The 72,089-nt window shown below is 38.5% G+C and overlaps 1 pseudogene; it reads left to right on the top strand.

Annotated features, from left to right (window-relative positions):
* Nucleotides 1–31,664: 31,664 nt before the first annotated feature.
* Nucleotides 31,665–47,750, top strand: LOC147652046 (receptor expression-enhancing protein 3-like; annotated as a pseudogene).
* Nucleotides 47,751–72,089: the final 24,339 nt, after the last annotated feature.

Genomic DNA, 72,089 nt, shown 5'->3' with positions numbered 1-72,089 from the left:
TTTGTGGAAATTGGTGGAGATTTTGTGAGATGTCTGTGGAATTTTGTAATGTTTTGAGCAGATTTAGGGAATTTTGTGGCATTTTTCTGGAATTTTGGGGGGTTTTTCCAGAATGTTTGGTGATATTGAGGAGATTTTGTGGGATGTTTCTGGAATTTTGTGGGATTTTTCTGGAATTTTGAGGGGCTTTCAAGAACTTTGTGAGAGTTTTTTTTAATTTTTTGGAAATTTGTTGAGATTTTGTGAGATGGTTCTGGAGTTTGGTGGGATATTGAGGAAATTCAGTGAATTTTGAGGGATTTTTCTTGAATTTTGTGGAAATTGTTGGAGATTTTGTGGGATGTTGCAGGAATGTGGTTGGGTTCTGAGAAGATTTAGGGAATTGTGTGGGGCTTGTACAGAATTTCGTGGGATTTCTCTTGAATTTTGTGGGATTTCTATTGAATTTTATGGGATGTTTGTGGGATGTTTGTGAGATGTTTGTAGGATGTTTGTGGTATTTGGAGGAGACTTGAAGAATTTTGCGGGATTTTTCTTGAAATGTTTGGAAATTGGTGGAGATTTTGTGAGATGTTGCAGGAATTTGGTTGGGTTTTGAGAAGATGGAAGGAATTTTGTTGGATTTTTGTGGAATTTTGAGGATTTCTCTTGAATTTTGTGGGATTTGGAGGAGACTTGAAGAATTTGGAGGGAATTTTCTTAGATTTTGTGGAAATTTGTTGAGATTTTGTGAGATGGTTCTGGAATTTGGTGGGATATTGAGGAAATTCAGTGAATTTTGAGAGATTTTTCTTGAATTTTGTGGAAATTGTTGGAGATTTTGTGGGATGCTGCAGGAATGCGGTTGGGTTTTGAGAAGATTTAGGGAATTGTGTGGGGCTTGTACAGGATTTTGTGCGATTTCTTTTGAATTTTATGGGATTTCTCTTGAATTTTGTGGGATGTTTGTGGGATGTTTGTGGGATGTTTGTGGGATGTTTGTGGTATTTGGAGGAGACTTGAAGAATTTTGCAGGATTTTTCTTGAATTGTTTGGAAATTGGTGGAGATTTTGTGAGATGTTGCAGGAATTTGTTTGGGTTCTGAGAAGATGTAGGGAATTTTGTGGCATTTTTCTGGAATTTTGAGGGGCTTTCAAGAACTTTGTGAGAGTTTTCTTGAATTCAGTGGCAATTTGTTGAGATTTTGTGAGATGGTTCTGGAATTTGTTGGAATTTTTGTGGGATTTTGAGGATTTGTCTTGAATTTTGTGGGATTTGGAGGAGACTTGAAGAATTTGGAGGGAATTTTCTTAGATTTTGTGGAAATTTGTTGAGATTTTGTGAGATGGTTCTGGAATTTGGTGGGATATTGAGGAAATTCAGTGAATTTGGAGGGATTTTTCTTGAATTTTGTGGAAATTGTTGGAGATTTTGTGGGATGTTGCAGGAATTTGGTAGGGTTTTGAGAAGGTTTAGGGAATTTTGTGGCATTTTTCTGCAATTTTGTGAGGCTTTTCCAGAATGTTTGGTGATATTGAGGTGATTTGGTGGGATGTTTCTGGAATTTTGTGGAAATTGTTGGAGATTTTGTGGGATGTTGCAGGAATGTGGTTGGGTTTTGAGAAGATGTAGGGAATTTTGTGGCATTTTTCTGGAATTTTGAGGGGCTTTCAAGAACTTTGTGAGAGTTTTCTTGAATTCAGTGGCAATTTGTTGAGATTTTGTGAGATGGTTCTGGAATTTGGTGGGATTTTTGTGGGATTTTGAGGATTTGTCTTGAATTTTGTGGGATTTGGAGGAGACTTGAAGAATTTGGAGGGAATTTTCTTGAATTTTTTGGATATTGGTGGAGATTTTGTGAGATGCTGCAGGAATGTGGTTGGGTTTTGACAAGATTTAGGGATTTTTGTGGGATTTTCGTGGAATTTTCAGCAGCTTTCAAGTATTTTGTGAGAGTCTTCTTGAATTTTGTGGAAATTTCCGGAGATTTTGTGAGATGTTGCAGGAATTTTGTGGGATTTTTGTGGAATTTTGAGGAATTCTCTTGAATTTTGTGGGATTTGGAGGAGACTTGAAGAAGTTGGAGGGATTTTTCCTAAATGTTGTGGAACTTGGTGGAGATTTTGTGAGATGTTTCAGGAATTTGTTTGGATTTTGAGAAGATGTAGGGAATTTTGTGGCATTTTCGTGGAATTTTGAGGATTTCTCTTGAATTTTGTGGGATTTGGAGGAGACTTGAAGAATTTGGAGGGAATTTTCTTAGATTTTGTGGAAATTTGTTGAGATTTTGTGAGATGGTTCTGGAATTTGGTGGGATATTGAGGAAATTCAGTGAATTTGGAGGGATTTTTCTTGAATTTTGTGGAAATTGTTGGAGATTTTGTGGGATGTTGCAGGAATGTGGTTGGGTTCTGAGAAGATTTAGGGAATTGTGTGGGGCTTGTACAGAATTTCGTGGGATTTCTCTTGAATTTTGTGGGATTTCTATTGAATTTTATGGGATGTTTGTGGGATGTTTGTGAGATGTTTGTAGGATGTTTGTGGTATTTGGAGGAGACTTGAAGAATTTTGCGGGATTTTTCTTGAAATGTTTGGAAATTGGTGGAGATTTTGTGAGATGTTGCAGGAATTTGGTTGGGTTTTGAGAAGATGGAAGGAATTTTGTTGGATTTTTGTGGAATTTTGAGGATTTCTCTTGAATTTTGTGGGATTTGGAGGAGACTTGAAGAATTTGGAGGGAATTTTCTTAGATTTTGTGGAAATTTGTTGAGATTTTGTGAGATGGTTCTGGAATTTGGTGGGATATTGAGGAAATTCAGTGAATTTGGAGGGATTTTTCTTGAATTTTGTGGAAATTGTTGGAGATTTTGTGGGATGTTGCAGGAATTTGGTAGGGTTTTGAGAAGGTTTAGGGAATTTTGTGGCATTTTTCTGCAATTTTGTGAGGCTTTTCCAGAATGTTTGGTGATATTGAGGTGATTTGGTGGGATGTTTCTGGAATTTTGTGGGATTTTTCTGGGATTTGTACGAGACTTGAAGAATTTTGCGGGAATTTTCTTGAATTTTTTGGATATTGGTGGAGATTTTGTGAGATGCTGCAGGAATGTGGTGGGTTTTGAGAAGATTTAGGGATTTTTGTGGGATATTCGTGGAATTTTCAGCAGCTTTCAAGTATTTTGTGAGAGTCTTCTTGAATTTTGTGGAAATTTCCAGAGATTTTGTGGGAAGTTGCAGGAATGTGGTTGGGTTTTGAGAAGATTTAAGGAATTGTGTGAGGCTTGTACAGGATTTTGTGCGATTTCTTTTGAATTTTGTGGGATTTCTCTTGAATTTTGTGGGATGTTTGTGGGATGTTTGTGGGATGTTTGTGGGATGTTTGTGGTATTTGGAGGAGACTTGAAGAATTTTGCGGGATTTTTCTTGAATTGTTTGGAAATTGGTGGAGATTTTGTGAGATGTTGCAGGAGTTTGTTTGGGTTCTGAGAAGATGGAAGGAATTTTGTTGGATTTTTGTGGAATTTTGAGGATTTCTCTTGAATTTTGTGGGATTTGGAGGAGACTTGAAGAATTTTGCGGGATTTTTCTTGAATTTTGTGGAAATTGGTGGAGATTTTGTGAGATGTCTGTGGAATTTTGTAATGTTTTGAGCAGATTTAGGGAATTTTGTGGCATTTTTCTGGAATTTTGGGGGGTTTTTCCAGAATGTTTGGTGATATTGAGGAGATTTTGTGGGATGTTTCTGGAATTTTGTGGGATTTTTCTGGAATTTTGAGGGGCTTTCAAGAACTTTGTGAGAGTTTTTTTTAATTTTTTGGAAATTTGTTGAGATTTTGTGAGATGGTTCTGGAGTTTGGTGGGATATTGAGGAAATTCAGTGAATTTTGAGGGATTTTTCTTGAATTTTGTGGAAATTGTTGGAGATTTTGTGGGATGTTGCAGGAATGTGGTTGGGTTCTGAGAAGATTTAGGGAATTGTGTGGGGCTTGTACAGAATTTCGTGGGATTTCTCTTGAATTTTGTGGGATTTCTATTGAATTTTATGGGATGTTTGTGGGATGTTTGTGAGATGTTTGTAGGATGTTTGTGGTATTTGGAGGAGACTTGAAGAATTTTGCGGGATTTTTCTTGAAATGTTTGGAAATTGGTGGAGATTTTGTGAGATGTTGCAGGAATTTGGTTGGGTTTTGAGAAGATGGAAGGAATTTTGTTGGATTTTTGTGGAATTTTGAGGATTTCTCTTGAATTTTGTGGGATTTGGAGGAGACTTGAAGAATTTGGAGGGAATTTTCTTAGATTTTGTGGAAATTTGTTGAGATTTTGTGAGATGGTTCTGGAATTTGGTGGGATATTGAGGAAATTCAGTGAATTTGGAGGGATTTTTCTTGAATTTTGTGGAAATTGTTGGAGATTTTGTGGGATGTTGCAGGAATTTGGTAGGGTTTTGAGAAGGTTTAGGGAATTTTGTGGCATTTTTCTGCAATTTTGTGAGGCTTTTCCAGAATTTTTAGTGATATTGAGGTGATCTGGTGGGATGTTTCTGGAATTTTGTGGGATTTTTCTGGGATTTGTACAAGACTTGAAGAATTTGGAGGGATTTTTCTTGAATTTTGTGGAAATTGCTGGAGATTTTGTGGGATGTTGCAGGAATGTGGTTGGGTTTTGAGAAGATGTAGGGAATTTTGTGGCATTTTTCTGGAATTTTGAGGGGCTTTCAAGAACTTTGTGAGAGTTTTCTTGAATTCAGTGGCAATTTGTTGAGATTTTGTGAGATGGTTCTGGAATTTGGTGGGACTTTTGTGGGATTTTGAGGATTTGTCTTGAATTTTGTGGGATTTGGAGGAGACTTGAAGAATTTGGAGGGAATTTTCTTGAATTTTTTGGATATTGGTGGAGATTTTGTGAGATGCTGCAGGAATGTGGTTGGGTTTTGAGAAGATTTAGGGATTTTTGTGGGATATTGGTGGAATTTTCAGCAGCTTTCAAGTATTTTGTGAGAGTCTTCTTGAATTTTGTGGAAATTTCCGGAGATTTTGTGAGATGGTTCTGCAATTTTGTGGGATTTTTGTGGGATTTGGAGGAGACGAATAATTTTTAGGTATTTTTCCTACATGTTTTGGAAATTGGTGGAGATTTTGTGAGATGTTGCAGGAATTTGGTTGGGTTTTGAGAATATTTATGGAATTTTGTGGGATTTTTGTGGAATTTTGTGGGATTTCTCTTGAATTTTGTGGGATTTGGAGGAGACTTGAAGAATTTGGAGGGAATTTTCTTGAATTTTTTGGATATTGGTGGAGATTTTGTGAGATGCTGCAGGAATGTGGTTGGGTTTTGAGAAGATTTAGGGATTTTTGTGGGATTTTCGTGGAATTTTCAGCAGCTTTCAAGTATTTTGTGAGAGTCTTCTTGAATTTTGTGGAAATTTCCGGAGATTTTGTGAGATGTTGCAGGAATTTTGTGGGATTTTTGTGGATATTTGAGTAATTCTCTTGAATTTTGTGGGATTTGGAGGAGACTTGAAGAAGTTGGAGGGATTTTTCCTAAATGTTGTGGAAATTGCTGGAGATTTTGTGAGATGTTTCAGGAATTTGTTTGGATTTTGAGAAGATGTAGGGAATTTTGTTGGATTTTTGTGGAATTTTGAGGATTTCTCTTGAATTTTGTGGGATTTGGAGGAGACTTGAAGAATTTGGAGGGAATTTTCTTAGATTTTGTGGAAATTTGTTGAGATTTTTTGAGATGGTTCTGGAATTTGGTGGGATATTGAGGAAATTCAGTGAATTTGGAGGGAATTTTCTTGAATTTTGTGGAAATTTCCAGAGATTTTGTGGGATGTTGCAGGAATGTGGTTGGGTTTTGAGAAGATGTAGGGAATTTTGTGGCATTTTTCTGGAATTTTGAGGGGCTTTCAAGAACTTTGTGAGAGTTTTCTTGAATTTAGTGAAAATTTGTTGAGATTTTGTGAGATGGTTCTGGAATTTGGTGGGATTTTTGTGGGATTTGGAGGATTTGTCTTGAATTTTTTGGGATTTGGAGGAGACTTGAATAATTTGGAGGGAATTTTCTTGAATTTTTTGGATATTGGTGGAGATTTTGTGAGATGCTGCAGGAATGTGGTTGGGTTTTGAGAAGATTTAGGGATTTTTGTGGGATATTGGTGGAATTTTCAGCAGCTTTCAAGTATTTTGTGAGAGTCTTCTTGAATTTTGTGGAAATTTCCGGAGATTTTGTGAGATGGTTCTGCAATTTTGTGGGATTTTTGTGGGATTTGGAGGAGACGAATAATTTTTAGGTATTTTTCCTACATGTTGTGGAAATTGGTGGAGATTTTGTGAGATGGTTCTGGAGTTTGGTGGGGTATTGAGGAAATTCAGTGAATTTTGAGGGATTTTTCTTGAATTTTGTGGAAATTGTTGGAGATTTTGTGGGATGTTGCAGGAATGTGGTTGGGTTCTGAGAAGATTTAGGGAATTGTGTGGGGCTTGTACAGAATTTGGTGGGATTTCTCTTGAATTTTGTGGGATTTCTATTGAATTTTATGGGATGTTTGTGGGATGTTTGTGAGATGTTTGTAGGATGTTTGTGGTATTTGGAGGAGACTTGAAGAATTTTGCGGGATTTTTCTTGAAATGTTTGGAAATTGGTGGAGATTTTGTGAGATGTTGCAGGAATTTGGTTGGGTTTTGAGAAGACGGAAGGAATTTTGTTAGATTTTTGTGGAATTTTGAGGATTTCTCTTGAATTTTGTGGGATTTGGAGGAGACTTGAAGAATTTGGAGGGAATTTTCTTAGATTTTGTGGAAATTTGTTGAGATTTTGTGAGATGGTTCTGGAATTTGGTGGGATATTGAGGAAATTCAGTGAATTTGGAGGGATTTTTCTTGAATTTTGTGGAAATTGTTGGAGATTTTGTGGGATGTTGCAGGAATTTGTTTGGGTTCTGAGAAGATGTAGGGAATTTTGTGGCATTTTTCTGGAATTTTGAGGGGCTTTCAAGAACTTTGTGAGAGTTTTCTTGAATTCAGTGGCAATTTGTTGAGATTTTGTGAGATGGTTCTGGAATTTGGTGGGATTTTTGTGGGATTTGGAGGATTTGTCTTGAATTTTGTGGGATTTGCAGGAGACTTGAAGAATTTGGAGGGAATTTTCTTGAATTTTTTGGATATTGGTGGAGATTTTGTGAGATGCTGCAGGAATGTGGTTGGGTTTTGAGAAGATTTAGGGATTTTTGTGGGATTTTCGTGGAATTTTCAGCAGCTTTCAAGTATTTTGTGAGAGTCTTCTTGAATTTTGTGGAAATTTCCGGAGATTTTGTGAGATGTTGCAGGAATTTTGTGGGATTTTTGTGGAATTTTGAGGAATTCTCTTGAATTTTGTGGGATTTGGAGGAGACTTGAAGAAGTTGGAGGGATTTTTCCTAAATGTTGTGGAACTTGGTGGAGATTTTGTGAGATGTTTCAGGAATTTGTTTGGATTTTGAGAAGATGTAGGGAATTTTGTGGCATTTTCGTGGAATTTTGAGGATTTCTCTTGAATTTTGTGGGATTTGGAGGAGACTTGAAGAATTTGGAGGGAATTTTCTTAGATTTTGTGGAAATTTGTTGAGATTTTGTGAGATGGTTCTGGAATTTGGTGGGATATTGAGGAAATTCAGTGAATTTGGAGGGATTTTTCTTGAATTTTGTGGAAATTGTTGGAGATTTTGTGGGATGTTGCAGGAATGTGGTTGGGTTCTGAGAAGATTTAGGGAATTGTGTGGGGCTTGTACAGAATTTCGTGGGATTTCTCTTGAATTTTGTGGGATTTCTATTGAATTTTATGGGATGTTTGTGGGATGTTTGTGAGATGTTTGTAGGATGTTTGTGGTATTTGGAGGAGACTTGAAGAATTTTGCGGGATTTTTCTTGAAATGTTTGGAAATTGGTGGAGATTTTGTGAGATGTTGCAGGAATTTGGTTGGGTTTTGAGAAGATGGAAGGAATTTTGTTGGATTTTTGTGGAATTTTGAGGATTTCTCTTGAATTTTGTGGGATTTGGAGGAGACTTGAAGAATTTGGAGGGAATTTTCTTAGATTTTGTGGAAATTTGTTGAGATTTTGTGAGATGGTTCTGGAATTTGGTGGGATATTGAGGAAATTCAGTGAATTTGGAGGGATTTTTCTTGAATTTTGTGGAAATTGTTGGAGATTTTGTGGGATGTTGCAGGAATTTGGTAGGGTTTTGAGAAGGTTTAGGGAATTTTGTGGCATTTTTCTGCAATTTTGTGAGGCTTTTCCAGAATGTTTGGTGATATTGAGGTGATTTGGTGGGATGTTTCTGGAATTTTGTGGGATTTTTCTGGGATTTGTACGAGACTTGAAGAATTTTGCGGGAATTTTCTTGAATTTTTTGGATATTGGTGGAGATTTTGTGAGATGCTGCAGGAATGTGGTGGGTTTTGAGAAGATTTAGGGATTTTTGTGGGATATTCGTGGAATTTTCAGCAGCTTTCAAGTATTTTGTGAGAGTCTTCTTGAATTTTGTGGAAATTTCCAGAGATTTTGTGGGAAGTTGCAGGAATGTGGTTGGGTTTTGAGAAGATTTAAGGAATTGTGTGAGGCTTGTACAGGATTTTGTGCGATTTCTTTTGAATTTTGTGGGATTTCTCTTGAATTTTGTGGGATGTTTGTGGGATGTTTGTGGGATGTTTGTGGGATGTTTGTGGTATTTGGAGGAGACTTGAAGAATTTTGCGGGATTTTTCTTGAATTGTTTGGAAATTGGTGGAGATTTTGTGAGATGTTGCAGGAGTTTGTTTGGGTTCTGAGAAGATGGAAGGAATTTTGTTGGATTTTTGTGGAATTTTGAGGATTTCTCTTGAATTTTGTGGGATTTGGAGGAGACTTGAAGAATTTTGCGGGATTTTTCTTGAATTTTGTGGAAATTGGTGGAGATTTTGTGAGATGTCTGTGGAATTTTGTAATGTTTTGAGCAGATTTAGGGAATTTTGTGGCATTTTTCTGGAATTTTGGGGGGTTTTTCCAGAATGTTTGGTGATATTGAGGAGATTTTGTGGGATGTTTCTGGAATTTTGTGGGATTTTTCTGGAATTTTGAGGGGCTTTCAAGAACTTTGTGAGAGTTTTTTTTAATTTTTTGGAAATTTGTTGAGATTTTGTCAGATGGTTCTGGAGTTTGGTGGGATATTGAGGAAATTCAGTGAATTTTGAGGGATTTTTCTTGAATTTTGTGGAAATTGTTGGAGATTTTGTGGGATGTTGCAGGAATGTGGTTGGGTTCTGAGAAGATTTAGGGAATTGTGTGGGGCTTGTACAGAATTTCGTGGGATTTCTCTTGAATTTTGTGGGATTTCTATTGAATTTTATGGGATGTTTGTGGGATGTTTGTGAGATGTTTGTAGGATGTTTGTGGTATTTGGAGGAGACTTGAAGAATTTTGCGGGATTTTTCTTGAAATGTTTGGAAATTGGTGGAGATTTTGTGAGATGTTGCAGGAATTTGGTTGGGTTTTGAGAAGATGGAAGGAATTTTGTTGGATTTTTGTGGAATTTTGAGGATTTCTCTTGAATTTTGTGGGATTTGGAGGAGACTTGAAGAATTTGGAGGGAATTTTCTTAGATTTTGTGGAAATTTGTTGAGATTTTGTGAGATGGTTCTGGAATTTGGTGGGATATTGAGGAAATTCAGTGAATTTGGAGGGATTTTTCTTGAATTTTGTGGAAATTGTTGGAGATTTTGTGGGATGTTGCAGGAATTTGGTAGGGTTTTGAGAAGGTTTAGGGAATTTTGTGGCATTTTTCTGCAATTTTGTGAGGCTTTTCCAGAATGTTTGGTGATATTGAGGTGATTTGGTGGGATGTTTCTGGAATTTTGTGGGATTTTTCTGGGATTTGTACGAGACTTGAAGAATTTGGAGGGATTTTTCTTGAATTTTGTGGAAATTGTTGGAGATTTTGTGGGATGTTGCAGGAATGTGGTTGGGTTTTGAGAAGATGTAGGGAATTTTGTGGCATTTTTCTGGAATTTTGAGGGGCTTTCAAGAACTTTGTGAGAGTTTTTTCTTGAATTTAGTGGCAATTTGTTGAGATTTTGTGAGATGGTTCTGGAATTTGGTGGGATTTTTGTGGGATTTGGAGGATTTGTCTTGAATTTTGTGGGATTTGGAGGAGACTTGAAGAATTTTGCGGGAATTTTCTTGAATTTTTTGGAAATGTGTGGAGATTTTGTGAGATGTCTGTAGAATTTTGTAATGTTTTGAGAAGATGTAGGGAATTTTGTGGCATTTTTCTGGAATTTTGAGGGGCTTTCAAGAACTTTGTGAGCGTTGTCTTGAATTTAGTGGAAATTTGTTGAGATTTTGTGAGATGGTTCTGGAATTTGGTGGGATATTGAGGAAATTCAGTGAATTTTGAGAGATTTTTCTTGAATTTTGTGGAAATTGTTGGAGATTTTGTGGGATGTTGCAGGAATTTGGTAGGGTTTTGAGAAGATTTATGGAATTTTGTGGCATTTTTCTGCAATTTTGTGAGGCTTTTCCAGAATGTTTGGTGATATTGAGGTGATTTGGTGGGATGTTTCTGGAATTTTGTGGGATTTTTCTGGGATTTGTACGAGACTTGAAGAATTTTGCGGGATTTTTCTTGAATTGTTTGGAAATTGTTGGAGATTTTGTGAGATGTTGCAGGAGTTTGTTTGGGTTTTGAGAAGATGTAGGGAATTTTGTGGCATTTTTCTGGAATTTTGAGGGGCTTTCAAGAACTTTGTGAGCGTTTTCTTGAATTTAGTGGAAATTTGTTGAGATTTTGTGAGAAGGTTCTGGAATTTGGTGGGATTTTTGTGGGATTTTGAGGATTTGTCTTGAATTTTGTGGGATTTGGAGGAGACTTGAAGAATTTGGAGGGAATTTTCTTGAACTTTTTGGATATTGGTGGAGATTTTGTGAGATGCTGCAGGAATGTGGTTGGGTTTTGAGAAGATTTAGGGATTTTTGTGGGATTTTCGTGGAATTTTCAGCAGCTTTCAAGTATTTTGTGAGAGTCTTCTTGAATTTTGTGGAAATTTTTGGAGATTTTGTGAGATGTTGCAGGAATTTGGTGGGATTTTTGTGGAATTTTGAGGAATTCTCTTGAATTTTGTGGGATTTGGAGGAGACTTGAAGAAGTTGGAGGGATTTTTCCTAAATGTTGTGGAAATTGGTGGAGATTTTGTGAGATGTTGCAGGAATTTGTTTGGATTTTGAGAAGATGTAGGGAATTTTGTTGGATTTTTGTGGAATTTTGAGGATTTCTCTTGAATTTTGTGGGATTTGGAGGAGACTTGAAGAATTTTGCAGGATTTTTCTTGAATTTTCTGGAAATTGGTGGAGATTTTGTGAGATGTCTGTGGAATTTTGTAATGTTTTGAGAAGATGTAGGAAATTTTGTGGCATTTTTCTGGAATTTTGAGGGGCTTTCAAGAACTTTGTGAGCGTTGTCTTGAATTTAGTGGAAATTTGTTGAGATTTTGTGAGATGGTTCTGGAATTTGGTGGGATATTGAGGAAATTCAGTGAATTTTGAGAGATTTTTCTTGAATTTTGTGGAAATTGTTGGAGATTTTGTGGGATGCTGCAGGAATGCGGTTGGGTTTTGAGAAGATTTAGGGAATTGTGTGGGGCTTGTACAGGATTTTGTGCGATTTCTTTTGAATTTTATGGGATTTCTCTTGAATTTTGTGGGATGTTTGTGGGATGTTTGTGGGATGTTTGTGGGATGTTTGTGGTATTTGGAGGAGACTTGAAGAATTTTGCAGGATTTTTCTTGAATTGTTTGGAAATTGGTGGAGATTTTGTGAGATGTTGCAGGAATTTGTTTGGGTTCTGAGAAGATGTAGGGAATTTTGTGGCATTTTTCTGGAATTTTGAGGGGCTTTCAAGAACTTTGTGAGAGTTTTCTTGAATTCAGTGGCAATTTGTTGAGATTTTGTGAGATGGTTCTGGAATTTGTTGGAATTTTTGTGGGATTTTGAGGATTTGTCTTGAATTTTGTGGGATTTGGAGGAGACTTGAAGAATTTGGAGGGAATTTTCTTAGATTTTGTGGAAATTTGTTGAGATTTTGTGAGATGGTTCTGGAATTTGGTGGGATATTGAGGAAATTCAGTGAATTTGGAGGGATTTTTCTTGAATTTTGTGGAAATTGTTGGAGATTTTGTGGGATGTTGCAGGAATTTGGTAGGGTTTTGAGAAGGTTTAGGGAATTTTGTGGCATTTTTCTGCAATTTTGTGAGGCTTTTCCAGAATGTTTGGTGATATTGAGGTGATTTGGTGGGATGTTTCTGGAATTTTGTGGAAATTGTTGGAGATTTTGTGGGATGTTGCAGGAATGTGGTTGGGTTTTGAGAAGATGTAGGGAATTTTGTGGCATTTTTCTGGAATTTTGAGGGGCTTTCAAGAACTTTGTGAGAGTTTTCTTGAATTCAGTGGCAATTTGTTGAGATTTTGTGAGATGGTTCTGGAATTTGGTGGGATTTTTGTGGGATTTTGAGGATTTGTCTTGAATTTTGTGGGATTTGGAGGAGACTTGAAGAATTTGGAGGGAATTTTCTTGAATTTTTTGGATATTGGTGGAGATTTTGTGAGATGCTGCAGGAATGTGGTTGGGTTTTGACAAGATTTAGGGATTTTTGTGGGATTTTCGTGGAATTTTCAGCAGCTTTCAAGTATTTTGTGAGAGTCTTCTTGAATTTTGTGGAAATTTCCGGAGATTTTGTGAGATGTTGCAGGAATTTTGTGGGATTTTTGTGGAATTTTGAGGAATTCTCTTGAATTTTGTGGGATTTGGAGGAGACTTGAAGAAGTTGGAGGGATTTTTCCTAAATGTTGTGGAACTTGGTGGAGATTTTGTGAGATGTTTCAGGAATTTGTTTGGATTTTGAGAAGATGTAGGGAATTTTGTGGCATTTTCGTGGAATTTTGAGGATTTCTCTTGAATTTTGTGGGATTTGGAGGAGACTTGAAGAATTTGGAGGGAATTTTCTTAGATTTTGTGGAAATTTGTTGAGATTTTGTGAGATGGTTCTGGAATTTGGTGGGATATTGAGGAAATTCAGTGAATTTGGAGGGATTTTTCTTGAATTTTGTGGAAATTGTTGGAGATTTTGTGGGATGTTGCAGGAATGTGGTTGGGTTCTGAGAAGATTTAGGGAATTGTGTGGGGCTTGTACAGAATTTCGTGGGATTTCTCTTGAATTTTGTGGGATTTCTATTGAATTTTATGGGATGTTTGTGGGATGTTTGTGAGATGTTTGTAGGATGTTTGTGGTATTTGGAGGAGACTTGAAGAATTTTGCGGGATTTTTCTTGAAATGTTTGGAAATTGGTGGAGATTTTGTGAGATGTTGCAGGAATTTGGTTGGGTTTTGAGAAGATGGAAGGAATTTTGTTGGATTTTTGTGGAATTTTGAGGATTTCTCTTGAATTTTGTGGGATTTGGAGGAGACTTGAAGAATTTGGAGGGAATTTTCTTAGATTTTGTGGAAATTTGTTGAGATTTTGTGAGATGGTTCTGGAATTTGGTGGGATATTGAGGAAATTCAGTGAATTTGGAGGGATTTTTCTTGAATTTTGTGGAAATTGTTGGAGATTTTGTGGGATGTTGCAGGAATTTGGTAGGGTTTTGAGAAGGTTTAGGGAATTTTGTGGCATTTTTCTGCAATTTTGTGAGGCTTTTCCAGAATGTTTGGTGATATTGAGGTGATTTGGTGGGATGTTTCTGGAATTTTGTGGGATTTTTCTGGGATTTGTACGAGACTTGAAGAATTTGGAGGGAATTTTCTTGAATTTTTTGGATATTGGTGGAGATTTTGTGAGATGCTGCAGGAATGTGGTGGGTTTTGAGAAGATTTAGGGATTTTTGTGGGATATTCGTGGAATTTTCAGCAGCTTTCAAGTATTTTGTGAGAGTCTTCTTGAATTTTGTGGAAATTTCCAGAGATTTTGTGGGAAGTTGCAGGAATGTGGTTGGGTTTTGAGAAGATTTAAGGAATTGTGTGAGGCTTGTACAGGATTTTGTGCGATTTCTTTTGAATTTTGTGGGATTTCTCTTGAATTTTGTGGGATGTTTGTGGGATGTTTGTGGGATGTTTGTGGGATGTTTGTGGTATTTGGAGGAGACTTGAAGAATTTTGCGGGATTTTTCTTGAATTGTTTGGAAATTGGTGGAGATTTTGTGAGATGTTGCAGGAGTTTGTTTGGGTTCTGAGAAGATGGAAGGAATTTTGTTGGATTTTTGTGGAATTTTGAGGATTTCTCTTGAATTTTGTGGGATTTGGAGGAGACTTGAAGAATTTTGCGGGATTTTTCTTGAATTTTGTGGAAATTGGTGGAGATTTTGTGAGATGTCTGTGGAATTTTGTAATGTTTTGAGCAGATTTAGGGAATTTTGTGGCATTTTTCTGGAATTTTGGGGGGTTTTTCCAGAATGTTTGGTGATATTGAGGAGATTTTGTGGGATGTTTCTGGAATTTTGTGGGATTTTTCTGGAATTTTGAGGGGCTTTCAAGAACTTTGTGAGAGTTTTTTTTAATTTTTTGGAAATTTGTTGAGATTTTGTCAGATGGTTCTGGAGTTTGGTGGGATATTGAGGAAATTCAGTGAATTTTGAGGGATTTTTCTTGAATTTTGTGGAAATTGTTGGAGATTTTGTGGGATGTTGCAGGAATGTGGTTGGGTTCTGAGAAGATTTAGGGAATTGTGTGGGGCTTGTACAGAATTTCGTGGGATTTCTCTTGAATTTTGTGGGATTTCTATTGAATTTTATGGGATGTTTGTGGGATGTTTGTGAGATGTTTGTAGGATGTTTGTGGTATTTGGAGGAGACTTGAAGAATTTTGCGGGATTTTTCTTGAAATGTTTGGAAATTGGTGGAGATTTTGTGAGATGTTGCAGGAATTTGGTTGGGTTTTGAGAAGATGGAAGGAATTTTGTTGGATTTTTGTGGAATTTTGAGGATTTCTCTTGAATTTTGTGGGATTTGGAGGAGACTTGAAGAATTTGGAGGGAATTTTCTTAGATTTTGTGGAAATTTGTTGAGATTTTGTGAGATGGTTCTGGAATTTGGTGGGATATTGAGGAAATTCAGTGAATTTGGAGGGATTTTTCTTGAATTTTGTGGAAATTGTTGGAGATTTTGTGGGATGTTGCAGGAATTTGGTAGGGTTTTGAGAAGGTTTAGGGAATTTTGTGGCATTTTTCTGCAATTTTGTGAGGCTTTTCCAGAATGTTTGGTGATATTGAGGTGATTTGGTGGGATGTTTCTGGAATTTTGTGGGATTTTTCTGGGATTTGTACGAGACTTGAAGAATTTGGAGGGATTTTTCTTGAATTTTGTGGAAATTGTTGGAGATTTTGTGGGATGTTGCAGGAATGTGGTTGGGTTTTGAGAAGATGTAGGGAATTTTGTGGCATTTTTCTGGAATTTTGAGGGGCTTTCAAGAACTTTGTGAGAGTTTTTTCTTGAATTTAGTGGCAATTTGTTGAGATTTTGTGAGATGGTTCTGGAATTTGGTGGGATTTTTGTGGGATTTGGAGGATTTGTCTTGAATTTTGTGGGATTTGGAGGAGACTTGAAGAATTTTGCGGGAATTTTCTTGAATTTTTTGGAAATGTGTGGAGATTTTGTGAGATGTCTGTAGAATTTTGTAATGTTTTGAGAAGATGTAGGGAATTTTGTGGCATTTTTCTGGAATTTTGAGGGGCTTTCAAGAACTTTGTGAGCGTTGTCTTGAATTTAGTGGAAATTTGTTGAGATTTTGTGAGATGGTTCTGGAATTTGGTGGGATATTGAGGAAATTCAGTGAATTTTGAGAGATTTTTCTTGAATTTTGTGGAAATTGTTGGAGATTTTGTGGGATGTTGCAGGAATTTGGTAGGGTTTTGAGAAGATTTATGGAATTTTGTGGCATTTTTCTGCAATTTTGTGAGGCTTTTCCAGAATGTTTGGTGATATTGAGGTGATTTGGTGGGATGTTTCTGGAATTTTGTGGGATTTTTCTGGGATTTGTACGAGACTTGAAGAATTTTGCGGGATTTTTCTTGAATTGTTTGGAAATTGTTGGAGATTTTGTGAGATGTTGCAGGAGTTTGTTTGGGTTTTGAGAAGATGTAGGGAATTTTGTGGCATTTTTCTGGAATTTTGAGGGGCTTTCAAGAACTTTGTGAGCGTTTTCTTGAATTTAGTGGAAATTTGTTGAGATTTTGTGAGAAGGTTCTGGAATTTGGTGGGATTTTTGTGGGATTTTGAGGATTTGTCTTGAATTTTGTGGGATTTGGAGGAGACTTGAAGAATTTGGAGGGAATTTTCTTGAACTTTTTGGATATTGGTGGAGATTTTGTGAGATGCTGCAGGAATGTGGTTGGGTTTTGAGAAGATTTAGGGATTTTTGTGGGATTTTCGTGGAATTTTCAGCAGCTTTCAAGTATTTTGTGAGAGTCTTCTTGAATTTTGTGGAAATTTTTGGAGATTTTGTGAGATGTTGCAGGAATTTGGTGGGATTTTTGTGGAATTTTGAGGAATTCTCTTGAATTTTGTGGGATTTGGAGGAGACTTGAAGAAGTTGGAGGGATTTTTCCTAAATGTTGTGGAAATTGGTGGAGATTTTGTGAGATGTTGCAGGAATTTGTTTGGATTTTGAGAAGATGTAGGGAATTTTGTTGGATTTTTGTGGAATTTTGAGGATTTCTCTTGAATTTTGTGGGATTTGGAGGAGACTTGAAGAATTTTGCAGGATTTTTCTTGAATTTTCTGGAAATTGGTGGAGATTTTGTGAGATGTCTGTGGAATTTTGTAATGTTTTGAGAAGATGTAGGAAATTTTGTGGCATTTTTCTGGAATTTTGAGGGGCTTTCAAGAACTTTGTGAGCGTTGTCTTGAATTTAGTGGAAATTTGTTGAGATTTTGTGAGATGGTTCTGGAATTTGGTGGGATATTGAGGAAATTCAGTGAATTTTGAGAGATTTTTCTTGAATTTTGTGGAAATTGTTGGAGATTTTGTGGGATGCTGCAGGAATGCGGTTGGGTTTTGAGAAGATTTAGGGAATTGTGTGGGGCTTGTACAGGATTTTGTGCGATTTCTTTTGAATTTTATGGGATTTCTCTTGAATTTTGTGGGATGTTTGTGGGATGTTTGTGGGATGTTTGTGGGATGTTTGTGGTATTTGGAGGAGACTTGAAGAATTTTGCAGGATTTTTCTTGAATTGTTTGGAAATTGGTGGAGATTTTGTGAGATGTTGCAGGAATTTGTTTGGGTTCTGAGAAGATGTAGGGAATTTTGTGGCATTTTTCTGGAATTTTGAGGGGCTTTCAAGAACTTTGTGAGAGTTTTCTTGAATTCAGTGGCAATTTGTTGAGATTTTGTGAGATGGTTCTGGAATTTGTTGGAATTTTTGTGGGATTTTGAGGATTTGTCTTGAATTTTGTGGGATTTGGAGGAGACTTGAAGAATTTGGAGGGAATTTTCTTAGATTTTGTGGAAATTTGTTGAGATTTTGTGAGATGGTTCTGGAATTTGGTGGGATATTGAGGAAATTCAGTGAATTTGGAGGGATTTTTCTTGAATTTTGTGGAAATTGTTGGAGATTTTGTGGGATGTTGCAGGAATTTGGTAGGGTTTTGAGAAGGTTTAGGGAATTTTGTGGCATTTTTCTGCAATTTTGTGAGGCTTTTCCAGAATGTTTGGTGATATTGAGGTGATTTGGTGGGATGTTTCTGGAATTTTGTGGAAATTGTTGGAGATTTTGTGGGATGTTGCAGGAATGTGGTTGGGTTTTGAGAAGATGTAGGGAATTTTGTGGCATTTTTCTGGAATTTTGAGGGGCTTTCAAGAACTTTGTGAGAGTTTTCTTGAATTCAGTGGCAATTTGTTGAGATTTTGTGAGATGGTTCTGGAATTTGGTGGGATTTTTGTGGGATTTTGAGGATTTGTCTTGAATTTTGTGGGATTTGGAGGAGACTTGAAGAATTTGGAGGGAATTTTCTTGAATTTTTTGGATATTGGTGGAGATTTTGTGAGATGCTGCAGGAATGTGGTTGGGTTTTGAGAAGATTTAGGGATTTTTGTGGGATTTTCGTGGAATTTTCAGCAGCTTTCAAGTATTTTGTGAGAGTCTTCTTGAATTTTGTGGAAATTTCCGGAGATTTTGTGAGATGTTGCAGGAATTTGGTGGGATTTTTGTGGAATTTTGAGGAATTCTCTTGAATTTTGTGGGATTTGGAGGAGACTTGAAGAAGTTGGAGGGATTTTTCCTAAATGTTGTGGAAATTGGTGGAGATTTTGTGAGATGTTGCAGGAATTTGTTTGGATTTTGAGAAGATGTAGGGAATTTTGTTGGATTTTTGTGGAATTTTGAGGATTTCTCTTGAATTTTGTGGGATTTGGAGGAGACTTGAAGAATTTTGCAGGATTTTTCTTGAATTTTCTGGAAATTGGTGGAGATTTTGTGAGATGTCTGTGGAATTTTGTAATGTTTTGAGAAGATGTAGGAAATTTTGTGGCATTTTTCTGGAATTTTGAGGGGCTTTCAAGAACTTTGTGAGCGTTGTCTTGAATTTAGTGGAAATTTGTTGAGATTTTGTGAGATGGTTCTGGAATTTGGTGGGATATTGAGGAAATTCAGTGAATTTTGAGAGATTTTTCTTGAATTTTGTGGAAATTGTTGGAGATTTTGTGGGATGCTGCAGGAATGCGGTTGGGTTTTGAGAAGATTTAGGGAATTGTGTGGGGCTTGTACAGGATTTTGTGCGATTTCTTTTGAATTTTATGGGATTTCTCTTGAATTTTGTGGGATGTTTGTGGGATGTTTGTGGGATGTTTGTGGGATGTTTGTGGTATTTGGAGGAGACTTGAAGAATTTTGCAGGATTTTTCTTGAATTGTTTGGAAATTGGTGGAGATTTTGTGAGATGTTGCAGGAATTTGTTTGGGTTCTGAGAAGATGTAGGGAATTTTGTGGCATTTTTCTGGAATTTTGAGGGGCTTTCAAGAACTTTGTGAGAGTTTTCTTGAATTCAGTGGCAATTTGTTGAGATTTTGTGAGATGGTTCTGGAATTTGTTGGAATTTTTGTGGGATTTTGAGGATTTGTCTTGAATTTTGTGGGATTTGGAGGAGACTTGAAGAATTTGGAGGGAATTTTCTTAGATTTTGTGGAAATTTGTTGAGATTTTGTGAGATGGTTCTGGAATTTGGTGGGATATTGAGGAAATTCAGTGAATTTGGAGGGATTTTTCTTGAATTTTGTGGAAATTGTTGGAGATTTTGTGGGATGTTGCAGGAATTTGGTAGGGTTTTGAGAAGGTTTAGGGAATTTTGTGGCATTTTTCTGCAATTTTGTGAGGCTTTTCCAGAATGTTTGGTGATATTGAGGTGATTTGGTGGGATGTTTCTGGAATTTTGTGGAAATTGTTGGAGATTTTGTGGGATGTTGCAGGAATGTGGTTGGGTTTTGAGAAGATGTAGGGAATTTTGTGGCATTTTTCTGGAATTTTGAGGGGCTTTCAAGAACTTTGTGAGAGTTTTCTTGAATTCAGTGGCAATTTGTTGAGATTTTGTGAGATGGTTCTGGAATTTGGTGGGATTTTTGTGGGATTTTGAGGATTTGTCTTGAATTTTGTGGGATTTGGAGGAGACTTGAAGAATTTGGAGGGAATTTTCTTGAATTTTTTGGATATTGGTGGAGATTTTGTGAGATGCTGCAGGAATGTGGTTGGGTTTTGAGAAGATTTAGGGATTTTTGTGGGATTTTCGTGGAATTTTCAGCAGCTTTCAAGTATTTTGTGAGAGTCTTCTTGAATTTTGTGGAAATTTCCGGAGATTTTGTGAGATGTTGCAGGAATTTGGTGGGATTTTTGTGGAATTTTGAGGAATTCTCTTGAATTTTGTGGGATTTGGAGGAGACTTGAAGAAGTTGGAGGGATTTTTCCTAAATGTTGTGGAAATTGGTGGAGATTTTGTGAGATGTTGCAGGAATTTGTTTGGATTTTGAGAAGATGTAGGGAATTTTGTTGGATTTTTGTGGAATTTTGAGGATTTCTCTTGAATTTTGTGGGATTTGGAGGAGACTTGAAGAATTTTGCAGGATTTTTCTTGAATTTTGTGGAAATTGGTGGAGATTTTGTGAGATGTCTGTGGAATTTTGTAATGTTTTGAGAAGATGTAGGAAATTTTGTGGCATTTTTCTGGAATTTTGAGGGGCTTTCAAGAACTTTGTGAGCGTTGTCTTGAATTTAGTGGAAATTTGTTGAGATTTTGTGAGATGGTTCTGGAATTTGGTGGGATATTGAGGAAATTCAGTGAATTTTGAGAGATTTTTCTTGAATTTTGTGGAAATTGTTGGAGATTTTGTGGGATGCTGCAGGAATGCGGTTGGGTTTTGAGAAGATTTAGGGAATTGTGTGGGGCTTGTACAGGTTTTTGTGCGATTTCTTTTGAATTTTGTGGGATTTCTCTTGAATTTTGTGGGATGTTTGTGGGATGTTTGTGGGAAGTTTGTGGTATTTGGAGGAGACTTGAAGAATTTTGCGGGATTTTTCTTGAATTGTTTGGAAATTGGTGGAGATTTTGTGAGATGTTGCAGGAGTTTGTTTGGGTTCTGAGAAGATGGAAGGAATTTTGTGGGATTTTTGTGGAATTTTGAGGATTTCTCTTGAATTTTGTGGGATTTGGAGGAGACTTGAAGAATTTGGAGGGAATTTTCTTAGATTTTGTGGAAATTTGTTGAGATTTTGTGAGATGGTTCTGGAATTTGGTGGGATATTGAGGAAATTCAGTGAATTTGGAGGGATTTTTCTTGAATTTTGTGGAAATTGTTGGAGATTTTGTGGGATGTTGCAGGAATTTGGTAGGGTTTTGAGAAGGTTTAGGGAATTTTGTGGCATTTTTCTGCAATTTTGTGAGGCTTTTCCAGAATGTTTGGTGATATTGAGGTGATTTGGTGGGATGTTTCTTGAATTTTGTGGGATTTTTCTGGGATTTGTACGAGACTTGAAGAATTTGGAGGGATTTTTCTTGAATTTTGTGGAAATTGTTGGAGATTTTGTGGGATGTTGCAGGAATGTGGTTGGGTTTTGAGAAGATGTAGGGAATTTTGTGGCATTTTTCTGGAATTTTGAGGGGCTTTCAAGAACTTTGTGAGAGTTTTCTTGAATTTAGTGGCAATTTGTTGAGATTTTGTGAGATGGTTCTGGAATTTGGTGGGATTTTTGTGGGATTTGGAGGATTTGTCTTGAATTTTGTGGGATTTGGAGGAGACTTGAAGAATTTTGCGGGAATTTTCTTGAATTTTTTGGAAATGTGTGGAGATTTTGTGAGATGTCTGTAGAATTTTGTAATGTTTTGAGAAGATGTAGGGAATTTTGTGGCATTTTTCTGGAATTTTGAGGGGCTTTCAAGAACTTTGTGAGCGTTGTCTTGAATTTAGTGGAAATTTGTTGAGATTTTGTGAGATGGTTCTGGAATTTGGTGGGATATTGAGGAAATTCAGTGAATTTTGAGAGATTTTTCTTGAATTTTGTGGAAATTGTTGGAGATTTTGTGGGATGTTGCAGGAATGTGGTTGGGTTCTGAGAAGATTTAGGGAATTGTGTGGGGCTTGTACAGAATTTGGTGGGATTTCTCTTGAATTTTGTGGGATTTCTATTGAATTTTATGGGATGTTTGTGGGATGTTTGTGAGATGTTTGTAGGATGTTTGTGGTATTTGGAGGAGACTTGAAGAATTTTGCGGGATTTTTCTTGAAATGTTTGGAAATTGGTGGAGATTTTGTGAGATGTTGCAGGAATTTGGTTGGGTTTTGAGAAGATGGAAGGAATTTTGTTGGATTTTTGTGGAATTTTGAGGATTTCTCTTGAATTTTGTGGGATTTGGAGGAGACTTGAAGAATTTGGAGGGAATTTTCTTAGATTTTGTGGAAATTTGTTGAGATTTTGTGAGATGGTTCTGGAATTTGGTGGGATTTTTGTGGGATTTGGAGGATTTGTCTTGAATTTTGTGGGATTTGGAGGAGACTTGAAGAATTTGGAGGGAATTTTCTTGAATTTTTTGGATATTGGTGGAGATTTTGTGAGATGCTGCAGGAATGTGGTTGGGTTTTGAGAAGATTTAGGGATTTTTGTGGGATTTTCGTGGAATTTTCAGCAGCTTTCAAGTATTTTGTGAGAGTCTTCTTGAATTTTGTGGAAATTTCCGGAGATTTTGTGAGATGTTGCAGGAATTTTGTGGGATTTTTGTGGAATTTTGAGGAATTCTCTTGAATTTTGTGGGATTTGGAGGAGACTTGAAGAAGTTGGAGGGAATTTTCTTAGATTTTGTGGAAATTTGTTGAGATTTTGTGAGATGGTTCTGGAATTTGGTGGGATATTGAGGAAATTCAGTGAATTTGGAGGGATTTTTCTTGAATTTTGTGGAAATTGTTGGAGATTTTGTGGGATGTTGCAGGAATTTGGTAGGGTTTTGAGAAGGTTTAGGGAATTTTGTGGCATTTTTCTGCAATTTTGTGAGGCTTTTCCAGAATGTTTGGTGATATTGAGGTGATTTGGTGGGATGTTTCTGGAATTTTGTGGGATTTTTCTGGGATTTGTACGAGACTTGAAGAATTTGGAGGGAATTTTCTTGAATTTTTTGGATATTGGTGGAGATTTTGTGAGATGCTGCAGGAATGTGGTTGGGTTTTGAGAAGATTTAGGGATTTTTGTGGGATTTTCGTGGAATTTTCAGCAGCTTTCAAGTATTTTGTGAGAGTCTTCTTGAATTTTGTGGAAATTTCCAGAGATTTTGTGAGATGGTTCTGGAATTTTGTGGGATTTTTGTGGAATTTTGAGGAATTCTCTTGAATTTTGTGGGATTTGGAGGAGACTTGAAGAATTTTGCGGGATTTTTCTTGAATTTTGTGGAAATTGGTGGAGATTTTGTGAGATGTTGCAGGAATTTGTTTGGATTTTGAGAAGATGTAGGGAATTTTGTTGGATTTTTGTGGAATTTTGAGGATTTCTCTTGAATTTTGTGGGATTTGGAGTAGACTTGAAGAATTTTGCGGGAATTTTCTTAGATTTTGTGGAAATGTGTGGAGATTTTGTGAGATGTCTGTGGAATTTTGTAATGTTTTGAGAAGATGTAGGGAATTTTGTGGCATTTTTCTGGAATTTTGAGGGGCTTTCAAGAACTTTGTGAGCGTTGTCTTGAATTTAGTGGAAATTTGTTGAGATTTTGTGAGATGGTTCTGGAATTTGGTGGGATATTGAGGAAATTCAGTGAATTTTGAGAGATTTTTCTTGAATTTTGTGGAAATTGTTGGAGATTTTGTGGGATGCTGCAGGAATGCGGTTGGGTTTTGAGAAGATTTAGGGAATTGTGTGGGGCTTGTACAGGATTTTGTGCGATTTCTTTTGAATTTTATGGGATTTCTCTTGAATTTTGTGGGATGTTTGTGGGATGTTTGTGGGATGTTTGTGGGATGTTTGTGGGATGTTTGTGGGATGTTTGTGGTATTTGGAGGAGACGTGAAGAATTTTGCGGGATTTTTCTTGAATTGTTTGGAAATTGGTGGAGATTTTGTGAGATGTTGCAGGAATTTGTTTGGGTTCTGAGAAGATGGAAGGAATTTTATGGGATTTTTGTGGAATTTTGAGGATTTCTCTTGAATTTTGTGGGATTTGGAGGAGACTTGAAGAATTTTGCGGGATTTTTCTTGAATTTTGTGGAAATTGGTGGAGATTTTGTGAGATGTCTGTGGAATTTTGTAATGTTTTGAGCAGATGTAGGGAATTTTGTGTCATTTTTCTGGAATTTTGGGGGGTTTTTCCAGAATGTTTGGTGATATTGAGGAGATTTTGTGGGATGTTTCTGGAATTTTGTGGGATTTTTCTGGAATTTTGAGGGGCTTTCAAGAACTTTGTGAGAGTTTTTTTTAATTTTTTGGAAATTTGTTGAGATTTTGTCAGATGGTTCTGGAGTTTGGTGGGATATTGAGGAAATTCAGTGAATTTTGAGGGATTTTTCTTGAATTTTGTGGAAATTGTTGGAGATTTTGTGGGATGTTGCAGGAATGTGGTTGGGTTCTGAGAAGATTTAGGGAATTGTGTGGGGCTTGTACAGAATTTCGTGGGATTTCTCTTGAATTTTGTGGGATTTCTATTGAATTTTATGGGATGTTTGTGGGATGTTTGTGAGATGTTTGTAGGATGTTTGTGGTATTTGGAGGAGACTTGAAGAATTTTGCGGGATTTTTCTTGAAATGTTTGGAAATTGGTGGAGATTTTGTGAGATGTTGCAGGAATTTGGTTGGGTTTTGAGAAGACGGAAGGAATTTTGTTAGATTTTTGTGGAATTTTGAGGATTTCTCTTGAATTTTGTGGGATTTGGAGGAGACTTGAAGAATTTGGAGGGAATTTTCTTAGATTTTGTGGAAATTTGTTGAGATTTTGTGAGATGGTTCTGGAATTTGGTGGGATATTGAGGAAATTCAGTGAATTTGGAGGGAATTTTCTTGAATTTTGTGGAAATTTCCAGAGATTTTGTGGGATGTTGCAGGAATGTGGTTGGGTTCTGAGAAGATTTAGGGAATTGTGTGGGGCTTGTACAGAATTTCGTGGGATTTCTCTTGAATTTTGTGGGATTTCTATTGAATTTTATGGGATGTTTGTGGGATGTTTGTGAGATGTTTGTAGGATGTTTGTGGTATTTGGAGGAGACTTGAAGAATTTTGCGGGATTTTTCTTGAAATGTTTGGAAATTGGTGGAGATTTTGTGAGATGTTGCAGGAATTTGGTTGGGTTTTGAGAAGATGGAAGGAATTTTGTTGGATTTTTGTGGAATTTTGAGGATTTCTCTTGAATTTTGTGGGATTTGGAGGAGACTTGAAGAATTTGGAGGGAATTTTCTTAGATTTTGTGGAAATTGGTGGAGATTTTGTGAGATGGTTCTGGAATTTGGTGGGATATTGAGGAAATTCAGTGAATTTGGAGGGATTTTTCTTGAATTTTGTGGAAATTGTTGGAGATTTTGTGGGATGTTGCAGGAATGTGGTTGGGTTCTGAGAAGATGTAGGGAATTTTGTGGCATTTTTCTGGAATTTTGAGGGGCTTTCAAGAACTTTGTGAGAGTTTTCTTGAATTCAGTGGCAATTTGTTGAGATTTTGTGAGATGGTTCTGGAATTTGGTGGGATTTTTGTGGGATTTGGAGGATTTGTCTTGAATTTTGTGGGATTTGGAGGAGACTTGAAGAATTTGGAGGGAATTTTCTTGAATTTTTTGGATATTGGTGGAGATTTTGTGAGATGCTGCAGGAATGTGGTTGGGTTTTGAGAAGATTTAGGGATTTTTGTGGGATTTTCGTGGAATTTTCAGCAGCTTTCAAGTATTTTGTGAGAGTCTTCTTGAATTTTGTGGAAATTTTTGGAGATTTTGTGAGATGTTGCAGGAATTTGGTGGGATTTTTGTGGAATTTTGAGGAATTCTCTTGAATTTTGTGGGATTTGGAGGAGACTTGAAGAAGTTGGAGGGATTTTTCCTAAATGTTGTGGAAATTGGTGGAGATTTTGTCAGATGTTTCAGGAATTTGTTTGGATTTTGAGAAGATGTAGGGAATTTTGTTGGATTTTTGTGGAATTTTGAGGATTTCTCTTGAATTTTGTGGGATTTGGAGGAGACTTGAAGAATTTTGCAGGATTTTTCTTGAATTTTCTGGAAATTGGTGGAGATTTTGTGAGATGTCTGTGGAATTTTGTAATGTTTTGAGAAGATGTAGGAAATTTTGTGGCATTTTTCTGGAATTTTGAGGGGCTTTCAAGAACTTTGTGAGCGTTGTCTTGAATTTAGTGGAAATTTGTTGAGATTTTGTGAGATGGTTCTGGAATTTGGTGGGATATTGAGGAAATTCAGTGAATTTTGAGAGATTTTTCTTGAATTTTGTGGAAATTGTTGGAGATTTTGTGGGATGCTGCAGGAATGCGGTTGGGTTTTGAGAAGATTTAGGGAATTGTGTGGGGCTTGTACAGGATTTTGTGCGATTTCTTTTGAATTTTATGGGATTTCTCTTGAATTTTGTGGGATGTTTGTGGGATGTTTGTGGGATGTTTGTGGGATTTTTCTGGGATTTGTACGAGACTTGAAGAATTTGGAGGGATTTTTCTTGAATTTTGTGGAAATTGTTGGAGATTTTGTGGGATGTTGCAGGAATTTGTTTGGGTTCTGAGAAGATGTAGGGAATTTTGTGGCATTTTTCTGGAATTTTGAGGGGCTTTCAAGAACTTTGTGAGAGTTTTCTTGAATTCAGTGGCAATTTGTTGAGATTTTGTGAGATGGTTCTGGAATTTGGTGGGATTTTTGTGGGATTTGGAGGATTTGTCTTGAATTTTGTGGGATTTGGAGGAGACTTGAAGAATTTTGCGGGAATTTTCTTGAATTTTTTGGAAATGTGTGGAGATTTTGTGAGATGTCTGTAGAATTTTGTAATGTTTTGAGAAGATGTAGGGAATTTTGTGGCATTTTTCTGGAATTTTGAGGGGCTTTCAAGAACTTTGTGAGCGTTGTCTTGAATTTAGTGGAAATTTGTTGAGATTTTGTGAGATGGTTCTGGAATTTGGTGGGATATTGAGGAAATTCAGTGAATTTTGAGAGATTTTTCTTGAATTTTGTGGAAATTGTTGGAGATTTTGTGGGATGCTGCAGGAATGCGGTTGGGTTTTGAGAAGATTTAGGGAATTGTGTGGGGCTTGTACAGGATTTTGTGCGATTTCTTTTGAATTTTATGGGATTTCTCTTGAATTTTGTGGGATGTTTGTGGGATGTTTGTGGGATGTTTGTTGGATGTTTGTGGTATTTGGAGGAGACTTGAAGAATTTTGCAGGATTTTTCTTGAATTTTGTGGAAATTTCCGGAGATTTTGTGAGATGTTGCAGGAATTTGTTTGGGTTCTGAGAAGATGGAAGGAATTTTGTTGGATTTTTGTGGAATTTTGAGGATTTCTCTTGAATTTTGTGGGATTTGGAGGAGACTTGAAGAATTTTGCGGGATTTTTCTTGAATTTTGTGGAAATTGGTGGAGATTTTGTGAGATGTCTGTGGAATTTTGTAATGTTTTGAGCAGATTTAGGGAATTTTGTGGCATTTTTCTGGAATTTTGGGGGGTTTTTCCAGAATGTTTGGTGATATTGAGGAGATTTTGTGGGATGTTTCTGGAATTTTGGGGGATTTTTCTGGAATTTTGAGGGGCTTTCAAGAACTTTGTGAGAGTTTTTTTTAATTTTTTGGAAATTTGTTGAGATTTTGTGAGATGGTTCTGGAGTTTGGTGGGATATTGAGGAAATTCAGTGAATTTTGAGGGATTTTTCTTGAATTTTGTGGAAATTGTTGGAGATTTTGTGGGATATTGCAGGAATGTGGTTGGGTTCTGAGAAGATTTAGGGAATTGTGTGGGGCTTGTACAGAATTTGGTGGGATTTCTCTTGAATTTTGTGGGATTTCTATTGAATTTTATGGGATGTTTGTGGGATGTTTGTGAGATGTTTGTAGGATGTTTGTGGTATTTGGAGGAGACTTGAAGAATTTTGCGGGATTTTTCTTGAAATGTTTGGAAATTGGTGGAGATTTTGTGAGATGTTGCAGGAATTTGGTTGGGTTTTGAGAAGATGGAAGGAATTTTGTTGGATTTTTGTGGAATTTTGAGGATTTCTCTTGAATTTTGTGGGATTTGGAGGAGACTTGAAGAATTTGGAGGGAATTTTCTTAGATTTTGTGGAAATTTGTTGAGATTTTGTGAGATGGTTCTGGAATTTGGTGGGATTTTTGTGGGATTTGGAGGATTTGTCTTGAATTTTGTGGGATTTGGAGGAGACTTGAAGAATTTGGAGGGAATTTTCTTGAATTTTTTGGATATTCGTGGAGATTTTGTGAGATGCTGCAGGAATGTGGTTGGGTTTTGAGAAGATTTAGGGATTTTTGTGGGATTTTCGTGGAATTTTCAGCAGCTTTCAAGTATTTTGTGAGAGTCTTCTTGAATTTTGTGGAAATTTCCGGAGATTTTGTGAGATGTTGCAGGAATTTTGTGGGATTTTTGTGGAATTTTGAGGAATTCTCTTGAATTTTGTGGGATTTGGAGGAGACTTGAAGAAGTTGGAGGGATTTTTCCTAAATGTTGTGGAACTTGGTGGAGATTTTGTGAGATGTTTCAGGAATTTGTTTGGATTTTGAGAAGATGTAGGGAATTTTGTGGCATTTTCGTGGAATTTTGAGGATTTCTCTTGAATTTTGTGGGATTTGGAGGAGACTAGAAGAATTTGGAGGGAATTTTCTTAGATTTTGTGGAAATTTGTTGAGATTTTGTGAGATGGTTCTGGAATTTGGTGGGATATTGAGGAAATTCAGTGAATTTGGAGGGATTTTTCTTGAATTTTTGGAAATTGTTGGAGATTTTGTGGGATGTTGCAGGAATTTGGTAGGGTTTTGAGAAGGTTTAGGGAATTTTGTGGCATTTTTCTGCAATTTTGTGAGGCTTTTCCAGAATTTTTAGTGATATTGAGGTGATCTGGTGGGATGTTTCTGGAATTTTGTGGGATTTTTCTGGGATTTGTACAAGACTTGAAGAATTTGGAGGGATTTTTCTTGAATTTTGTGGAAATTGCTGGAGATTTTGTGGGATGTTGCAGGAATGTGGTTGGGTTTTGAGAAGATGTAGGGAATTTTGTGGCATTTTTCTGGAATTTTGAGGGGCTTTCAAGAACTTTGTGAGAGTTTTCTTGAATTCAGTGGCAATTTGTTGAGATTTTGTGAGATGGTTCTGGAATTTGGTGGGACTTTTGTGGGATTTTGAGGATTTGTCTTGAATTTTGTGGGATTTGGAGGAGACTTGAAGAATTTGGAGGGAATTTTCTTGAATTTTTTGGATATTGGTGGAGATTTTGTGAGATGCTGCAGGAATGTGGTTGGGTTTTGAGAAGATTTAGGGATTTTTGTGGGATATTGGTGGAATTTTCAGCAGCTTTCAAGTATTTTGTGAGAGTCTTCTTGAATTTTGTGGAAATTTCCGGAGATTTTGTGAGATGGTTCTGCAATTTTGTGGGATTTTTGTGGGATTTGGAGGAGACGAATAATTTTTAGGTATTTTTCCTACATGTTTTGGAAATTGGTGGAGATTTTGTGAGATGTTGCAGGAATTTGGTTGGGTTTTGAGAATATTTATGGAATTTTGTGGGATTTTTGTGGAATTTTGTGGGATTTCTCTTGAATTTTGTGGGATTTGGAGGAGACTTGAAGAATTTGGAGGGAATTTTCTTGAATTTTTTGGATATTGGTGGAGATTTTGTGAGATGCTGCAGGAATGTGGTTGGGTTTTGAGAAGATTTAGGGATTTTTGTGGGATTTTCGTGGAATTTTCAGCAGCTTTCAAGTATTTTGTGAGAGTCTTCTTGAATTTTGTGGAAATTTCCGGAGATTTTGTGAGATGTTGCAGGAATTTTGTGGGATTTTTGTGGATATTTGAGTAATTCTCTTGAATTTTGTGGGATTTGGAGGAGACTTGAAGAAGTTGGAGGGATTTTTCCTAAATGTTGTGGAAATTGCTGGAGATTTTGTGAGATGTTTCAGGAATTTGTTTGGATTTTGAGAAGATGTAGGGAATTTTGTTGGATTTTTGTGGAATTTTGAGGATTTCTCTTGAATTTTGTGGGATTTGGAGGAGACTTGAAGAATTTGGAGGGAATTTTCTTAGATTTTGTGGAAATTTGTTGAGATTTTTTGAGATGGTTCTGGAATTTGGTGGGATATTGAGGAAATTCAGTGAATTTGGAGGGAATTTTCTTGAATTTTGTGGAAATTTCCAGAGATTTTGTGGGATGTTGCAGGAATGTGGTTGGGTTTTGAGAAGATGTAGGGAATTTTGTGGCATTTTTCTGGAATTTTGAGGGGCTTTCAAGAACTTTGTGAGAGTTTTCTTGAATTTAGTGAAAATTTGTTGAGATTTTGTGAGATGGTTCTGGAATTTGGTGGGATTTTTGTGGGATTTGGAGGATTTGTCTTGAATTTTTTGGGATTTGGAGGAGACTTGAAGAATTTGGAGGGAATTTTCTTGAATTTTTTGGATATTGGTGGAGATTTTGTGAGATGCTGCAGGAATGTGGTTGGGTTTTGAGAAGATTTAGGGATTTTTGTGGGATATTGGTGGAATTTTCAGCAGCTTTCAAGTATTTTGTGAGAGTCTTCTTGAATTTTGTGGAAATTTCCGGAGATTTTGTGAGATGGTTCTGCAATTTTGTGGGATTTTTGTGGGATTTGGAGGAGACGAATAATTTTTAGGTATTTTTCCTACATGTTGTGGAAATTGGTGGAGATTTTGTGAGATGTTGCAGGAATTTGGTTGGGTTTTGAGAAGATTTATGGAATTTTGTGGGATTTTTGTGGAATTTTGAGGGATTTCTCTTGAATTTTGTGGGATTTGGAGGAGACTTGAAGAATTTGGAGGGAATTTTCTTGAATTTTTTGGATATTGGTGGAGATTTTGTGAGATGCTGCAGGAATTTGTTTGGGTTTTGAGAAGATTTAGGGATTTTTGTGGCACTTCCCAGGAATTTTGTAGGATTTTTCTGGAATTCTGTGGGATTCTGAACAGAGTTGAAGAATTTTGAGGAATTTTTCTTAGATTTTTTGGATACTTGTGGTGGTTTTGTGTGATTTTTGTGGAATTTTGTGGGATATTGAGGCGATTTAGGGATCTTGAGGGATTTTTCATGTATTTTGTGGGAATTTGTGGAGATTTGGTGGGATTTTTTCCAGAATTTGGTCATGTTTTGAGAAGATTTAGGGAATTTTGTGTGATTTTGTGGGATCCAACGGATGTTTTGTGGGATGTTCCTGTGAATTGGTATGGTTTTGAGAAGATTTAGGGAATTTTGTGGGACTTCTCTGGAATTTTGTACGGTTTTTCAAGGACTTTTTGGGATTCTGAATGGACTTGAAGAATTTTGAGGAATTTTTCTTAGATTGTGTGGAAACTTGTGGTGGTTTTGTGTGATTTTTTTGGAATTTTGTGGGATATTGAGGAGATTTAGGGAATTTTGTGACATGTTCCTGGAATTTGGTGTGGTTTTAAGGGGATTTAGGGAATTTTCTGGGATTTTTCTTGAATTGTATGGAAACTTGTGTAGATTTTGCGGGGTGTTTCTGGAAGTTTTCAAGGTTTTGAGAAGATTTTAGGATTTTTGTGGGATTTTTCAGGATTTTTGTGGATTTGTCTGGAATTCTGTGGGATTCTGAACAGACTTGAAGAATTTTGAGGATTTTTTTTTAGATTTTGTGGGTATTTGTGGAGATTCTGTGGGATTTTTGTGGAATTTGGTGGGCCTTTTCAAGGACTTTGTGTGGTTTTGAGGAGAGTTGAAGTATTTTGAGGAATTTTTCTTAGATTTTGTGGAAACTTGTGGAGGTTTAGTGTGATTTTTGTGGAATTTTGTGGGATATTGAAGCGATTTAGGGATCTTGAGGGATTTTTCATGTATTTTGTGGGAATTTGTGGAGATTTGGTGGGATATTTTTCTAGAATTTGGTCATGTTTTGAGAAGATTTAGGGAATTTTGTGGGATGTTCTGGGAATTGGTGGAGATTTTGTGACGCATTCTTATCATTCCATTGGTGATTGTGTTGACTGTCCAGATACGTTTTAGGGATGATCCATGGCTGTCGTCTTCCCAACAGGGTAATCTTCTTTCACAGTAAATGTTTTAGATTTAAATGTAGCTTTCGAAATGGCACAAGTCTGCCGCCACTCACATTATGGTCCAAGCACAACTTCCTTTCCAGGGTTTTGTGTGGCTCAGAAGCCATCTATGCTTGTTGCTGAATTGATAAGAGCTTTGTAACAGTAAAATATTTTACCCAGCCACTACTTCCACCACAAAAAACCAACCAAACAAAAAGAATAGACATCTTGACTTGTTGTGTAGGTCATGATGCAGAAAATTGGTCAAAGATTATTTCGGGGGGGATAAAAAGGGTGTTGTGCTGCTTATGGTAATTTAAAAAACTTACGGACTTCAGTGCTAAAAATTAGAATCTAGGCCTTTGAGGAGATTTATTTGTTCTTGCAATTTTCCTTGTTGAATGGAGTTGACTAAGATATTTGAGATGTTTTTTCACTGTATTGCATCAAAGCAATTGAAATAAGCATCTGAAATGTAGTTTTTATGTCTGAACAGACCAGCCTTTTCAAATACTGGCTTCAAAATCCTGACCTGAAAGAATGTGCTTCAGACAAAACCAACCAAGATGAGCTTAACGCTTGGATGCTAGGAAAAAACCCCTCAACTAAACAAATCTCTAATCACTTTTTTTAACATGAAAAATAAAACTTGGTTGAAGATTCTGTTACTTAAAGTAGGTGATAGTGTTCAGTAGTGTGAAATCTGACCTTCAATTTTTCATGTCCTTTTCTCTTTTTTTCTGCTATGAAAACCCCTCTAAGTCACACATGTTCATTTGTTACATCATTGATACTTGTGGTACCTACTGCATTAGTTACTGCATACTAGAATATGATTTGTGGTTTATAGAATCTTTGCCCAGTCCTCAGGAGGTCTCCTGGCAGATCTCTTGTGCCCTCTTGCAAGACATTTATACTATTCCTAGAAGCCCAGGACAAATTCCACTTACACTGTTCTTAATTGGATTAATAGATGTTGATTAAGGAAGGAACAACCTAGATAAATTATATTGGGGAAAAATACAGTCTTGGAAGGATTCTTAAAGGTTGCATTGCATTCTGCTTAAGTTGATGGGGCAAGGTTAGATTTGATTTTCATTCAGGTGTTGACTCTGGTTCATGGAAGGGTCACCAGTCTAAATATCACATGGTCTGTCAGCAATGACTTCAGCTGTTGTGTACATTTGTCTTTGTTTATTCAACCCTAAAATATCTAAATCCTCTGAGAAATTGAAGAATGTTATCACATGACTGAGTTTCTTGTCAAACTGAAACACAGAAAAGCTTTACATTTAAGATAAATGGGTCTCAGGTTCTGACAGAGGAAGTGGTTTTAAATGATAATGCACATCCATGAAATAGGCAGCAGTGTATCATTAGGTTTAGAGTAGTTACTTAAGTCCACTACAAATAAGATTGTTTTAAAAGGGAAGATTAAACCTGAGCCACATCCTCTGTGGGAAGGTGTGTATGTATGTGTATATATATATATATATATATATATATATATATATACACACACCTTCAAAGGAATATATATATCCTCCCTTTGAAAGAGAGTACCGTGAATTTAGGGTTCCAACTAGTCTCTAACAGTTGTGGTGGTTTTGTTTTACTGTTTGCTGGTTTGGTTTTTTGGAGGGGTTGTTTGTTTCTAAATGGTTATGCATTGTTGCAGGGTATTTTCCTAGGAATTTAAAGAACACGTGGATGTTCAGTTTGTACAAATAACCAGTGGTGGTTTGCAGTGACCCATTTTGGAAATACATTGCTTTTGGCATCTCCTAGCTTAGGGAAGACAAATGCATAGGAACTATTTCTGTAGTATTTATTCTGAAACATGTAATCAGCTGATGCAACCAAATTTGAACAAATGCTCAAGAAAAAGGAGTGATTATCTTACTTGTTATAAAACAAATTATACTATTTTAAGAACTTTAAGTCTGATTTCAAAGCAATGATATATAGTATAAGCCATAAACAAAAATAGGTTTCTACCTGTAAATCCCTGAAGCATTAACACATAAACTTTTTAATTAACAAGAATTTTGTAGTTCTTGGCATATAAATAGAATTAAAATCTCCATGCAAATGCTCTTTATGTTGCCTTGCCTCCGTGTTAATACCATACCAGTAATCACACAGGTGGAATGTAATGGTAATGTGAAGCTGAATAACACATACTGTGAAATGAAAGCAAGGGATGCTTCACTAATGCTGACTTTCATGTGCATGGTATGAACATATGGTTGAGTGTGGAAGAGAATGAAATAGCTGTTAGTGTTATGGTGGGATTTGTTTTCCATACTTAGGATAATCTACTGATCTCGCACTGGTTTTTTTATATCGCTAAAGGTTTGTAGAGAGAGAATCAAATCTGTGAAATCAACCTATGTGAGCTTGTGATCCTGGTGACACAGCCATTTCATATTGAGCTTGTTGCAGCTGCCACCAATCCTACTTATGAACAGAAATCTTCTGGAATCTTCACCTGATCATTTCACCTGATACCTGGTTTATGAAGACTGAGATACTGTTGAATGTCTTGCCGTGCTAACTCGGAAAAAAATGTACCGTGTATAGTATATTATGTCTAAAAGTAAAATTAAAGCTCTTAGTGAAGATGCTATTTTAATTTTCAGGTTCGCTGGATGATGTACTGGATTGTGTGTGCTCTTTATATAGTTACTGAAACGATAACTGACCTAACAGTCTCTTGGTAAGACCCTGCTTTTTATGAACTGTAGAGGAAACTATATTTGTTTCTGATGTTTTTGGAGTTGTATTGATTTATTTTATATAAAGAAGTCACGTTAATTTAATAGCCCATTTTACAGGAAAAGATCTTGGTGCATAGATGAACAGCATCTGCTTTCAAATTTGCTATACACTGTTACTTGAAGTAGGGATTATAACATTTCTAGCTCCACTGTAGAAACTGAATACGAGAATGAAACTCTTATAAGGATGGCCTAGAATTTCTCTGTGTAGGAATATATAATGAAAAACAAGCATATTAACTGTTTTGATTGCTTAAATGACAGTCCATAAATCCGTAACTCATTTAATTTCTGTCTGATGTAACTTCTTGTATTTGAAGAATCCTAAATGCTAATATAATTGTGTTTTTTTAATAGATCTCTTTATAAAGATTAGTTACTGTGCATTTTCTACTGCAGTTGTTAATTTTGTGCAACCTTTAACTTGTCTGTAGGTTTCCACTGTACTATGAATTGAAGATAGCTTTTGTTACTTGGCTCCTTTCCCCATATACTAGAGGGACAAGTTTAATCTACAGAAAATTCCTCCACCCACTGCTTTCTTCTAAAGAAAGGGTAAGAAATAACTTCTCAGATTTTTAATGCCTAATATGGAAACAACATGTGCTGAAATAAAAGCTGTTGCTAGATACAGTATAAGAGCAGAGCAGCTTGTTACTGTATTGCCAGGCAGCATGAATTTGGACTAGCGGAAGCAAGTGCACATGATTGTCCATGTCTATGCTTTTGTTTAACTTGCCTGAGCAGACCAGGTCCTGCTTCCTATTAACATGAGAGTTTCGTGTGCCCTGCTCTACTTGATGCACTCTGAGGAGCCCAGTTAAGTGGAAGTGATGCAGTTTAACTTTCTACTGCAAGCATGTGAATGTATGAACACAGCTTTACTAAAAGCTGTTAATGTTAACATTTTTTTCTAGCATAAATGAGGAATAACACTCCTCAGGATGATTGACATCAATGACTTTTTTTGGTTCGCAAACTGACAAGAGGAGAGACTTGTTTAAAGGGTAAACCAGTCTGCAGCAGTAAATACCCAAACATAAAAATAGCCAGAAGATGGTTTGCTTTAATCAAAGTATGACAGGGACACAGCTCTGCTTAGCTCTTTTTCAGCATCCTGTTTGGATGAGGGGAAAGAGCAATTAGCAAAGGTCTGAAGACAAGCACTGAGAAACCTCACACTACAGAAAAGAGCATTCCTGAAGGTCAGTGCTAGGCTTGGCCTTTATTAGGTAAAGCAGGTAGTAAGATTGTCACTGATAGGAACAGAGCAAGTATCTTGACATTCTGAATGTTGTGCAATAAACAACTTGCAACTTTGTGAGCTAGAGGGATACTTCCCTGTACTCTCCAAACTATTGGGAAGTACCTTGCAGTCTTTATCTTCAACTCCAGGCATTTACCAGAGCTGGAGATAAATGTCGTAACTGTTTTGTCCTTGGTACTTAACTATTTCAAAGCTGTGGGTTTGGAAGTTCTTTGCAAGTTGACTCTACCTTTCTAGGGAGCTGACTGAGTTCTTCATGTAAGATGATGTTATTTCTTGAAATGCATGATATTTCTTGAAGAACTTCTGTCCAACAAGTTAAGCTTACACTCTCTAAGGAACATTTTGCAACGTTTCTGAGCTGTACTGAAGTGATGTACTTTATCTTCTTGTTTGACCACATATAATAATTTTTTTAATGAGAGAGTTGTAATGAATAAAACACCTGTATACAAAGATATATCCCATTAAATATTTTCTTAAATATTTTTCTGTCTTCCTTTACTGATGGGAAAATAATACTGTGGGGTAACTTTGCTCTCTTATGAACAGCCCTCTAAAATTTAAATACGTTTTTCTTTTAGGAGATTGATGAGTACATTGTCCAAGCCAAAGAAAGAGGCTATGAGGCCATGGTGAATTTTGGAAGGCAGGAGTTGAATTTGGCAGCAACTGCTGCAGTGACAGCAGCTGTAAAGGTAAGTTTCTGCTTGCATTAATTGCTTTTGAGCTTGATATCAGTGTCATTGCACTGGGGATTTACCACTCTTATATAAAAAAGATAAATTCTGCAAGTGTATTGAAATCCTGGGACACAATTCAAGGCTTGCAGCCCTCTTCTCATAGTACGTTTGTTGTTTTTTTGTTTAAGATGGCTTGCAGTTATTTCTTGGATTATGAGGATCAATTTACTCTAAATTCAAAAGTTACCATTCAGTTTTCTGTGCAGGCTTTTAACATAGATGTCCATTGTTTCTTTTCTGTCTGTGTTGTGCTTTCTTACTGGTAAACAAACTTTTTAAAGGACTTCTGGCTTTTCTGCTGTTTTTCTCCAATCATCCTGAGGTAATGCCACATAATGAATTTAGGCATGAAGGACTACTACCATCGATAAAAATTATCTTGACACAATTAACCTGTTTGCAACTTGAGTGAATTATTAAATTATTATGCTAAGCATAAGCCTGCCTATTGGTGTTTAGAATACATTTTCTTTGCCATGGATTTGCCATTAAATTATGAAGTAATCTGTCATTTTTTCTAGATTACCTTCCCGCAAAAATTCACTACCTTTAATATTTCAGACGGCTCTGGGTCTAGAAAGACAAAATACAGGCTAATATGTAAGATTGTAACCAATTTGTGCACCACTGAAGGGAATATACTTCAGACCATGTGTATCCTACCTAATAGTAATTCAAACCAAAACACACACACACACACACACGCACACACACAAAAAAAAAGAAAAAAAGAAAAAATAAAAGGTATAGAGAGAAAAAGTTGTATGTCCAAGTGAAATCACAGGTTTAAGGCAATCATGATTAATTTCTTCCTGGGAATAAATGGAACCATTGTGCTCATAGTAACAGCACTGAAAACCTGAACACTGTCTGTAGATAACAGAAAACAACGAAGAGATCCCTGCCTGTCAAAGTCGAGTATGTACAGCTGGCATTAACTTAAATGTCTGGGCTTCTATGTGAACTTTCTGCATTAGAAATAAAAGACATTCCTAAAAACTACACTTTTACGTGCTACCTCAAAAAGCTTTGGAAAAGTAGTCGTGTATATCTTGTTTGCTCATTTTCTCTGTTCTTAAAGATGCATGTGGCTGGTATAGCATTGTAACTTTTTGTTTTAAAATATGGTCATAATGAGCCTAAAATACTGAGAAAGTGATTGCATTTGATCACTGTGGGTTTCTTCTTCATTATTCAAATTCTTAATAATGCCTTAAGACATGAAATAATTTTGAATGCAATAGAATGCACCACCAAAGGAATTAAAGTATCCAGAGTGAAAATAGGTTATTTAAACGAGCCAAGGAAACCCAACAAACAAACACCCAAAGTGCTCTATGGGGAAATCAAGTTTAATTGCTAAATGCTAAAATTCAAGTTCTTTGCATTACAAATTTATTACAAGAAGCGCCTGTAAGGATTCCTAGGATTTGTGTGTGTTCTTCATGTTTGGCTATGGTTGGATATTTCTGTGGTAACTTTTAGGGTGTAACTGAAGTACTGTAAAATAAATAACACCAATATCTCCTCAATCTTTTCTGAAATAATGAATAACTTTTTCTGAAATGTCTATGTTTAGACTTCATTGCTATTCAGCTGTGACTCGCAAGATGCCTGCTCTTTTTGTTAAAACTTGTTAAACACGCTCATGAATATTTGTACAGAATTAGTTCAGTGCAGATCAGATGCTTGCGAAAAAAAACCACCACAATACCAAGACCTAAAATAGGCACGATTTTTAAACAGATGAAAGAGAAGACTCACTGAAAAAAAAATAAATAAAATCTTTATTTTGGCATGTTAAGCCTCTTATGTTTGTCATTCCAAAATGCTGAGCATGCCTGCTTCATGCAAGCAAATGGACACAATGCATGCGTTCTTGATTTTGTTCCCTGTTTTTCAAGAGTTAACTGCTGCCTCTAGCAGGTGAAATTATTATCCCTTCACCAAGAGCTGGTGGAGCATGCTATATGATTTCAGGAATTGAATTGAAGTAGTGGGATCAGGACACACTTTCACCACTATTCTTTTTTTTTTTTTTTTTTAAATAGAGCACACATACTTATTCTGACATAGCAGATCTCAAATTAGGAGAGGGGGAGAGGCTAAACATGTGCAAGATTAAACCTATGTCAAAAGACACTAAAGTGTCCAAGAAAACTGCTTATAGTGACTTTAGGAGGGTGTTAAAAATGGCTTGGAAACTTACTGAAATATTTTGAATATCAAATGTGGAAGAGAGTGATTTTCTTCAAGGGTTGTCAAAGGAATAGGGGATTACCATTAAAAGGTAATGCTGGCTCTGTTAGGGAGGTTGGAGCAGCCAGCCAGGTGAGTCTACTGAAATTTGACATAGATTTAAACCCTCTCCCCTATAGTTAAATTTAAATGTATTTGGCAAGAGTATTGACTTATAGCTTACATTCTCATACTGTATTTTTAGCTGGTACTAGTTAGCCACTGGTCATATAAAATGTAGTGTTTCAAAACCTACTAAATACATGAGCAAAATAGTGTTAAATAAGCATGTCAGAAAACAAATCTTTGTGAAATCCTGATTTCAGGAAATTTAGAGATGATAGTCTGTGCTGAATTTGTATATAAGGAAATTTTTATTAGTTAAGGAATCAAAAACAAGATACCTCAATAGCTCAGTTGTTTATGGATTTGGGGGAATTATATTCACAGCGCTTAGGTTCCAGTGCTACATCTCATACTTGGATACATCTCATACTCCTCTGTTTTTCAGGTCTTCTGAGATGATGGTTACCTCTGTGTTTCAATTTCTGCCAACCCATGCATTCAGATTTCTTGAGCTACTAGTGAAATCTGGTGTCTTTATCATTATGAGCAGGGGGACTGCTAATTAAGCTGTGAAATACTCGGGGGGTATTTCACAGCTTATGGGGTTACACAAATAGTGTTAATTTGTAAAGTGTTATTGGTGATGATAATATGTTTTGAGGGCTGTGTTTTCTGAATGTGTTCTAGTCATCCTGAATCTGCTGCCCTTTTGCTAATTGACTGTTATTCTCCTGGCCTTGCTCACACTTCCCCTTGTTCTCACTCAGGACATGGCAGAGGAAGGAGGTATCTTGCAGCCAGCTGTGGCACACAGCCAGTATCACTATGGGGAGCAGTACTGCTTTCATCCTCCTCCCTGCTGGGACAGCCTGTCATGCTGCAGAGGTTATTCACGGGACAGGAGTCCCTCTCCACGTTGAGAGGGAACAGAAGTCATTCCCTGTCAGCTTGGATTGGATCAGGGAGAGAAGAGCTGAGAATGTGGGTACTGCATGCTGTAGAGTCCATTGAGAACTCGTCCAAGGGAGGCAGGCAGCTTCTGTCAGTGATCCCGGCCAGTGGGGGGTGCAAGTCCAATTTAAAGAACAAAGAGTCCCTGAGGCAGACAAAGTGGTGTTTGTTTACTTCCCTGGGTTAAGCATACAGACTGTAAAAGCACATGCTCAATAACAGAATAGAAAATGTAATTTCATTTATGAGGGTCAGCTGATGAGACTGCATACTAATAACATACCAGAGGCTGAGTAGACTTGAAAGGAGACCCTTAAATAGGCTTTATTTATTTTTAAAAATTGATTTAAAAACATATTATGACTTTAATTGGTCACATTGGTCACTGTTAATGAATGTGGACTCCAAAAAATGGTTAGTATGTTTTAGGAAATGCTATTGAATAATGAAGAAAAATCATTCTCAAAGACTTGCATTTTCTTTAAGACAACACACAGACTTCACAGTTCATCCCTCTTCAGTGTTTGCATACATAGAAATTTCAGTGCTAAGTTGTGTGATTTTTTTAAAATTTTTTTTTTCTTCCCCTGGCATTGTAAATATATGTGTCTCAATCTTTTATGCTGTAATTTAGTCACCAGCCTCTGGCCTGAGTGCAACCTAATGTATACATACCTTCCTTACTGGCAGGAACTGTCAGTATAACTGGCCACCAGTGGTAACTGCTCTGCCATCTTCTCCTGAGCAGCATCTTGGAGTGTGTATATCTGCGGAGAGCTGGCAGCTTCTGCCATATCCATGGCATGGGAGTGGAAGCAGGAGGTCCTCTTCTGCTCCACCTACAACTGAATTTCAGTTTTTAGGGCAAACATGTTGCTTTCAAGCTGTAACTCTGACCTTTCAAACAAAATATCAAAGCTCTTAAAGCATTATTTTAAATGTCAATGTTACTCTCACATTTCCTGCAGTGGAGAACATTTAATCACACATTTCCTGCAGTAGGAAAGAATTTAATATTTTTCAGCCAGACTTTTATCCTAAGCTGATAGTAATCCAGATCTTCACAGAACGCTTTGCTTCAGCAGAAAGCAATTAACAGCTGCTTTTGAGCGTGGGGGTGGAAGAATCTTAAGTCTTACATGCAGTGTAAGCACAGTGCTATGTACACTCCCACAGAACACCTTGAATTTGTCCTTCAGTCTATGCAGTGGAGTTAAAGTAGATATCAATCTTGATTTGGCTAGACTGGATGTTCCCAGGGGTGGGATAGAGACTGGAGGCACTGTAGGGAGTATCTATATAGGGTTAGTATGTGTGATGGGGACTGTCCGGTTGTTGTGCAACTCCCACTCCTACTGTGACTCTCAGGCATGTGTACTGCATCTTTATTTGTATACATATCCTTTCAAACTTCTCAATGCTTTCTGTGTGTAACTGTGTGTAACTTGAGTAAAACTTTCCATCTTGGCAAGTAGTTCTGAAACGAAGGGCCCATTTACGTCCTCTCTGAGGCGCCACAGGAGCTCCAGCTCAACCATGCAGTTTGGTTAAGGGCACAATGTTATTTTATGGCACATCCTTGACTTTTTTTTTCCCTTTGAAAAACAAAATTCTGTATCCAAAAGCTTCACTGGAAAATAGGGTTGAATGTTCCTAGCTTGGATCTAGTCCTTTATCTACAGTGGAATAAGAACTACAGGCTTGTAATGTGAATTCTTAGTATTTTAGTTGTTATGTTTAGTTGCTATACAATTTCCAAATGTCTTTTTGTAGTATATCACATGATGAATGAACTTTCTGGGCAACTAAACAAGTGTCTTTCTATACTTCTGCTGCTGGCCAAAACCAGCTTCTGTCACTATTTTAAGTAGACTCTTCACATTTGGTGAGTGGAATTGTGCTGAATTTGTATGGATTCTGCTGTGAACCAACTAGGCCCATTTTACATATTCACCAGCATTCAGTGACTGAGACTTAAGTCCTCTTCAAGCATTGGACATGGACTGATGAACAGTCTTTATGCTATAGCAGAGTAATGTATATACTGTAAGCTGTTACTTGTCAAAAGAAGCAGTTCTTTCTCCAGTCCTCTTCTCCATGTCCTAGCAGCTGGTAAAGTATAGCTGGTTTCTGATGTATTTTACTTGAAATGCTTTTCAGTACAAGAAGTGGAGTAGTGGAAGGGCAGGATTTTTTCTGCCTTAGGAGGAACCTTAGGAGACCTGTCTTAAGCCATTTTGGGGAAATCAATTTGACTTCATAATTTCTATAACCTTTAATACAGACACTGTACAGCATTCATAGGGCATTTTTAACTCAAAGGCAAGCTGTACTTAAGTTTTTGAGAACTGAGTAATCATACAAGTTTGTAGAAAGAGAGAGAAAAGTTAAGGCTCCTACTTCTCTCACAAGAAACCTTTTCTTTGTTATTGTTTGGTGACAATGTATGAATGGTGGAGTAAGAATTATAATAGGTTTCTTGTGCTTAAATAGCACTCTGTTCACTATGTTAATTTTATATACTGTACTAATAGCTAGTCATTAGAAAATTAAAATTAGGTTTCAGCCACTTTTCCCTCCTGCCCTTTGGTACCCAAGCAAACTCAAATAGCTTTCATTCAATTGTCTCTTCACTTTACATGGCTATTCTTAGCATGGAATAATTCAGTATGCTGGTCTACCAATGGCAAACAGTTGTTGTCATAAGTGCGGGAACAAACGGCTGTGGCCAGCAACACCAGAATTGCCTTCTGCTGGTGCTGTTGCAGAAAAAGTTGTATGGAATTGTACCCAGGTTTCTGCTCCTGCTAGCTAACATGCTGATCAAACAAAGAATTTTACATAAAATCTTCATTTGTAAGAATGAAATTAACTATTTTAACACTTGCTTGAAGTGGAATTCATGCACAGGCTTGTTAACCTTTCCCTAAAATGGTTATTTTTTGCCTTCTGCCAGAGAGGGAAGAATAAGGTGTTATTTTAACATGACTTTGAGTACTTTACTCGTGGTCATATTCTTTTAGTTGCTTGTGTAATAAATTAATCTTTAATGCTTTAGTAGTAACATCATCTAATGTAAGATGAAAGAGCTGCTGGATGACCTTTCTTTCCAACAGGGAAATTTCCATATGTTCCATACAGAAAAGAAGTGAAGACAATTGGAGAAGGAATACTTAATGTTCATATGTGATTAACTATTCTCCTGTGTAGCATTCGATTTTGCATTGGTATTATGTCAGTGAAGCTATACTAGTAAGAGAACTTGCTATCCTGTAGTCCAGAGTGGACCTCTTTGGTTTGTAGTTTCAAGTTTCTGTCAACTGGAGCTCCTTTTGTAGTGCTGCCAGTTTCTCAGTTATTTGAATTAATGTTACAGATTGTATTTTTAACATGTTTCTCCTTCACTTTATTCAGATTTGTGGAGGATAAAATATAAAATAGCAGAAGAAAACTATCTTCAACCATACTCTTTAAAATGCAGGTGTTACTGTCATGCTACCTTGAGCTGCTATGCTTGAAGTTAACATTTCTGATGTGTGTTTCTTTTAAACACTTGCCCTCGCCCACGTCTTTATTTGCTCTGATTAAAGGAGTGAAGTGCAGCATTTGTAATTAAGCTGCTAGCATGTGTAACTTTGTCATCTGCAAGCAATGTACAGTTAAGCATGGGTAAAAGTAATACCTAAATCAGATGTAAAGCAGCTGCATGTGTATGTTCAATGTATTTTGTTGTGCAGCAAGGAAGCATGGGCTTAAACATCTTAACCCAAGCTGAGCAGCAAAGTTAAACCTCTGCCTGGTTTCCAAAGATACTGTTGTTGTATTTCAGAGCCAAGGTGCAATAACTGAGAAACTGAGAAGTTTCAGTATGCATGATTTGACTGCTATACAAGGAGATGAGTCTGTTGGACAGAGACCTTATCAGACATTGCCAGAAGCTAAAAAGAAAACCAGAGCCTCTGCAAGTGAATCTTCAGGTATGTATCTTTTCTTTTCCCTGCCTAAAAGAACAATTCACCCAAAGCAAAAGTGGAAGAGCAGAAATGCATTTACCCTCTTTCTAAATGGAAAAGGCCTCAAAGAACTCCAGTAGACTTAAACAGAGTACACTCAAAGTAAATTATGGCAGTTCAATTCTTCCTGAATTACTTTCTTCTCTCATCCACTCCCAGTGTAATCACACTGTATTCATTACTCCTGTCATTGCCAATTGGCAACAAGAACTTATTACCAAAGTAAAACTTAATTGGAAGTCAAACGTTATATGATTAAGTAGTGTTTCTGTGACAAATGTAAAAGAAGTTAAACATGAAAACATATGGAAGCTCAGTAAATAAAAGAGAAAATTAATAGAAATTACTTCACCAGGTGTCCTGGGGTGACTTTATGATACTAGTATTCCCAATCTCCTGCTTTATAGATTAAGTTCTTCACCTTTAATATTAGCTTTGAGAGCCAGGGAAGTTAAAACTGCTGGAGGCTGATGGGAGTTTTTTCTCCGACCAATAACTAGCTATTTCTGAGAACTGACAGTGGTTTTGACCATTGAAAAGTGAGATCAACCTGTGAACACCTACTTTAAGACCTAAACCCGAGAATTTCTTGTTCTCTTTGGTTTCTGGCTTTTGAAGAAGTAACAGGTTCCGGCTCAGCCTCCTCCTCCACCACAGCAGGCCAGACAAGGTCGCGGAGGGGAGTGGCGGGGAGGTGAGCAGGCCCAGGCCGGATCAGGCCAGTTCCCCTGGCTCGGTTGCAGTTTCTGCCACTGCTGAGTTTTACCAGAGACTGCCAAGTAAGGAGAGGCCATCGCAGACATCTCTAGCCACCGCTCTGGCAGAGATAAGAGAACCACCTACCAGGCCTGGGCAAGATTTTAACCCTTTCATTACCCAGATGAGACTTGCAGATTAATCCTTTTTTCCAGAGAGAGAAAGTGATCAGCATGTAAAAGAGACCCTATAAACTATCAAAGATAGTGAAGAAAGGAATTAAGCCTCAGAGGAGGTAGAGAAAGAAGAAGATGCTTTAATAAGCTGAAATATTTTTCTGTTAAAGCTATGGAGATGGACAGTAGTGTTCTGAAAAAAACTTTAATTCATGACAGTATATTGGGAGGAATGGAGTGTTTCAAAGTGAGGATTTTGAGCAAATGGTGAAGTGGTTGTGGTACTGTGAGATGCTGGAACAGAGGGGGAGAAGTAATAGTTGAAGATTTGCAGCCTTTAAGAGGCAAAGAGAACACTTCTGTTTCCAGAGTAGCTCACAGAGACACATGAAGAGAACTTTTGCCTTTGAATAACTCAGCCTTAAAAATGACATCCCTAGACTCATTTGACGCATAACACACCTCAGAGTGATGTGAAGCGAGAGGAGAGAACCGATGGCAGAATTTCCAGGCAGCTGGCATCAGAGCTATAAAAGAAAGCTATAAAAGAAATAGTTTTCTTGTGAGAAACTCCATAGGTAGCAGAAGAAGACTTCTGTTTCTCTGCAAAGACTGATGAAAAGACTCTAGCAAGAATTGGGACTGTTTTAAACAAAAGAGTTCTTTTTGTCTCTATGTTGTCATGTGAACAAGGGAATGGTTGGGTAGTGAGCCAGAAAAGGGTTGTTCTGGAGGTTTTATTCTGGTTTCTTATTCTTGTAGTTTTTGTTAATAAACCTTCTTTATTCCTTTTAAGTTTTAAGCCTGTTTTGCTCTTGTTCTAGTCCACATCTCGCAGCAAGAAATAAGTAAGTTTTCTAGTGATTTTTTAGTTACTGCTTTAAAACCACAACACCAGGTTTGTAGTAATAGATCAAAATGTAAAATTGTATATGGTGATACGAATAATAAAGGCATCAAGTTGTCATAATAGACTGATGTCTATTAACACTCAGACGATGGTGTGTGGTGATCAATATATGGTCTTGTTGAAAGATAGTATTATTTCATTATTATGTTACATATACTGTTATTGTCATCATCACTTTGCCCTTGAGCTTGTGATGCTTGAAGGAAGGTTTTGCTGAAGGTCTGCTAACTACGTAATTTTTAAATAGCAAGACTGTGATGTATAGGAACTGCTGTTTCCCACAAAAGAAGTGGGTCTGGGCTATTTCTTTTCACCTAAGACTGTCATTCCTTCTCATCCCTCCATTTTGGGGATGGATAGCATTTGTGGGGTCCAAGGAATTTCATGAATAGTGTGCTAGCCCATTCTAAGGAATAGGTGACCAGCTGAAGGGACCTAATCTGAATTGGAGTTTCCAGAAGGTATCCTGTGCAGGGCAGAGTGAACTGGAGCCTCTGGCTAGAGAGAAAGCCAAGAATTCACAAAGAGCTGCACTAGAGATAATGTCACTGCAGCTGTTGTGCAGGATCTGTTCCTCAGTAAGAGAGCATTATTTACCTATCTGAAATAGCTTTAAAATGCTCTAATTTTTTAAAAAAAAATTCTTCAGTTTATACTATATAAATAATCACCGATTGTGAGATTCAATCTCAAATGTCAAAAAGCTTTCTTACAGCTAGTTGAACTTAATTAATCTTTTCTGGTCCTGGTCTCATCTAGCATACACCTCTCATGTTTTCTTTGAATTTTCTTCAGCATTAGGAACTTAAAAAAGATCAAAAGTACACATAGATTTAGGAACACTGTGTAGCAATATTCTCTTGTGCTGAGCTGGATCTTATTTTTTGTCTGGGCCAGGAGTTCTCTGCAAATTGATTTAAAAGGCCTAGCTGTAGGATGTGGATTGTAGGATGATGCTGAGCTGGCAGTGCTCTTGCTGTGAAAAAGGCAGATGGGATGCCGATGCATCAGGTATTACAAATGCAGATAAAAAAGTATTGGTGTCACTGCAAACACTGCTACTCTGAAACAGAGAAAGAGATGTGATTCAAATCTTCTGTGTTGAAAAAGATTAATTGAAACTGTACTAGAAGCAGAGACATGTTGCCTCTAAAATGGCAGAAGAGAATGACCGAATGTTTGTCTCAAGTAGCTGTGGAATGGATGATGTGATTCTAATTTCTAGGGAAAAAAATTGATGAAAAAAATTAGATAAGCCTAAATAAAATATTGGCTTAAGATAAAATGTACACAGGTCATTGATAAAATTTGGTTTAGAGTCTAAAAGGTGTTCCTGAGTGTTACCGCCAGTAGATTCTGGGATAAAAGGAGTGTTCAGTGGAGGAAGGAATCAGACTGGATTTGGTAGCTTTGCGATAGGTCTGTGGTGGAGATTCGGGGCTGTTGGACCCCAAGGAGCTTTCGGAGTGTATTTTTAAGCAGTTAGTGCCCTCTAGTGAGAGTCTTCGGTAATAATCTTGGTCCTGGTTTTGTAGTATGTTAACAACTCTTAACAGTACTTTGGTGTGTTACCGAAATGAAAGAAGCTTTGGTATTAAAAATGCAGGAGGATGAGTGTATGAAGAAAGATCCTATGAATGCAAGTCATCAAATGGTTTGTATTGGGAGGGATCTTTAAAGGCTTATTATAAGTGTAACCACCTTCTCATGTGGATTGTGTCCTAAAATCTTAGGTACTTCTTTAGATAATAACTCAAGTTTTTGCAGTTCAGTGTAAAGCAGAAGATGTCAGCAAACTTGTGATTTCAGTCTTGACAACTGAAGAAGCACTGCATTACATACATGTGGAACCAAGTGGCAGGATTAGAAGCACCAAACTCGTGGCAAAGTAGATGTTTCTGTTTTGAAATAAGCACATCATCTAAAAGCATAAATCACGATAAAAATCGCTGCTTTCTTAGAAGTCAAAAAGTTACAGCTACTATTTTTTAAATATTTTTTTTCTAAAGGTTAGAAAACCCCACTGGAAAAAAATCCTGGAGATGATAAAACAGATGAAGAGATGGAGGGGACACATTCGGAGGATGAAATGTTCGCTCCGAGAGGCCTTCGCAGAACTCAGAGTATGAAGTCTGTGAAAACTATTAAAGGCCGTAAAGAAGCAAGTATAATCCTGGTTAATTGAGTTTGTTCTTTCAGTGTATATTGGCATTATTCTTAGTGCAGAAATTTATTTTTATTTTTAATATTGGAGAAGTTGTCAACAATAACTGGGTTCCAGAATGCTAAATGGGGAAGAAAGCATGTGACAACAATATCTAAGTTTGGAGCTTTTGTAGTTTGATGTGTTTAGGGGAAATATATGTATGAAATTAATGAAGCAAGGAGCAAGGGAGAGGAGATGAAACAGACTCTGTATTTGAAATGCTAATTTTGGCACCACCAAGCCTAATTTCAGGAAGTGTTCGCCTTGAAAGGGGTATGGATAACAATAATATTATCTGTGTGTTGTGCACACTTAAACATCTGCTGTTTAATAGATAAAGAATATTCAGAATTTTTTAGTTGCCATAGACAAACAGCCTGACTCTTTGTGATCTACAAAGAGAAGATCCTACTTAGCATCCTAGTGCATGCATCACAAAATTTAAAGATACTCCAGTATAAATCTCTGTGAAGTCTCATAAAAGTTTTTGGGTCATTCCAGGAAAACAATTGATACTTACTCTTCTTGCCCAATTCTGTTGAAACTTTATCTTATTCAGTCATAGGTAGATTCTCTTAGTGAAACCGGGTGTCCAAAGCACATTGGAAGACATTTGCTAAATAGGATTAGTGGGGAGGTGAATCATATTTCCATTTCATGTGACTTAGTACTTCATTATAATTTTGTTTTCCCCTCAGATACGATACGGATCACTAAAATACAGAGTAAAGAAGAGACCCGTTGTATACTTTTACGTGTACTGCACAATTCCTGCAAGAGCAACTGCTGTACTATAGTAACTTGAATTCAAGTGTTAAAGATCTGTGTACAATGCCTAGAATGAGTCTGTATGAACAGATATGGTAGGACTTGGTTTTGTGAGCCCAAGTGATCAGATAAAGTACTACTCTGTTTTTCTATAATTGTGTCATGTTTAGATTTAAATCTGGACAAGTTACAGCATGGATTTCAGCACTCCTTAAATAGGAGTAAAATGAGTAATAGGAAATACTCCTTTGCCAGAGGTATTGAACAGATTGAAATAATTGCAAATCAAATTGAATTAAGAGAAGCTGTAAGTATGTAGAGCTTGTGAAAATTGAACCATAGTGTCCCCAAGTTTACACTGTAAGATAAATATACTTGAAACATTTTTCTGAACTACAATTCCTGAAAAGGCCTTTGCGTAATTTTTAAATGTACAGTTTAAAGGACAGTGGGTGATGGTGGGAAAGGAAAAGGAAAGATGAGGTAGGTAGGATACATCCTTAACTTCATCATTTTGTGTCATATTGCCAAGCTTAGCAAACTGGGGTACATACAGCACTTTATGCAAAACTGTATAGTTTTGCACACTCTTAATGATTTACAACTGCACGCCATTTTAGTGACTTGCTACATAGGCTAGAGTTACATTTTGAATGCCAGCAATTCTTGTATTTCATGATATTTTTAAAATTCATCTTGATTCCTTAAGTACACTTAGGATGCTGTAGATATCTGCTACTAATGATATTATCAGGTGCCTTTCTATGTATTACCGGGCTGCGTAGGTTTTGTGGTTTTGGGGTTTTGGGTGGTTTTTTTTGTTTGTGGGTTGTTTTGTTCGTGTCTGTCTTCCTCCATCTAAAGAGATATAACATGATTTAAGTCAGATTTTGGTTAAAATTGTGGTAAGTAAAACTTGTAGCAATTCCAGTGATGCACCTCAGGGATCTTATCAGCCCATGAGCTGTGTGTTCAAGTCATGCTGCCGTAAAGTCATATATGATAGGTTAGTCAGGCCCTGGTTTAGTTTTGCTCTACATTGCTTTAAGAAAAAATATATTTTTATATATATGTACTTTAGAACATGTATGAGTGTATATTTCATACTATATGTGGATTCTAAGATGGTCTGTGTAGTACTTTTTTTTTTATTGCTAAAGTTATTACTAAAATATTTGCATATAGCTTCTTCTAAAGATCTAGTTGATTTAGTGAATCATTTTATAATCTAGAATCCCATGGCATATCTACACAGAGATTAATTTTGAAATGACTTTCAATGCAGTGATTTGTCAAAATTACTTTTTTAGGTCACCTTTGGTATTATTTTCTGCAGTTCTGAGAATTAGACTGATTCTAATTTTCTGTGTGACTATATTTCTACTGTGGCTTTAGGGAGAAACAACCCATTTCTTGCAGATAGTACTTTATTATGTATCTTTGGGACAGACCTTGTGACTTGCCTCAAAGAGAACATAGCATGGATTCCTCATATCCTTCGATCTCTGACTTCAATCCTCAGACCTTCCCCCAGGTATTGACAATCATCTGCTGTTGGTGGTGTTGCTCTCTAGCTGTGGGAAATGTCTGCAAGCCATGTGCAAAGCTGTGCTCAAAATGCAACAGCACTTAGAGCGTCTCTGAGGAACCTCAGTGCTTTAGTGAGAAGTCCCAGCAGGCCATGTGTGATTAAAAGGATGAAGTTTGTAATACTTTACTCAGAAACACAGTTTGATACCAGAAGACAGGAAGGCTGCTGTCTCTCAAATGAGTACAGTGCAAAACTCCCATCCCCTAAACAAAACTGTACCTAGTTATCCAGCTTTTCTAAGGAGCTGTAGGCAAGGAGTGATCAAGAAAAAACCTCCCTGGGAGTGTGGGACTTCTGCCCCAGGAGTGTTTGTGCTTCTCATCTGTTTCCCTGAGGCTTGTCTGTATGTTAAGGTACATAAGAAATTGAGGAACCTAGAGCTCTTGTATTTGCATCTCACCAGTCTCTGAATAGTAGACTAACCAGGGCCTGAGATGGACACTCTTACTGTATAGCTGAGCATTTGCTGACACATTTTTCTATAACTAATCATGCTTGTTTTACCAGCAAGCATTGCAAAAAAAGATCCTCTTTCTACAAGTCATAATCCTGCATGAAGGAGTAGGGTAAGCCATTTTTTCAGAATTACAGTTCCTGTTACAAGTTCATGTAGATCCTGTTTGGGGAGTTGTGTTTTTACCCCATCTCTAGGACTAGAGATCATTGAAGTATTTTAGGCTCTACCACACTCATGTCAGGAAGTTGCTCTATGTGTCTCTATGTACCTGAGGCTGTAACTTCTGGCAGACTTAACTTGCCAACTCAGTAGTGATAAAGACTAAATAAACACTCCTCTATCTGGAACTTGCATGGAATTAGGAAAACTGGCAGTGTTATTAATATTCATTACTGTTTGCATAAAAATGTACTTCTTTCAGATCTTACATGACCAAATCTTCAATGTTTTCCTAGCTGTTGTCTTCATTCTAATAGCCAACTCTAAAAATATTTTCTTTTTATATCTCAGACTGATTTTGATCTTTGAATTCATCCTCAGACTTGTTCACTGGATTATCTTAATTTTTTTCCTCTTACTGTTCATTGTTAGCTGATGCTAACAATGCACACAATGGCATGATTAGCTTTCATCCCAGTGATACATAGTTCTCCTTACTGAATTTAGTTTAGTTTGGGTTTGAAATATATCTTTTAACTTTAGTTACAGGAATTTTTCAAACTTTTCTTGCCTTAGCAACTGCAGAAGTCATCTGTCTAGCTCTTACAGGAAACTTCTTGAAAAAAATGTTAAAAATTGATGTTTATTATTCATTGTGGATTTGGAATGTAAAATGTAGTTCATGCCAAATTATCTAATCTTCTGAAAAAAGTGTTTTCTGAGAACTGACTGACTGCCACCAACAGGACTGCTGGTGTACTTAAACAAAGACTTGGGGTTTAAAAGTGTTTTAAAGGAGAATATGTATTTCCATTTAAATCGTATAAAGGTTTGAAGCCTTTCCAAAATATATCTGAACTGACGGCTCTCTTAGCAAGAGCCTACTGTACTTCTAAAATACCCAGTCTGAGATGAGGATTAAATTGGTGGCCTCAGCTGCAAATAAGCTTAGGCTGGACTTTGATTACAATGTAATTGCCAATATTGCTAATTCCTTTGCTATGTGAAACTAACCAAATAATATCCAATATACATTTTGCAAAATATAATGAATTTTAAAATAGAAGGTAACTTAGTAAAAGAGAATGGTGGAGAAAATTCTGGGCGCATTCAATGTACTGTTCATGACAAAAATATGTTTTACTTTTGGTGTTGCTTTCATTAATGGGAAGTTGGTATTTTAAGGTATTTTTTCTACAAAAATGTATGTGCAAAGGCAATACTTTAACATTTTTCAAGAACTTATACTGTTAAATGCTACAAACCACAGAATATACATTTGGACTGAAGGTAGTAGCTTTAAAAAAATGCAATGTAAGCTTTAATTTTTATATTATAGTAATAACTTGCTGTCAACTTGTTTACATATTTGTAGGATGGAAACTTCATTATGCATTGACTTACCTTGATGCTGTCTTTAATAAATACTGCTTTGAGCAAGATGCAGTGGATATTTTATTATCTGAATTACTATTATAAACCTAGTCACTATGTAATCTGTATTCTGTTACTTATTATAATGGTTCAAACACAAAAACAATCTATCTGAAGTTTGGAGAAACTTTTAAAACTCGTTGAATTATGACTAAGCTACTCTTGATTTTCTGCCCCCAAGTTTGAAGCTGATTTAGGCTGAAATAAAATGTACCCTGCCAGAGGCAACTTGAACATACTATAGTGTCACCTGGTTTGATTAGGTGCTTGGTTCAGAGTGAATTAAAATTGAATTGCTCAATGTCCCAAAAGAGTGTAACTTCCTGTGGAACTGCTGGACATGAAACTGATTTTGTTCTGTATTCCCTAGTCAGGGTTCTTCTGGTAGTCCAGAGGAGGACATGCATAGGTGAATTTAGCCCTTTCCTTTTTCAAACCTCCCTTCAAGTCATCTGTTAACACCCCTACCAAAACTCAAGTAAAAACCTCAGTAACCACATTTTCTAGGCCTTGTTTGCAAGGCTTCCTCAAGGCTTGTTTCCAAGCCTCAATAAAATATATTTTTTATATGGTTCATTGAGGAGAAAGATTTAAAAGACAGTAGCAATAAATGATTTTTAAGCATTATGAAAATCCATCCCAGAAGCACACACTGACTCTTAAGGGACCTTGCCATGATTCAGTTTCTGATGTCAGAAAAGTTCATGCAGTACAAGCACCCTGCCAAGAAATTGTGGATGTCTGAAAGTAATGCTGACTTTTTTCCTTTATTTCTTCAACTAACGTTTAGCAGGTAGTGGGAAAGTGGACTAAAAGCTGTCTACCTGATGCTGGTAAGATCCAGTCGGGGAATAATCTGAAAATTCAAAACTAATGCTGGTACATACATCTTAGGTTAAAATGTTAATTATTCAGCAACAGCAATGGTGACAGGTCTTTTGTGGGGGTTTTGTTGTAGTTGTTTTGTTTTTTGTTTCTGGGGGCTTTTTAAGTTCTGAGGCATTACCTATTTTCCTCACTAGTATGGGAAAACAAATGGTGGAATAGGAGGGGAAATCTAATATGTATTGTAAAAGCAGTAGACTTCCAAAATTATTTTCTTCCTTTATGTAGATGTACTCAGGGGACAGAATGGGAGCCTGTCTTATATCTGCCTGCCTTTGCCAAATTTCAGCAACAGATTGCTCTGTTTGCATTAGGATAGGAATCATGAAAGCAAGCTGGAGTAGAGACTACAAGGAGTTCAAAACAAAAGATTTCACTATTGTCTGCTAATGTACTGTGACTACATAGATAGGGAAAGTTATAAATGACAATATAGTATTGGCTTTTGTATTTATGTATTAGCTTTTGCATATTATTATTATTATTAGTCACAAATATATTGATATGGTACAATTTTCTTTTAACTGCTTTTTGGTATAGTATAACCGGTGAGTTTATGTATGCACCATATAGCTTATATAAACAGCAGTGTGATAAATATAGTTTAAGCCATAGCGTAATATTAAAATAGAGACTGTGATATTAAAATGCACCACTCAGAAAATGGTGTAAGATAATTAGGTGGATTCTCACATTGGTGGATTATCCTAGCTGAATGATAAGAGAACAGTGACAAAAACCAGAACACCAAGAAGAATTTACTGACTCTTTGTTAGCAGGTAGTGTAAAAACAACAGGATAGAACCACAAGAAGAAATAAAATATATTGATTTAATCTACAGGATGGCATGAAGACAAGTCAAAGGTTAAAACCAAGCAAAAGAAATTCCTGGAACATCTAAACTCACAGGTATGTTTGAATAATGTATAAACTCTCATGAATATGCACGTAACTCCTGTAATGTAACAGTATATAAGAACATTGCCTTAAGCAAATTGTGTGGTTTTGGCATATTGCCGAACACCCCAGCCTGGATATTGTCCCTTTTATCTCTCATTCAACTTATTAAAAAAAAACTTTAAATAGCGAAACTTGTTTTTCACGGGGAAGCTTAGAAATTATTTAGAAAGTTTGTTTTTTCCAGGCTGTAACAGTTCAAAGGCAAGGAGTAATTTGACCCTCACTTAGCTCTTCCTGTGTACCACACTCACTATGTTGCATGGCCCACACTGCTTCCTCAGGGAGCTGCACCACTCCAGACAATATTTCTACTAATTTTAGTTCTCCTGAACTAAGAATACCGAGGGAAAGTCATCCTACCTTACTAAAGGAAAACCACTTGGAATATTCACGGAGTCCTCATAGAGGTAAAAGTGAACTTCGTTTATTGCATAACTCAGTACATTCTTATGGGGTTCTTTCAGGGTTCACGCAGCTTAAGTAAAACTGCTGTTGGCTAGTGTATCGTGTTGTAGTGTGTTTCTTGTTAATGTTATGTTCTGTTATTACCCAAGTTGATAGTTTGGTCCAAATGAGACCCTCCCACCCCATGTTGTCAATCTACCCCGAGTCTCCTGTCAATCTGTCTTAAGCCCACCGCATGCTTGGAATTCCACTTCGGAAACCCCCTGAACTTCAGCGCTTGATTAGTCCATGTGACCCAACTTTCCCCCACTACCTCCACATTGGATGATGATTTTGTGAACCCTGCCTTTTACCCTCTCCAGGATATCTCTGATCAGCTGATGCTTTGTACCCTCCCTTTGAACTGCCTCCCTGTTTCAGCTGTTGCATGCTTGCATTTTCTGTCTTTTGTCCCCAAGATTCCCCAGAGCAATAAATGCTTTATCATCCCATGCAAAAGACCTCCCTCTTGTCCTTGTCTCCTCAGAGCACAGACTGACAGCCAAAAAGCCATTGAGCAAGTGCTCTAGTCGCACCTCGGGTCATCCTGCTCCTGGGGTGTGACCCACTCCTGTTGCAGGCCAAAGTGACAGACCTCCAGCCCGATGCGATAGCTGGTGCCTAATGTGGGGCCCTGTGAACAGATCCCACAGATGAACTGTGGATTTTATCCAAGAAGTTCTGGCCCTCAGCTGCCTCTGAGTGCAGCAGAGTGGTTTTTCACCTGTGGCTCTTGTGGGGAGGAAGTGATAACCCTCTAGCATCCAGAGGACCACTTCCCTGAGGAGGACTTCCCTGCAGCCCCTGTCCAGTGGACCAAAGGAGGATGAGTATACCCCAAGTGAGGCTGAGGGTGCTCACAAATTGTGGGAAGGGTGCACTGCTCCCCGGGAGTGGTGGAGGGGGCAGCCACGAACCTACAGGCCATGATAGTTGCCTGCGGAAAGCACCCTGTCCTGAGACTGGCCCTGGATCTTTTATCTTGAGCTTGTTTCTTTTGCTGCAGAGGAGGGTGCATTTTTGCTGTGCCGGCAGCTTAACATCAAGGAAAATGGGTGTGAAATTGTCAGCACAGTAGAGAGGAATCTATTTTCAAATTTTGGGTACCCTGGAGGGTGGGAAAGGAAAGTTTTCAAAAGGGTTGTTAAAAAAGTTTGTTCAATGGCTTTTCCTCCACTTTCCAAGGGTATCTCCAGAGGAAATACCAAGCATCCCCTTCTGGGATATAGCTGGAAGCAAATTAACAGCCTTGACAAATAAAGGTGATACATCAGTTGCTAAATTCTTTTCATTGTTTGTGCTAATTCGATCAGCGATAGTTGAAGAAAAGAAAGTAAAGGCTCAAACTAACCCCCTCAGCTCCCCCGTCCCCTGATCCAAAATCCTTGTCCCTTGCATCAGGAAGACTGTGCCAGGCAAACTGCACAGGAGAGCTACCAACTCCCTGGCCTCCCACAGACTTCTCAGTACCCTTGCCTTGAGAGCAATGGTCATGCTGTCAAGGACCCTTTCCTAAACCCCTCTTTCCCAGCTGTTAATCCTCCAGTTCAAGTGAATGCCCACAAGGGAAATTCCCAAGTTTTCCCTGAGTCCTCTCCTGCCCCTCAGAATGACTCTCAAGAGACACAAGATGGTGGAAGCCACATGGCTCGGCCCCCACCTTGTGCTTCTTCTTCCCAGAATGCCTTTCACTCTGTTCTTTCCAACCTCTTCTTATCCCCTGACCCTACCCCTACGCATGCCCCTCCTTCTCCTCCCCTCTCCCCAAACTCAGCCCCTTCCCCAGGCAACCCCTCTTCCTTTCCACTGTCTCCGCCTCCCATTCCCATGACATCATTTGTTCCCATGATGTGACCTGGGAACAGCAGCTCCCATTCCAATTGCTGTCCTACCCCTTCTCCCTCCTCCTTCTCTGGCAGCTCTCATCCTCTTCCAGCTTCAAATTCCCATGATGGCATGGGAACTGAAAGCCATGAGCCCAAAATGCAAAACCTGGAACAGGAGACCATCCCGTTCGCTGCACCTGTTTACCTATACCCAAACAAGAGGAACCCCTGAGTGGCAATCTTGATTATCTGCATAGAGAGGAGCTTTGCAAGGCTCAGAAGGAGTTTGGGAGAAAAAGTGAATATTTTAAAGGTCTTCTAAAGGACACGTTTTCCTCAAACACACTAGTTCCTGACGATATCAGGGATTTGTTTGCACATCTCCTAATCCAAACAGAGTATCTGTTGTGGGAGAGGACATGGAGATTATTACGAGAACTCTTTCCTGAGCTCTTGCAAAGCCCTGACTGTGCCATTGATGCAGACAACAACAATATCTCAATGGACCGCTTGTGTGGTGAAGGGGATTAGTCACAAGCTAGAACTCAGGCTGAAAAAATACTGCAGCCTGTGTTGGAACAGGTAAAGAGAACTGCAGAGAAGGTCTTTATCCTTATGCCCACCAAAGAACGTAAGCAAAGTTATGTGAATATTAAACAGTTTCCCTTTGAGGCTTTTATAGATTTGGTTGAAAGGCTCCGAGTCGAAGTAGAGAGGCCCGGTGAGAGTTGGCAACTACAGGAACAGATAATAATGGAAGTGGCCCAAGCAAATGCTAATGACATCTGTAAGAGGATCATCCTGGGTCTACCCTTTGAGCCACCACCAGCCCTCGACTTGATCATCGAAGCCTGCACAAAGAGAGCCATCATCCCAGAGCCTCAAGAAAATGAGACAAAATGGAGAAAACAGCTGCTGCTGCTATTCCAAAAATACACCAACAGCCTTATCAGTGTTTTAACTGTAGGCAGGAGGGACACATAGCAAAAGTTTGCCCAAAGAGGCAGCTTCTGCAAAATAAACCAGTAAGTTCTCAGGGGGGAGGGGGACAACCGCTTCTAAAAAACTAGATGGGAAGCGTGGGCCTGCTTCGCATGTAGACAAAAATGAAGCAGGTCAGAATGGGGACCCAGAGAAGGTTTGGAAGACACAAGCTCCCTTTAAGCTAGTTGTGATACAAAGTGCATTCTTTAATACAGATGACTCGTAGCTTGTGTCAGTTGACCCACTTGACAAAGACTTATTTGCTGGACTAGACTCTAAGTATGTCGTTATCAGGGACACCAAGCACACAGCAAGAGATTGAAATCTCTCCGGCAATCATAACATCAGAGCCAGAGGCACTGATTCTCATGGCACGTTGTGTCCACCCACCCTTCTTTATGCCACAAGGCCAAATCATCACCCAGGCAATTCTGATGCCAAATGAAATGCCAGTAGATAATTCTTCACCAGGTGTCCACTGGGCAGAAGTCATTGGAGAAGACAAGCCTTGGATGGGGTGTGGACTCTGGCGAGGTGAAGATTACCTTCACCTTGATGGAGTGTTGGACATGGGCAGATGTGACAATCATCCCAACCACCAGATGGCCGTCACATTGGGAATTGCAACCCGTGAGAGGTAAAGTACAGGGCATTGGGGTGCCCAATTAGCCAAACAATCTAAGAGCATCGTCCAAATTAAAGGGCTGGATGGGCAATTGGCCAGCTTACGCCCATTCGTTTTGAACTATAAAATTCCCCTGTGGGGGAGAGACACTATGTCCCAATGAAGAGTAAAAATTAAAATCCCAAAAACCCTACAGGATTTTTCATAGTGGCCGCTGATGAGTGCCCTGCCCAGAAGCTGAACTGGGAAACAACATCCAATATGGGTAGATCGGTGGCTGCTGAATAAACAAAAATTGAAGGTGCTCAGTGAATTGCTAGAAGAGCAGTTAGCAAAAGGCAACATTGTGCCAACCACCAGCCCTTGGAATTCCCTGGTCTTTGTTATCAGGAAGCCGGGAAAAGGCAAGTGGCAACTCATCCAGGACCTTAGAGAAATTAACAAAGTCATTGAAAACATAGGGTCTCTTCAACCAGGAATGTCCTCCCCATCGATGCTCCCCCAAAATTGGAATTTGGCAGTTGTTGATATAAAAGACTGTTTCTTCCAGATTCCTCTTGACCCTGCTGATGACCCATGGTTTGCCTTGTCAGTTCCCTCCATCAATCGAGAAATTCCAATGAAGCGCTACCATTAGCGAACCTTGCCGCAAGGCATGAAAAACAGTCCCAGTATATGCCAGTGGTACACTGCTTCATTGCTGTCCCCAGTGCGTGCCAAAACAAGAGAAACCATCATCCTGCACTATATTGATGATGTGCTCAAGTGTGCCCCCGATGATGATAGACTACAGTGTGCACTTGACCTAGTTGTCAATGTTTTGATTGCTGCAGGATTTGAACTCCAAAAGGACAAAGTTCAACAGCTGCCCCCTTGGAGGTATTTGGGGCTCCAAATTAGCAAGAGGACCATTACTCCTCAAAAACTGATGATCAGAAACAACCCAAAAACCTTAGCTGATCTCCACCAGCTGTGTGGGTCCTTAACTTGGGTCAGACCCTGGCTGGGATTAACAACAGAAGACCTAGCCCTCCTTTTCAGTTTATTGAAAGGGGGAGAGGAGCTGAGTTCTCCTAGGGTCCTGACCCAAGAGGCCAGGCTGGCTATGGAGAAAGCTCAAGAGGTGATGGCAACAAAACAAGCTCATCGCTGCCTGCCAGACTTGCCATTCAAGTTTATTGTTTTGGGAAGACTGCCACACCTCCATGGCCTGATTTTTCAGTGCGATTAGGGCCAGAGGGATCCGCTCTTGAGCATAGAATGGGTATTCCTCAGTCACCAGCAGTCCAAAAGTATCACCAGGCCACAAGAGTTAGCAGCTCAATTGATCCAGAAGGCCAGGCCAAGAATGCAAGAACTGGCAGAGTGTGACTTCACATGCATCCATATCTACCACTTACCCCAACATCAGGTAAGTTAACAAAAGTGGTTCTGGAGCAGTTACTTAGGGAAAATGACACACTCCAATTTGCTCCAGATAGCTACCCAGATAGCTATTTCAATTCATAATCCTGGACATAAATTATTTAATTCAGCATTTAAATTAGTCCCCAAGGAAAAACAAAGTTGGAGGCCACTCAATGCTGTGGCAGTTTTCACAGATGCATCTGGAGCATCCCACAAGTCAGTGATGACCTGGAAGGATCCTCAGACTCAGAAATGGGAGACAGATGTTAAAGATGTTAAATCCAAGAGGCCTCAACAGCTGTGAAGTGTGGCAGATGGACGTGACTCACGTCCCGCAATTTGGCAGGCTGGGGTATGTTCATGTTTCAGTGGATACTTTCTCTGGAGCAGTCTATGCTTCTGCCCATACAGGAGAGAAGACCACAGATGTGCAAAAACACTTAGTGCAGGCCTTCTCTGTGTGTTGGGGATCCCTAAAGAGATTAAAACAGATAATGGTCCCACATATACCTCCAAGGCCTTCCAGGAGTTCCTGCAGAAATGGGGAGTAAACCATAAAACAAGTATCCCTTATTCACCTACAGGTCAAGCCATCATTGAGCAAACACATCAGTCGCTCGAGAGAGTTCTAGAGCAGCAGCAGAGTAATACCACCAGTGATCCACCACAGATTAAGCTTTGTAAAGCACTGTTTACCATAAATTTTCTAAACCGCTTATTTGAACACTGTAACCCGCCTGTTCGGCATCTCAGCAGTAACACACAGCTGAAATTGAGAGAACACCCGCCAGTTTTAATAAAGAGTCCTGAGACAGCAAAAGTAGAGGGCCCATTTGGGTTAATCACTTGGGGTCAGGGATATGCTTGCATATCCACGCCCTCTGGGTTGAGATGGGTCCCTCAAAAGTGGGTCAAACCGCCCATCCTCAAGCCTGTACCACGATCAGTCCAGTCCACCAAAGATGTAACTGTGGCTTCCCTCTGGAGGCACTGGCACCAAGGAACTGGAAAACCCGATCCCCTAATTGACTGTCAGATTATCCCTGACTGTTCTTTTTCTCAGTGATATGTCAGATTTTTTTAGTTAATGTTTACCATATTGAAGTCAGTCATATAGCAGTATCCACACAGCAATCCTCATGGAGAAATGTGTTCCCCTGATCAGAATCTATTCCTCAATGCCAAAACTCTCCTTCTTAAACAGAAAACGGGGAGATGTTGCATTGTGTTTCATGTTAATGGTATGTTCTGTTATTACCCAAGTTGATAGTTTGGTCCAAATGAGACCCTCCCACCCCATGTTGTCAATCTACCCCGAGTCTCCTGTCAATCTGTCTTAAGCCCACCGCATGCTTGGAATTCCACTTTGGAAACCCCCTGAACTTCAGCGCTTGATCAGTCCATGTGACCCAACTTTCCCCCGCTTGATTTTGTGATTTTGTGAACCCTGCCTTTTACCCTCTCCAGGATATCTCTGATCAGCTGATGCTTTATACCCTCCCTTTGAACCGTCTCCCTATTTCAGCTGCTGCATGCTCGCAATTTTCTGTCTTTTGTCTCCAAGATTCCCTAGAGCAATAAATGCTTTATCATCCAATGCAAAAGACCTCCCTCTTGTCCTTGTCTCCTCAGAGCGCAGACTGACAGCCAAAAAGCCATTGAGCAAGTGCTCTAGTCGCACCTCGGGCCATCCTGCTCCTGGGGTGTGACCCACTCCTGTTGCAGGCCAAAGTGATAGAGCCAGATAAGCTCCAGCCCAATGCGATATTCTCCTTCTTTGTTTTCATTCTTCACAGTGACTTCACGGTCAGTGTAATCTGAGTTGTGCAAACAGGTTTTGAATAAAATATTGTGTCTACGCCTCACTGCCTTAAACAATAGCATTTCTTCATATGGCTGAAGAGAAAGACTTTTTAAAAAAGTCCCAGTGGACACCTAAAACTCTTTATAAAGTTAATGTGATTGTAAACAAATGTAATGCTAGGGAAAATGCAGCCATGACCACGTGTGTTAGTCTTGAAGGAATTCTAACAACAGCCACTCTCTGTGCTTTTGTCAAACCTCTTTCTGCCATGTTTAATTGAGAGTTGATGTCTTCATGCTTGCTAACTTGTTGGCAGCGAGTTTCTTGTGCTGTGCATAGGATGTGGAGCATTCTAGGTGTTGCTTTGCAAGCCCCTGGGTGAAGAGAGCACTTATAGTAGTGATAGTAAAAGATTTCCACAGAAAATTTGGGGAGTTAGAAAGAAAGTTAGGCTTGGCAAGCCCTGGGAAAAGAAGGCCCTGGGAAATGTTAGGCCTCATGCTTGCTAAGATCATGTGAAACTGCACCTGTGTAGTCAAGATATGATAAATAATATAACGGTTGCTTAAAGAATCATGAGAAACTATGTTAAGGGTTTGAGGGGAATCATGAGAAATCCATGCTTGGATGGAATCAATGTATAAAATATAACATTGTAAGTTTAATAATAATGAAAATGTAAATTATATAGCGAGAGAGTATAAAATAGGTTCAGCTCGAAACCAAGTCCGGTCAGATTTGGGTATGTGTCCCCCTGATACCCAGAGCTCTTTAATAAAGAACCTTCATATGATCATTCCATGATTATGTGTTCCTGAATGGTAGCTGCCATGGTGGGGTCAATGGCATGGGTGTCACGACTACCCTGTAGAAGCTGTCCTGAAAAGGACAGCCCAAGAGCACAGGCACGTCCCTTGCCCGGCGAGTGATCTCAGCTCAGCGGCAGCTTGCAGGCGACACAGAGAGAGAGATTAGAGCTCTGTATGGCATTCCACTGAGAAATAGCCTTTATTATAACACAGTCCTCAGTGAAGGGAGCCAGTGACAGCAGCTCTCTTCAACTGGGGAAATACCACAGTATATATAGGGAAGGAGAGGGGCGGGGGAAACTTGGATACAAGTAGCAGGGTGGAAAGGCAGGGGAGAACACCAATGGGGTGCAACAGTTTAACATAAAACAGGAAAGGGTGTCGGGGAGATACATTTCTCTCACTATGAGGGGAAGTGCCTGGCCTAGTATGAAGCTCTCCAGGGGAGTGTCAGCACTCATCTGCTTGCCGATTCCTTGGCCCCCACAGCTCCCTTCTTTATTTAATAAAAATGCATCTTCCAGTGACCTCGCTAACAACCTTTTACAACAACTAAACATACAAAGTAAAATAATGATGATTAAGAAAATCTAGAAAATGTTCTTTAAAAGGGAGGAAGCCCACCCTCTGAGTCCCCAACTTCCAAAAAGGTCCTCAAACCATTGGGGCTCTTTTTCTCTTTTTCTTTTTCTTGAGTTCCTGGACCATGTTGCTGATCTTCTGGATGCATGTGTGGATGCTCTCGCCATGGTTGGACAGGTTAAAGGAGTACAACCTGTCAAATTCCTTCTCCTGGGACTGTGCTACCAGCCAGGCATCCACAACTGATGTTTCCAGAAGCATCGAGAGGGTCAGGAACTCAAAGATGGTTCTGCCTCCCATGGTCTATAATGGAGCATAAAAAGTTTAACTTCTGGTTTTGGAGCAGGGGCTCCACCTTTTTTCTTTTAAAACGAAAAAAGAACAGGTAAGGGTTGAGGTAGTGGTTTGCTGGTGGGGTCATTCTGTGCAGAGGGGGCGCATGACCTGTCACCAGCAGCAGCAGCATTAAAGGTGCATTGCAATTGTATAAAAGAGTAGGTTTTTGAGGGGAAAGGAGCATAGGGAACAGGAAGGGAAAGGGGAGGGAGTTTCAGGAGCTCTACTTATCCGGCATGGTCTCGGCTGTGATGTGGTGTCTCATTTGAGATTTGGTAACGATTGGAGTGGTTCTCTGCGTCAACTTCTTTTGGCGATGTCTCCGTCTCCAGGCAGCGGTGGCTTGTTGTTTTTGAGAAGCTGTGTGGGTCTCAGGAGACGTTAAGATGTCTGTGTCCAGTGCAGGGTTTGCAGGGACTAGGTATGGTTTTATTTTTTTCCCTGGGAGCCACCTAGGACCAGATGGTGTTAACACACAAGCATACCCTCTCCCCCAGCTAATCAATGGGAAAGGTCCTGATGTCTGTTGTGACTCAGGATCCTTGATCAGCATTGGTGACCTCTCTGTGAGTTTGGCATGGGTCAAATTAGAGAAGTGCCGTACTTCTACAGGGGTATGTAGAACTACAGGGGGGTCGGGCTCTGTAGGTGAACAATTTAGAAAATTCATAACATGCAGAGCCTTACAGAGCCTCTCAATGGGAAGAATGATCTTTGTTCCTCCCCACTGCTGATCAAGGACTCTTTTAAGGTTCTGATGTGTCCTTTCCACTATTGATTGCCCTGTGGGAGAGTGAGGTATGCCTGTGGCGTGCTTCACCCCGCACTGGCTGAAGAAATCTCTCAGTCTATGGGAGGTGTAAGCGGGCCCATGATCTGTTTTTATTTGTTCTGGGACTCCCAGGGTAGCAAACACAAAGAGAAAATGTTGGCTGGTATGTTTGGCATTTTCTCCTGTGTGGGCTGAAGCAAACACTGCACCTGTGACCTAAGTCCCCATGGAGGCGGGATGGTAGTTTTTGCAGGAGGGATGGAGTGGTGCGGCATTTGATTTGATGTCAGTGCACGGGGCTGTCCCATGCTCTGATTGAAGTTTCCTTAATGCCAGTTTGGTCTGGGTAACCATTGGTGGTTGGGTGGCTATAAAAAATGTCTCTCGGGGCAATCCTTAAAAAAGTGTCCAGGCTTGCCGCAGTTAAAACAGTGGCTTGAGCTTGAGTCCTTTATCATTTCAGCTGCATAGGCACTGGATATCCTTTCTGCCAGCCCTTTAGAACCCGCAAGGGCTACTGTGTTTTCGGTAGAAGTGGAGACATGCTTGGCGCAGGCTTCAACCATTTGGTCTATGGTTGGTTCAGGGTCAAGTGGGAGGGCCTGTAAAACTGCTTTACATTCCATGTTGGCATTGGCCATTGCTATTTTTACCAACAATTCTTTTTGTGCCTTTGGGCACTCTATTTGCTTTTCAATGGCAATTTCAGCTTGTCTATATATTTAATGAAATACTCACTTGCCCCTTGCTTAATGTTAGTGAAGCACTGCGTTGGCACCTTGTTACCTGGGGTGACAAGAAGAGATGTCAGAGATTGCAGCATTGGCAATATCATGGAGAGTGTTATGAATACACGAATACACTAGAAAGAGAGATATATAAGGAAAGGTTTTATTAATTATAGCAAGCCAGCAATAAGCAAAGTCGGCGCCGGGCGGCAGGGAGGAGGAGGAGAAACCTCTTCCCACGGAGCTGCCGCGCTTCCCGCTTCCATGTTTGTCCTTTTATTCGTTTCGGCCTCCTGATGATGTAGCTTTCCTCCGGCGTTTCTACGCATGCGTCTCTGGTCATTAGATGATCTTTCTCTGCCCTCTTGTGGTCGTAGAAGGGAGGCTCCAAGTCTTCCTCACTCCTACTCTACTGACCTTTTCTCACTGTTTCTGTCTCAAGGTTTATCTTGTCCTAGTGTTCCAGGAATTTCTGCTAGTCTGTTATTAATTATGCCAGCTTCAGCAAGTTAGTGGCCTTCAGCCCCTTCTCAACTTTATATCTAAAGTACAATTTCGCAAAGCATTCTATCATATCTTTTTATTTAGGCGAACAAAAGAGTTTCTATCTATCACAACCCCCCCTTTTTCTATTTCTTACTTTTGTTTGCTGAATCTTTGTAGTTCTTTTTTACTTAATTCTAAATAATCTTCTGTTTCTTCTCCCTTTAAGGCCTCATATTTAGCATGTATTAACATAAGGTGTGCTGCTTCTAATCTGTTTTTTACGATATTAATAATTTTATTAAGAATGCAAGGGCCTAAAGTAAGTACTAAAATTAGTAAAATTGAGGGCCCCATTATGGTGGATAATAAAGTACTTAACCAGGGGGAGTAATTAAACCAAGATTCATACCAATTCTGTTGCATTTCTTGTTCTTCTTTTCTCTTTTTCAGTCCTTCCTGTAATTTGGCCATGGTTTCTCTTACTATTCCACTTTTATTTACATGTACACAACGTTCTTCCTTAAGGGCAGCACAAAGGCCTCCTTGTCGTAAAAATAATAGATTTAATCCCCTTCTATTTTGTAAGGCCACTTCAGCCAGTGAGTCTAGGGAGTCTGTGAGATCCTTTATAGATTTATCAATTCTTCTTAAATCCTCATCTACTGAAATTCTAAGCTCTCTGAGTCCCTGGTGCTGATTTACTAAAGATGCTACACCTGTTCCTAATCCAGCCCCTCCTATGCCTAGCAATACAGCTACTGTTAGTGCTGTGAGGGGTTCTCGCTTCACTAAATGATGTTCTGGGTTTTGATATTGTGTATACACATATTCTTCAGAATGATAAATAATTCTGGGAACTATTATGACCTGTATGCAGAATTCATAAGTTTCATTAAAGGCTGTTATAGAAACACATGGGGTTACTCCTAAAGTGTTACAAACCCATTTAGTATTAGGTGCTGGAATCAGCCACTGAGCTGGCTTGCGAGGGTCATTAATCAGTATTTTTGTTTGGCATAAGTAATTCTTATCTAGGGGCACATTTCCCACACATTTCCCTTTTCCAGTGACTCGAGATAATGTTATTCCTGGAGTATTTTCCCTTCCTGATTGCCATAAGCAAGCAGCAGGATTGGTACCATTCACTCTTTTTGGTTCTGCTATGGAGCCTATGGCCTCATAAAAGGATGGATTAATGTTATAACATAACCAACATTCTCTAGTTAAATTTGGATGTGTATCATTTAATACTTTAAAGGTAGCTTGCAGAATTTTCCAAAGAGCTTTGTTTCCATATTCTTGGGGTGTCTCTACTGTGGTTAATACTTGGGTGTTATTTTCTAATTTTTCTGAATGGTTATTGTGATCCCTTACTTTAGGGTCTTCTACTCCCCACACCACTGGATTTGGTCCAACAGATCCCGAGTCATGGGGAACTACCTCTTTCTTTATGAGTATATGCACCCCTCGATCCCTTCCGGGTTCCCATACTCTGAGACTCCAGGTTCTTCCCAATAACCACCCAGGATCTTGGGATTGTGTAATATTTATATAGTGAAATTTGCAAGTTCCAATATATGTTATCTCCCCTGAGGGGCCTATCCAGGGCTTTACACATCCGTGTGGACCCCGTTCAACCTTTAGATACTTATCTGGGTTTTGTACTTTCCATCCCATGGAAATTGTCTCACAGCCCCAATATCTACAGTAAAATTCTCCGGGATAATTACAATACCCTCTGCCTGGATTAGAAGCTGGGCACATGTATAGTACCTTATGCCCAGGTGGGAAATAATTAATACCCTTCCACTTAATGAGAGAGTCTAGTGTAACTTGAAAGCTAGGGGCTCCAGAGGTAATTTGTGATAGAATAATAACCTGGTCCTCCCATCGGGTTAAGGACCAATTAAAGGGTTCATGAGTCTTACTTGTACAAATGTTAAATGTGCTAATTAAAATTATAAATATTACTGACCTTTTTAATGAGCATTGGCTTCCCTTGCTATAATAGAGGCTTTTCTTTTGTAAAATACCAATTTGGGCTTCCCATAAATTATTTTGCTGGGTTGTCTCATTCCCATTCTTGTGGCATTTCCAGGACCATGACCTTTTGGTCCCATGTATTTTGGAGTGTTTCCCTCCACAGTTTATTACTCCTCTGCCTCTCCCGTCGTCGACCCGGTTGCCTCGGGCCACGGGGTGTACCATCATCTCGGCAGCAAGAGTATTCTTCAGGAGGGAGATTACTCCTTTTTTTATTCTTTCTTTGTATATATTTTTCCCAACTTCTATGTTTTACTAAAGGGGTATCACACCTCAATTCCTGGAGCCACCGTCTGCACGACCCAGCTACTATATTTATTACAAAAGGTGCAGGTTCGTTTGGATGGTAACAATAATACAAGGAATTGACTCCTTTTGAGTAAATGGCCCACCACTTTTCTGATCCTTTCTCAAATTCCCCTGCCTGTGTTTTGGTTCTTAAGGCCCAATCGGTGAGTCTCCTCTGGGCAATGTAGCAAAATCTACACACCCCTCTCGGTGGGTAGCCTCTATGACAGTGGGTCCACCAATGTTCTTCACATACTATACTTTTAAAACAAACAAAAGGGTAACAATTCTGGCATACAGCACAACCTATTTTAACATTACTATTATATATTTCCTCCCTACTAGATGGGGGTATCTTATATTCTATATAAAAGCCTTTATGGAGTTTACTATTCATAAGTTTCTAAGCAGATTAATAATTTTCAGATTTTTTTTTTTTTTTTTTTTTTTTTTTTTCAGGATATTTTAAGTCTCAGGTCCCCAGCCGGGCTAACCACTTCCCAGTTATTAGTTTTTGGTGGCTCCACAGGTCCCTTAATTCGACTGGCATGTGTCCATCCCTTCTCCGCAGTTCGGATTGCAGAATCAGTTGTTAGCAGGACTTGATACGGTCCTTCCCACTTTGGTGTTAGGGGGTTCTCTTTCCAACTTCTTATCAACACCCAATCTCCGGGTTGTACTTGGTGTAATATAAAATCCAATGGTGGTCTTTGAGCTAGCATTCCTTTTTCCCACAATGCCTTCTTATACTTCATTAATTTTATTAAGTACTTATTGATATACTGATCACTTACATTTGGATGTGTTTGAACTTCTTCTATATTATAAGGCATACCATATAACATCTCAAAAGGGGAAATTCCCTAATCTGCCCTTGGCTGAGTTCGAATATTCAGAAAGGCTAATGGAACACATTTGACCCATGATAGTTTTGTTTCCATTACTAGCTTAGTAAGTTGTTTTTTTATTTCTCCATTCATTCTTTCTACTCTCCCAGAACTTGGAGGGTGCCAAGGGGTGTGTTGTTCCCACTTTATTCCTAATGCCTCCGACACCTCCTGAGTTATTTTTGATGTAAAATGGGGACTTTTGTCAGAGTCTATTGTCTCTGGTACCCCATATCTGGAAATTATTTCTTCCAATAACACCTTTACAACTGTTCGTGAAGTTTCCCTAGATGTAGGGAAAGCTTTTACAAAATGGGTGAGATGATCCACTAGGACCAGGAGATATTTAAGTCTCCCTACCTTTGGTAGTTCTGCAAAGTCAATCTGAATATTTGCAAAAGGTCTTTTTGCTAAGGGTCTCCCTCCATAAGGTAATTTTCTGAGATTCTTTCTATTTGTTTTTAAACATGGGAGGCAGCTTCTAGTAATTTGCTTAGCTAAGTCTCGAATACCTGTGCTCATATACTTTGCTGCAAAATAATCGATTAGTCCTTGTGCTTCCCAATGTGTCCTTTGATGTATTTTTTCTAATATTCTCTGAGCTATGGCTTTTGGTAGTACTTCTCGGCCATCTGGAAGGAACCATCTCCCCTCTGAGTTTTCTATCGCTCCTGTCTCTGGGAGTTTTAATCTCTCTTCCTCAGTAAATTTACTTCTTAAATCACTATCCTTATGTTCCATAATTTCTCCATGCCCCCCTTTTTCTTTTAGGACCATTGTCCGTAATGCCACCCGTTTTGCCTCCTGATCTGCGGCATTATTTCCCCTACTCCTCAAGTCCATTCCCGTCTGATGTCCTTTCAAATGAACCACTGCCAACTTTTTGGGCCCTCTCAGGGCTTTTAATACTGCAATTATGAGTTTTTGATGGACTAAATCTTTCCCTTGGGAATTTATTAAACCTCTTTCTTCCCACAGTTTACCAAACGTATGCACCACTCCATAACTATATCTGGAATCTGTATATATTGTCCCCTCCTTTCCTTCTAATAATTCCAATGCTCTTAATACTGCATACAATTCACAAGCTTGGGCTGACCAAGATTTGTCTAATGGACCTGATTCTAGGACTTGCAAATCAGGTCCTCATACAATGGCATAGCCTGTTTTCCTCTTTCCTTCTATTACTCTGGAGGACCCATCCACAAACAACTTTTCTCCGTTTTGTAATTCCTCTGCTTCCAAATGAGGTCTAATTTTGGTTTGTTCCTCAATTGTAGTTATACAGTCATGTGTCAGGGATTCGCCTTCGGGTTCTCCATACAAAAATGCAGCCGGATTTTGTAAAGTGGTGGTTTCTAATATTAAGTTTGGGGCCTCAACTAAAATTCCTTCATATTTTAGAAGTCTAGCATCTGAAATCCACTTATCCGCCTTTTGTTGTAACACACCCCGAATATTATGGGGGGACATTACCTTCAAATTGCTATTAAAGGTGATTTTCCTAGCTTCCTTCACCAGCAGGGCACATCCTGCTACTGCTTGCAAACAAGTTGGCCAGCCCTTACTCACGGGGTCCAAGATCTTTGATAGATACCCTATCGGCTTCTTTCTCCCTGCCCACTCCCGAGTCAAAACTCCGAAGGCAATTCCATCTTCCACATTTACAAACAAATAAAAAGGTCTCCTTAAATCTGGGAGACTCAAGACAGGAGCATGAATTAAACTTTCTTTTAGCTCCCGGAATTTTTCTGTATCTTCTAAACTCCATTTCATTAATCCCTCTTGTGTCAATTTATGATATAAAAATGTAACTTTGCTACTATAATTTTCAATCCACTGTCTACAGTATCCTGTTAATCCCAAGATTTGACGTATCTGTCTTTTATTTTTTGGAATTGGTAATGATAAAATTCCTTGTACTCTTTCAGGATCTATCTTTTTTTTTTCCTTCTTTAAGGTAATGACCTAAATATCTTACCTCTTTTTCAACGAATTGGAGCTTTGCCTTGGATACTTTCAATCCCTTTAAACCCAGAAAATTTAACAACTTAATACTCTCTCTCTTTACGTCTTCTTCCTTTTTCCCAGCTAAAAGCAAGCCATCCACATATTGTATCAAGGTCACTCTTGGGTCTATCTGATAATCCTGTAAAATCTGTTCTAATGCTTGCCCAAATAAATTGGGGGATTCGGTGAATCCCTGGGGTAATACCGTCCATCTCAGTTGTTGTCTCCTCCCCGTATCTGGATCTTCCCATTCAAAAGCGAAATAATCTCGACTAGCCTCATCAAGAGGACAGGCCCAGAATGCATCTTTTAAATCTATAACACTGTACCACAAACTGTCAGGCCCCAACTTACTTAATAACGTGTACGAATTTGCAACTACGGGGAACCGTGCTACTGTGCGTTTGTTAATTTCTCTTAAATCTTGTACCAAACGTTATGTCCCATCTGGCTTCTTTACTGGCAGTATGGGTGTGTTAAAAGGTGACATACATGGTTCTAATAGTCCCTTGCTTAACAATCTGTCAATTTCTGGTTTCAACCCTCTTCGTCCCTCAGGTGACAAGGGATATTGTTTTATTCTGACTGGAATTTCTGGGTTTTTAATAGTAACCGAGAATGGGGTTATCTTCAGCTGTCCCACACTCTCAGGTGTATACCACACTTCTGGGTTTATTTTTTCTTCATCTTCTATTCTTAAAGGACATAATCTTATTCTCCACTCCTTATCAACTACATCTAAATGTATTCCCAATTCAATAATTAAATCTCGTCCCAACAAATTATAATCTGCTTCTGGTACTAATAAAAAAATTTCCCACCCCAATTTTTGACTCTGATTCTATTATCACATCTTTAATAACCCCCACTTCAAAGGGTTCCCCCTTTGCTCCCACTACCGTGGCAGTTTCTTTAGATATACTACATCCTGTAGGTAAAAACTGAATGGTTGATCTCTCAGCTCCAGTATCCACCAAGAATGTTATTTCTTGGTGCTGGGGACCCACTTTTAGCTTTATCAAGGGCTCTTTAGGGTGGTCTTGGGTCCCTAAAAAAAAGAGCCCCTGACCTCCCTAGTCTTCTTTGAACATCTTTTCATCCTGGATCCTTACCCTACATTCTCTTTTAAAATGTCCTTTCTTTCCACAGTAAAAACAAGTTTTAGCGTTTTGTTTTTCTTTTGAATCTCTCATTGGTCTCTGTTGTTTCCCTTTCCAGGTTTGATCCCTACTCTCTCTTACAGCAGCCGCCATCATTTTAGTCTGCCTCTTCTGAGCCTCCTCTTCTCTTCTAACATACACTTTTTGTGCTTCTCTCAAAAGTTCATCCAAACTTCTATCTTGCCACCCATCCAATTTTTCTATCTTCCTCCAAATATCCTCCCAGGCTTTTGCCACAAATTGTGCTTTAAGCAGTGCTTGTCCCAGTTGGGTATCTGGATCCATTCCAGAATATAATTGAAAATTCTTTCTTAGTCTTTCTAACCATTCTGTAAGAGTTTCATCCTTCTTTTGCCTCTCATTAAATGCTTTATTAATATTATGACCCCTTGGGACTGCCTCCCTAATTCCCTGAATTATAATAGTTCTTAAATCCTGCATGTGTACTCTATGGGCTGGATTCTGATGATCCCAATGGGGATTTTGAAAGGGGCCATTTTACTTCTGCCAGTGGTCCCTGGGCATGCTGAGCATCCCAGATGCGCATTCCTTCCCTTCTAATCATGTTTCTCTCTTCTGCCGTAAACAAAATACTCAAAATAGATTGTAATTCTTCCCAGGTGTATATATTAGGTCCTAAGAATTGATCAACTCTTTCTGCAACCCCCAATGGATCTTCCAATAAATGCCCCATCTCCTTTTTAAAATCTCTGACATCCCCCGAACTAAGGGGGACAGATATAAATCCTATTCCAGCTTGGGGGCCACCCATTGGCATCTCTCTCAATGGGAATAGGTTCTCCTGTCTCCTTCTGAATCTATTCCTGGTAATAGGCCCCACCTCTGGCATGTCTAAATCCTCCTCCTCGGGATTCGGAGGGGGAGGGGCTCGTGGTGGTGGTGGTGG

Source organism: Cyanistes caeruleus, chromosome 7, assembly GCF_971803275.1.
Source record: "Cyanistes caeruleus chromosome 7, bCyaCae1.hap1.1, whole genome shotgun sequence".
NCBI lineage: Eukaryota > Metazoa > Chordata > Aves > Passeriformes > Paridae > Cyanistes > Cyanistes caeruleus.
The sequence above is the reverse complement of the archived record's forward strand: the minus strand, read 5'-3'. Positions and strand labels throughout refer to the sequence as shown.